A 67,827-nucleotide genomic window follows, 5' to 3' on the forward strand; every position below is an offset into this window, starting at 1 on the left:
AAAACACAGAGTCCTGGGCCCTGCTCCGAGTTTCTGATTCGGGGAGTGCCCGAGAGTCGGCCTTTTTCCCAGTGCCCAGGTGCTGCTGACGCACCGGCCCAGGGACCGCGGTCGCCGGAGGGACCGCGGTCGCGGGAGGCATTCCGCCCAGCCCTGGGAGGTCCTTAGAGCCCCTCCCTGCGGGGAAGGAAGCTGAGCCCCGCCCCTGACAGGCGGGGCCTGGGAAGGCCCCGCCTCCTCACGCGAATCCTCCGTTCTTATTGGCTGGTGGCGAAGGGGCATCCCCTGTGTCACAGCGCGGTCCGCTCCTCCTCCCGACCTCCGGGGGCGGGGACGCCACGCCTGCGCAGTGGAGCTCGCGCGCGGAGTTCTGCGCTCCGGTGAAGGTCCGGCGGCGCGCGGCGACCCCATCCATGGAGGAGCCACGGGAGGAGTCGGAGCCCCTTCTGAGCCGGGCCCGGGGCGGCAGTGGCCGCCCGGCGGGCTCGGCCGGCTCCCGCGGCGTCCGCGTTGGGCCTGGTGAGCGGCGGCGTGGCGAGGGGAGCGGGCCGCAGGGGTGGCGCGTGGGGTACCCTCCCCCCCGCCCCGGCCCCGCGCCATCCGCTGCCGTCGCGCCCACCCCCCGGGCCGGGGTCCGAGCGGGCGCGGGGCGCCAGGGGAGCCGCCCTGCGGACCCGGGCCCTGGCGCGGGTGCGGAGTCGGCCAAGCGCTGCAGGGTCGCGCCCTGCCTCCGACCAGCCGGCCTCGGCCAGCCCGGGGCAGCCAGCGCCGTGCAGCCCCCTCGATGCGTCTCGGGTGGACCCGCGCCTCGCGGATCGCCTTGGTGACTCCTAGGAAGCAGCACTTCCGTTTTCCTCCCGCTTATTATGGGGGAAACTGAGGCACGGAGAGGGGCGTGCCCATACTCCGGGTCACCCAGCGGGGAGGTGGCTGAGGTGGGATTCGAACCCCGCTGGGAGTAGACTTAGGAGTCCTTTCAGTCTGCCCTCTCATTCCGGGTGCCCGGAGGCTCCCCAGGGGCTGGTCCCCCTTCAGTTTGGGGTTGGGGCGGCCCCCCACCCCCCACCCTGGCCAGGGAGGAAGCTTCCTCCCTTTGCCCTCTGCAGCTCCCTCCTGTCCTTCCTGTTTACGGCAGAGAAATTGCTGAATCCCGAGGAGGGCGAGAGGGTGGAGTCCAGCGGTCTCTGGCGGACGCCCGGGGGTTGGGAAGGGCCTCAGCCTCATCTTGCAGAGAAGGAAACCGAGGCCTGGCCAGGAGAGTATCCCGGATCTGTCCAAGGTCAGCCCTGGGATCTGTTGCTAGTACCGAGCTGGGTGCTCCTTCAAGGGCCACTTTCCTTTTCCGGACTTAACTTTCTTCCTGGGTCCAGGAGGGGCCTGTGGTGTGCGCCCATCCGTGGACTGGGGGGATGGGTGCCTGACCCCAGACAAGAAAACCGGAGGCCGAGGCAGCCACCTGCCTGCCCATCTCAGAGGCTGTCCCCCAGGAAAGGTCTCCATCCAGCACGGATCCCTGGACAAGGGACATAGGACATGGTGGCATTTGGGTGTCGTGCGGGGGGGGGGGGTTGCAGACTTTGTGTCTGGAGGTCGGAGTGTCTTTCTTGTGCTGCCACTTCTGGCTGTGTGACCTTGGCAGGTTGCCTAACCTCTCTAAGCTTCAGTAAAAGGGAGGGAGTCGGAGGGGCTGACCTGAGGGGCGTTGTGACGATTCGGAGAGATTGCTGGGAATGCCCTCTGCACGATTCGGAGAGATTGCTGGGAATGCCCTCTGCACGGGGCCCGGCCAGGTGGCGGAGATGGGGCAGTCGGTGCTGATGGCCATTCTGGGCCTGATTGTGCAGGTCCTACCTAGTCTTGGCAGAGTGGACGGCAGGCCGCTGAGACCTGCATTGTAAGCCAGGAGCCAGGGCCAGGCGGCGTGGACCATGAGAGAGGGCTCTTTGTCCCGACGCCGTGCCTCGATGAGGCTTCCCGAGAGCGTGAGGGGACGCTCTGTGTTCTGAGTCTCCCCGGCTAGGCTGTTGGCCCCGGGGGCAGGAGGAACCGAGAACGGCTGGTCACCTCCCAGCTCCCTAGCGGGGCTCCTAGGTGGGGTTCGTCCTGCAGTCGGATTCTCCTGCCAACCGGGGTCCGGGGACTGTGCTGCCCCACAGACCCTGCGGTCAGGTCCTTCTGACCCAGCCTCACCTCACAGGCTGCGGGGAGAGGGTGGCTGTTTTCTTGTTCTTGGTCGGGGCGGCCCCCCCCCCCCTCTGGCTATGGAAAAGTCAGAGGCCGAGGGATTGTCGTGATATGGAAGGGGCTTTTATTTATTTATTTTTATTTATTTTTTTTTCAACGTTTATTTATTTTTGGGACAGAGAGAAACAGAGCATGAACGGGGGAGGGGCAGAGAGAGAGGGAGACACAGAATCGGAAACAGGCTCCAGGCTCTGAGCCATCAGCCCAGAGCCTGACGCGGGGCTCGAACTCCCGGACCGCGAGATCGTGACCTGGCTGAAGTCGGACGCCCAACCGACTGCGCCACCCAGGCGCCCCGGAAGGGGCTTTTAGAATAATACCTAGTAGCTACAGCAGCCCATTCAGTCTGCACAGCCGTGCCGTCGCATCTGACCTGTGAGGGGAAACTGAGGCATAGAGGTGCGGGGGCTTGCCCAGGGTCCTCAGGGAGCTGGTCGGGGTCCCAGGCAGGCAGTGCAGGGTGGAGCCTGGAACAGGAGAGGGGGCTTAGACTGGATGTTGGGGATGGTGGGGGGCGGGGGGCTTGGGGCAGAGGCAGAGAGACTGGTCCAGGGCTGATGTGGGAGCAGCGTTGGAGCCCCTGCTGTCCTCTGCTCTCTGTGGCAGACATTCTACGCTGACATTCCCACCTGGTGTGCCCTGCGATTGCCACCTGGGGTGATGGTCCCTAGACCGCCACGTTGGGAGACAGTGCTCCGGGTAGGGCTGGCGGCCCGGGCCAGGGCATGGAGTCTTGGGAGAGCTTGGCCTTGGTGGGGCCGAGTTCAAGATGAGTGGCTCGGAGGGCGTAGGGTGGAGGAAGCAGCGGGACGGGTGGTGGGCAAGGGGGGCGTCGGCCGCACCAGGCTGAGGGCAGTGTGGACTTCCTCCTGGAGCGCTGGGGACTTGTGGGAAGCCGTGACGTGCTCATGACTGAGGATCTGTGACGAGATACCTCTGGCCGCTGGTGTCGGGGGCTGCAGAGCAGGTGGCGTGGCCCTTCTGAGGTTTGGTGTCCTGAGGCCCGGGCGAGAGGTGTGATGAGTGCTGGACAGTCCCCGGGTGCCTGACACCCCTGGCCAGTGATGGCTTGTCTGGGCGTGAGCCCCTTCCGCTGCACCCCACGCCTGGGCGTGGAGTGAGCCCGGAGGCTCTTCTTGTCCAGGAAGCTTGTATCCTTAGATCTCTCCAGGCTGAGATCCCGTCTCTCATCTGGGGATTTGGTAACATGGGGCCTCTTGCCGGCCCTCAGACCACCCTGCCCTCGCAGGCTCCCCTGTTTCGCTGTTCACTCATTCACGCGATAAAGAAGCTTTGAGGACTGCCGCGTGCCGAGCCCTGCACTGTCCGGGGCTCCCCACGGCAGCGGATAGAACAGAGTGCCGTCTGATCACAGTTCTTCCCAGGATGCTGTCGGGGAAGCAGGCTGTCACCACCCTCAGAGCCTCCCTGGGAGAACTTTCAGGGCACGGAGGTTATACGTGGGGGGAAACCAAGGCCCAGATGGAGGGCGGGGCTCGCTTCGGGTGACACGGCGTGCTGTGGCAGAGCGGGGAAGGAGTCTAGTCTCCTACCTGTGTCCAGGGTCCCCCGCATCCCTGCTTGGCCCCCAGACCCTGCTGCAGGAGCCCTGAGGACAGGTGCATGTGCTTCCCTGGGGATGGCGGGCAGAGTGGGGCAGTGGTCCACGGCCTGCTCCGCTTCTGGCTTTGGTACCTCTGCTCTAGAGCTGTGCACACGTCTGTGTGTTCTCTGTACCGGTTAAGGGCAGTTTTCAGAAGCTGCTGGCCCAAAGGGGCCACGTGTGAAAATAGAATCTTCCACAGGAACCGCTGCCATGTCATTTCCCTGATCCGGGAGCTGCTGGGGCTGCGTGCGGGCTCTTCTCCCCGACCCCGGGGCCCGGGCTGCCTGGGCTGCACCCTCTCTCCTGGGCGCCGGGCAGTGAGGTTCCCCCGTTGCTGCGAACCACGGCTCCTCATGCCTGCCTTCTCCCTTTGTGTCCAGCAACAGCTTCTGCACCAAAGCCACAGAGGTGGCCCTTGCCCCACGATCAGTGGACAGAACCCGAGGCCGCAGGCGCTGATCTCGTTTGCAGCTTATGGCTCCTTGATGGGCAGGGGACAGGGGTGCTGGGATGGCTTCAAGCCGCCTGACTTCAAGGCCCCTTGTGGTCGGGAGCCTTCCTGGGGCCCACGGAGGCTCCGTCCATCCTCCTGGGCCCTGAGGCCCCAAGTTGCTGGTTGGTGGAGGAGGCAGAAGGCCAGTGACGGCCGCACAGTCCTCCCTGTGCCAGCCCAGGTCTGGGGCTCTCTTGTGTGCAAACTCGCGGCAGGGCGAGAGGCCGGTCATTCCAGAGCCTTAGGAAAGAATGCCTCCAAGTTCTCTCCTTGAGCTCAGTGGCCCTGTAGCAGGTGAGTGCCACGTGATCCCCCACGTCACCTGATGTGTGTCTCTGCCTGCAGGTGCTGCGTCCAGGCAGGATCTCTGCTTTGACCAGGCTGCCGTCTTCATCGAAGATGCCATCCAGGTGGGTGGCACCCGTTCCCGGTGGCTGGGCCTGGGCCCGCCTCTAGGTTTTGTGGGGACTGGGTGACGGCTGCCCCAATGGGCCCCTCCTCGCTGTCCTGGGGCCAGGGCCTCGGTCGCTGGACCGTGTGGCCGTGATTACCGTGATGACGGGCACTTTGGGCACGGCTCGCCTGGAGTCCTCCCTAAAGCAGGTGGGCACTGGGTGCTCTTTTGAACCCTGGAAACACTCGTTTCGTTGAGTTACCACCTACTGAGGCCCTGTCCGGGTCTTGGGAAAGATGCTCCAAGATGGCCAGACCATCCCCTGCTGGAAAATGCTATTGAGGCTCAATTCGGGAAATAGAATATGGAAGGGAGCAGTGTGCCAGGTGGGGGGCATCCTGGAGAGCGGCACCGTTGTAGGGCCTTGCACAGCAGAGGGGACAGCGTCACAGGCAGGCAGAGGGCACAGCTGTGCACTTAGAAACAGGTATCCACACGGGGCAATGGATGCCCAGGGTGTTCTGAGTCTGCCTGCTAACGTGCCCCTGCTGGGCCACGAGAGAGCCCTTTCTCCACGTGTGCGATCGAGTGGACTCCGGTCCACAGCCTGTGACCCCGCCTAGGGCCCGTCGAGGGGTCAGCGGGGGCCCTGCACGGGGCTGGCCGTGCTGCGTGGCTCCGAAGGGGCCCCCCGCTCATGCTCTCCCGTGCATCTTTGACCTTCAGTACCGCTCTATTAACCACCGCATGGACGCCAGGTCGATGTGGCTTTACCGACTGTATTACTCCAACACCTGCCAGTGGTGAGAAGGGGCACGCCGCGCGGGGTGCCTGCGGCCTGGCTGGGTTGGGGGAGGCCGGCTCAGGGTCCAGGCGGGTTCCCCCTCCCCTCTCTCCTTGCCACGGGGCCCAGCCCACGGAAAGCGGGGCCCTCCTGGTGATGAGGTCCAGCCACGCCACTGAGTTTTGGCCCGGGCACCGTCAGCTGACCGCTCCAGAGTGGGCACAGACCGCGAGGCGGGGGCTCTGCTTCTGGAAGCCACCGAGTGTGGCCTGCTGTCCTGCCCGGCCCTCTGCCGGCCGATGCGCTTTGCGGCCCAGAGCCTCGCTGGCTCGTGCGTTTCAGTTAGTTCTGGTTCTTCTCCCAGGACGTTGAGCCTCACCATCTTCTTGATCCTGCTTTTGGCTTTTATCGAGACCCCTTCCTCGCTCACTAGCACCGCGGACGTCCGCTTCCGCTCGGCCCCCTGGGACCCGCCCTGTGGCCTCACCGAGAGCGTCGAGGCGCTCTGCCTGCTGGTCTTTGTGGCTGACGTGTCTGTGAAGGTGAGCCGGGCGCCATCAGGTGCCAGAGCGCGGGGGCCGGTGCCCCCCCAGCCTGCGTGCTGCCCTCCGGATTAACCTTTACGCTCCCGGAGCTGGCTGCCTTTTTTCTCTGACTGCACCTTCCCCCTGTGAGCAAAAGGCCTGGGTTGGTTGGAGGACAAGAGACCCCGTCAGCTCTTCTCTCTCTGGACTAAACCGGGTCTGGGTTCGGGCCTGCCGGGTGCACGGCCTCGCGGGGCCTCCGGGAGTGGCCCAGGGTCTGGCAGTGCCTCTGTGAGGAGAGACCCCGACGGAACAAGAGAGGACCGGTGGTCTCGCTCGTGGGCCGCCCTCCCGCCCCCAAGAGAGGAGGAACACGGGAGGAGGTGGGTGTGGGCTGGAAAAGGCCGGCTGCTGCGCGGCCGTGTGTCCGACTCTGACCCGAGTCCTTCGGGAAGCTGGAGGTGGGTCCGGCCTTCCTCATGTGAACTTCTGAGCCACGTCAGGGGTTCAGGGCCGTAGCGGCTTCCCAGCACGATGCGGAGGGGCCGAGAGATTTTCCTGTGGGCCACACGTCCTGTTACTTTGGTCGAACGGTAGTGATCCCAGCGCCACAGGCTCAGCCGAGCACACGCAGCTGGCCACGGAGGCCCAGGTAGTGCGGCAGACTGTCCCCAGAGCCCCGCAGGGCCTTGGTCTGTCCTGCTGTGGGGGTGGCTTCGGGCCCCTGCTGCTGGCGCTGGGGGCCGTGGGGGACCGAGGGCCCGGACCGCTTCACATTGTTTCTGTTTTAGCCCACGATGCGTTTATGGGTTTGAGGGTTTTCAGACTGGAACTGAAACTGGGGAGCGGTTCTCATTAGCGTCTTCCGAACGGTTGGGACGGTTGGGGAGTCTCGAAAGATAGAGAGCGTACATTTTTGTCTGCGCGGCGTGACCTCTGGATGCCCCTGCTGCCGGTGGGGCTGTTGGCACCTGGCCAGCGGGCCCCCGAGGAAGACCTGGTCTAGACGGTTCTGGGTGTGGGCCGGCCCTAACCAGAAGCGGACCACGAGTGCCGTTGCCCCTTTTCCAGAACGGCTCTTTCCCAGAGTGGTTTCTGTGCGCGAGCCAGACTGGCGGCCGGGACGGGCAGGACCGATGAGGCGGCGGGCCAGAGGGGTTAAAGTGCCCGAGGTCACCAGCGGGCTGGGCGGGGATCTCTGCTCCGGGCGCCCCGGCCTCACCCCTGCGCGTCCACGGCCTCGGACCGGCTGCAGGGCTGGTGTCTGTGGGGCCGCCCGCTCGCCCGCTCACCCGCCGCCTCTCTTGCAGAGCTATCTGGTTGGATGGGCCCAGTTCCGGAAGAACCCCTGGCTGCTGGCCTACCTCGCAGTGCTGGTCGTGTCTCTCGCGGACTGGATCGTGTCGCTGAGTCTGGTTTGCCAGGAGGTAGGTGGTGCGGTGGCTCCGAGGCGGGGGCGGGAGCTCTGGGCGGCTGCCCGTCTCTTCCCACCCTCCTAGCGTTTCAGTCAGCCGCTGGCCTTGTCCCGTCCTGTAGAAGAAGGCCTGTCCTGAGGCCTGGGGAGGGCACAGGGACTGCTAATTCCTGCCTCCCCACTTGTCAGCTGAATTTCTCGCCCGCCTGGGTCCCCCGGGAGAGCACCGTCCAGGGCCTCGTGCCCAGAGCTCTGTGGGGCCTGCGGTAAGAAGGCCCACATTGGCCACCGTTCCCCAAACCTCTCTGGCTGCACCATCCGCCCCCCCCCCACCCACCTGGATGCTCTGCCCCGTGATCGGATAGAGGAGAAGCAGGGAAAGTGGGTGTGGGGACATCCGTGTCCCTCAGGGCCAGTCGGGGACACAAGCCCATCGGGTGCTTTAGCCAAGAGAGTTTACATAGGGGCTTAAACAGGTGTCGAGTAACCGGCAAAACAGAACGGGGCCCCGAGGGACACAGAACTGCAGGAAGCTCAGGGGACAGGCCCCCAGAGCTGGCACCCCGCCCCTGGCATCTGGAGGGGTGCAGATCACCAGGGCCCCTGCGGAGACTGCTTGGTTCTGGGAGTGCCGCAGGCAGGGCCGGCTGGCAGCCCTAGGGTGTGGGCACCTGCCCTAGGGACAGCAAGGGGACAGCAGGGAGCCGTCCGTCTGCCCCTCCGGTGTCCCAGCTTCTGTCCACGCCCTCGCTGGCAGAAGTAAGCAGGGAGCCGCTGCTGAGAGACAGAGCTGCAGGGCTGACAAGGGGAGGGCGCCAAGGGGAGGGCGCAGGGCCCGCCTCCCACTTCCTAGCAGGAAAGAGCCTCGTTAGCTTACGAGCCCACATCTGCGCAACAGGCCAGGAAGACCGAGCACAGCTCAGACCTCGCTTTGTTATCGGTGGGGCCCTCACTGCCACTTACAAGTTCCTCTCCCTCTGCGTCCCGCGGCCCTTGCCTCCGCCAGCTCCCCAGCAACTCGGGGCGCTTCCCCTCAAATGGGGACCCAGGCCTCCACTCCCGGGCTGTCCTTGGCAGATGGACACCCCTCCTGGCACGGCACGCTGCTTTGCATGAATTCTTACGTGTGTCCCTGGTGGAGCGCCCCCTCCTCCCCCCGCCCTCCCCAGAGCAGCAGGACACTGAGTCATGGGGTCGGGGGAGGAGTTGCTGTTCCTGTCACGTCCTGGTGCTCAGAGCCTCTGATGCGCCTTCTGGTCCCACAGAGGGCTGTGCCCCACAGCTGGGGTCACTGAGCCTGCCTAGGGCCGTTGGGCCCTCCCGCGGGCCAGGCACTTCAGGGTGAGGGCCATCGTGAGGCCAGTGGGGGCTGTGGAGCTGCCCTGAAGCAGCGTGGGCCCCTGAGGCTCAGAGGGTGGCCCCTGGGTGGCCCCAGGCAGAGCCCCAGCCCGCACGCCTGTCTGTCCAGTGCCTGGGGAAGGGGCACATCGCAGTCACCCACCCCCTGCCAGGGGGCCGCATCGGGCTGGGTGAGCCGAGTTGAAGCGGGCTCTGCTTCTGGAGGGCAGGGCGTCAGTGGTGCCCTGGGGGGAGAGGCTTGCACATTACAGGACGCGCATCCTTCTGTGTCTTGTGGGTATTCACTCTGCCCATCCACACATGCGCTTCCTGGACCCCATCCCCTGTGGTCTGGCCTGTTCTTTCCGTGCCCTGATCCCAGGAATCGTTACCTTTCCCAGTACAGACGGGGTGGACCCCGCTTGCCGCAAAGCTTTCCCTTCAGTACCGTCTCGGGGGGGATTCTCCCGATTGAGGCTGGAATGCCACAGGTGGTCCACTGGGTAGAGTCAGCCCATCACCCAGAACCGTCCAGAAACCAGGCCCCAGGTTTCTCCCTGTGGCCAGCTGGCCAGTCATAACTCACACAGGCACCAGGGCGGGGAGGGCTGGCAGGAGAACCAGGGGCATCCCACCCACTCCGGTCTAGTCTCTCACGTCCATTTCTACTTTGTGGCCAGGAGGGTCACATCCCTCGTGGTCTACCGGTGACCGGATGGGCCATGGTCACGACTCTGCTGTGCCTCTTTCTCACGGGGGACCAGGTATCTGCAGATCAGTGGTGAGCTGTGATTCTGTGTGGGCCTCCCAGGGGCACCCCACCCTGGCCCTAGGCTGGCGTCTAATCAGAGTTGAGTCTTGTGGATGAACCGTCCCATCCTTCATCAAGGCCACATGTCTCCGGGTCCATGACCTGACGTGGCCCCCCGTGTCAGGAAGGCCCTTGGCAGGTCGGGTCACTACACCCGGGGAGAAGCCGCACCCTGTCCCGTGTCTGCTTACTGGTGAGGGTCCAAGACCCCGGGTGCGGGTGCCAGCAGGACCTTCAGCCCCTGCCTGGCCTAGAGGGATGGGTGGGAGATTCGGGATACGGGCCCTGAGACAAGGTTCCTTCCAGGGGCAGCGAGCGGATCATGGGCGAGCTGGGGACGCTGGTTCCTCAGCCCATGGGGCAGGGCTGGGGGCGTGGCCCTGAGCGTCCTGAGCCGGGAGCTGGGCCCCTTCCAAGGGTGTGAGTAGCCGAGGGAGGTTGAGTTAGGCCTTGGGATCACCTGTGGTGCAGACGATCTGGAGGGTCTGCCGTGTGCTGGAGGGAGCTCATTTGGTCGCGAGAGACACCTGCGGGTGCGCGGCAGGATTCCAGAGCAGTCTGAGCAGAGACGGGGGCCAAGGCCGCAGCCAGCGGGTCGGCCAGGGGCGGGCCCTGGGCGGGCCAGAGTGGGCCTCCGGGCAGTCCGTAGGGCCTGGGGCCGACCTAGCTGTGCTTCTGAGACGAGAAGCCCAGGGGGCCCGGAGTCTGGAGCTGAGAGCTGGGAGGGGCGGATGGACGTGGGAGGGACGATCATCACCGTGAGCCTGAAAACCAAGAGGCCTGATGAGCTCGCTGGAGTGCGAGGCCTCAGAGGGCAGGAGGGGCCCTGGGCGCCAGCACTCGGGTCAGGCCCCGGGAGATGGCCCGAAGCACTGGGCAGACTCAGGCCTGGAGGTCACCGGACAGGAGGACCGGCTGGGTCGGGAGCGGGGACACGCGGGACGGGTGGAGGGGTGAGTGGGGGGGCGAGGGTTCTGTTGCGAGTGAAGGTGTCGGGACATGTGGTGTCTTGCTAGCAGGTGAGGGAGAAGGGGCGCCTGAGGGGGGCCCTCGAGAAGGCTGGGGGGTCCCGAGGACAGTGGGGGGGTGGGGCACGGGGAGCAGCCCCTGGGTGCTCTGATGGCAGGGGTGGCCCCTTGGCAGGGGTGTGAGGAGGAGGGTGTGGAGCCCGAGGTGGAAGCTGGGGCGTGTTGGGGGGCAGGAGGGGCGGGGGCAGGGGCGTGAGCGGGGCCCGGGGCTCTTCGGCCTTCTGCCCCCGGCCTGGGTGGAAACAGGGGCCCCTTCCTGCCGTCTTTCAGCCCCTGCGGATTCGCAGGCTCTTTCGCCCCTTCTTCTTGATGCAAAACTCCTCCATGATGAAGAAGACGCTCAAGTGTATCAGGTCGTCGCTGCCGGAAATGGCCAGGTGGGCTCGCGGGGCGGGTGGGGTCTCCTGCTCCCGGCTGTGCCGTCGGGGCGCCGGGACTGCGGCCTGGGGAGGCCGGTGGGTGGGTGTTCGCGGCCTCCCGGCAGCCCCTTAGTGGCCTTGTGCCCCCTGCCTGATAGCTGCAGAGCCCCGCTGTGTCCGTGACCCCTCCCCGCCCGCTCTCCTCCCGTCCCTCCCCCAGTTCTCTCTCCGTCCCCTCCCCCAGTGGCTCACATGGGTGACCCCTCACGTTCCAGCCCAGATGGCTGGACGTGGCCTTCCCCTCTGGGAGACGGGGTCCTTGGACCCCCAGGAAATGCTTTTGGGGTCACCGATCGTCCCTGCCAGGGAAAGAGGGCTCCCTTAGGGCGGGACCAGTAGCTGAGCGCACGGCGGGCTCTGTCGGGGCAGGGCGCTCCCCGTGCGGTCGGGTCGGCTGTCCCTAGTCCCTTGTCCGCTTGGGCGCGTGGGGCGCGTGGGGTGTGTGTCCGTGCTGAGCGCCCGTGTCAGGAGGGCCTGTGTCTCCTGACACAGGAGGGCCTGTGTCTCCTGACTGTGTCCCCCGCCTCCCCAGTGTTGTGCTGCTGCTGGCACTGCACCTGTGCGTCTTCACCATGCTCGGGATGCTTCTCTTCACAGGCGAGAAGGTACGGTGCTCCGCTCTGACCCGGCCCGGGGCCTTGGGGTTGGGTTTGGGTGGACAGGGCGGCCCAGGGGAAGCTTCCGGGTCATTCTGGGGCCCGGTTAGGCTGCCTGCCCTAGCCTGGTGACCAGGGTCAGTGTCGGCCCACCCAGGCTCCGGGGTCTCTCCACGTGGCCGGTCTTCCGTGCACCCCTGATGGGGCCCCCGGGTGCCCCCTGCCTCGCGGGCTCAGGGCTGGTCTGCCTGGTGGCCCTCCTTCCGTCTCCCCTCCCTGCCCCGTCACTCACCCGGCTTTCTTTGCAGCCCTGTTAGATGGAGGCGCCCTCATTCTGGCATTTGGGGCCCTCGGGATGGACTGCACCACCGTCCCTCTCACGGCACCTGCCTGTCCCCACTTCCTCTTCTCCAGCTGTGGGCTTTTGCCCTCCCCCCCCCCCCACCTGTCCCCTTCTTCCAGCTCCTCACTGCTCCTTGGCCCCCAGTGGCTTGTTGCTGTGTGGAGGTGTCTCCCACCTGTCACCCCGGTCCCCCCGCCCCGTGCATCTGTGGTCCAGCGTGTCCTTCCTCATGTCCTGGCCAGGGCTGCTGTCCTCAGGCCTGGAGCTGTCCTGCCTCTGTCTTGGGGATGTGGCCGATGGTCAGCCAAGGCCGGTTTTCATTGAACTTGTGGTATTTGGGGGTTCAGGCTGTGCTGTCCGTGAGGGGGGACTGAAAACTGTCGTTTCTGACTCCGGGAGAGCTGGAGCTGCCGTGTGTGTGTGTGTGTGTGTGTGTGTGTGTGTCTGTGTGTGTCTGTCCATGTGGTTGTGTGGTCGTGTGTGCTGTGTCTGCGTGTGTCTTGGCCAGGGCGGCTGAGAGCTTTTCGCCGTGGTTCCCAGCAGACCCTCTTTGGTGGCCGGTGTTCCTGTGGGTGCACGGCCTCCCTGAACACTGGCTCTTGGGCCCAGAGGCTGCGAGTGAGGTCCTGTCTGTGAGTGCAGAGCCTGCTGGGAAGTGATGGGGACATGGCAGGTCAGGGGATGCTGACCTCACAATGGCCGCTGGGGCAGAGGCCCGATGGCGCCTCAGAGCTGTCACGTTCACTCTCAGCAGGACGACGGGCAGGACCGGGAGAGGCTGACGTACTTTCGCAACCTGCCGGAGGCCCTGACCTCCCTCCTGGTGCTGTTGACCACGGCCAACAACCCTGACGGTGTGTGAGGAGTGGGGAGAGGCCCCGGTGGGGGGGGGGGGGGCAGCTTTGGTTGTCGCTGGGCCGCAGAGCCGGGCTCCGGGCCGCGGGGGTGCCGAAGGCCTTTTTATCGCCCGGGGGAGGATGACACTGGCTTCTCTCCCTCCCTCGCTCCTTGGTTTTCTTTCCCTGTTTGTCTTTTCCCTCCTTCTTCCTGCCTTTTTCCTTTTTCTTCCGTTTTTTCCCGTCTCCCGTGCTCGCTTCCTCCCTTTGCGTCTGTTCCCTTCGCCTTGTCTTTCCCCTGTCTCCTGACTTCACCCGGAAGCTAAGAACGCATGAGATGTGTGTCTGGCGGGGCCCCCGGTGGCCTCCTCTCTGAGGCCTGACCGCTTTCCCTGTTGCCCCCCGGGCCCGGCCCTGGGTCTCAGGTGGCTGTGGCTGCTCACGTTTGGGGTGGCTGCCGGGGCCTCTCTGTCTGGGCGAGCGGTACGGCCAGGGTGGGGTGCCGTAGGCCTCCAGGGCTTGGCCGTGGCCTGGTCCCCTGGCTGGTGACTTTCGTCTTGGGCGCGGGGGTGATCCCCCCATCACAGAGACCTTCCCGGGAGGGCAGCCCCCGGCTTCCACACCCAGGGAGAGCTGTGCAGCGGGACCCCGAGCGTTGTGCCCACGCGTCCCGTGAGTCCTAGCGAGTCACCCGAGGGAGAGCTGACCTTCCGGTCTGCGGGGAGTTGACAGGGGAGCAGATCTCAGCGGAAGGGAGGAGCAGCCTTGAGAAGTAGTGAGCCCTCCATTCCGAGGGTGTGCCGGCAGAGCCGGGGGTCGGCATTGGACCAGAAGGCCTCCTGGGTCTCCCAGCCGAGCCCTTCTCTCCTCTGGGAGGCAGACGGCGTGGGGCCGTGAGGGGATCGGACGGGACGCTGAGGTGGGAGCAGGGTTCAGTCTCTCCGCTTTCTTTCTCCCAGTGATGACTCCTGCGTACTCCAAGAACCGGGCCTATGCCATTTTCTTCATAGTCTTCACCCTGATAGGTAAGTTCCGGTATGTCTGCAGGGGTCACTCGGGACAAGATTCTGCCCCCAGTGGCAAGATCGCAAATGCTCAGGTGTGAGTGTGCCCTCCCGACCCCATGACCTCCCCCATGTGCCCTCCTGACCCCATGACCTCCCCCCATGTGCCCTCCTGACCCTATGACCTCCCCCATGTGCCCTCCTGACCCCATGACCTCCCCTCATGTGCCCTCCTGACCCCATGACTTCACCCCAGTGTGCCCTCCCGACCCCATGACCTCCCCTCATATGCCCTCCTGACCCCATGACTTCACCCCGTGTGCCCTCCCGACCCCATGACCTCCCCTCATGTGCCCTCCTGACCCCATGACCTCACCCCGTGTGCCCTCCCGACCCCATGACCTCCCCCCATGTGCCCTCCTGACCCCATGACCTCACCCCAGTGTGCCCTCCCGACCCCATGACCTCTCCCCATGCGCCCTCTTGACCCCATGACCTCCCCTCATGTGCCCTCCTGACCCCATGACCTCACCCCAGTGTGCCCTGTTGACCCCATGACCTCCTCCCGTGTGCCCTCCCGACCCCATGACCTCCCCTCATGTGCCCTCCAACCTCGTGGCTTCTCAGTGTGACCATCTCGTGGTCTTTGGTCTGTGACTACCGATGGCCCCTGTGCCCGTGGCTGGGCAGGCCTGGTGTCTTGCGTGTTCATTGGATGAGGACAAGGCTACGTGTGGGGTGACTGGTGTGCCCCGGGCACCTGACGGGAACCACGAGCACGCCCTGCTCTGTGACCGTCCCTGCCCTTCTTGCCACCCCCCCCGGGGGGTTGCTGTGCCCATGTCCCCTCTGTGCCCCTGGATGCCGGCCTGGCCCTGGGCCCCCGGGGTGCTCCCTCTAGACTCTGCCCGATGACCGCGGCTTTTCCCACTCGAAGGAAGCTTGTTTCTGATGAACCTGCTGACGGCCATCATCTACAACCAGTTCCGGGGCTACCTGATGGTGAGCCGGGCCGCTGTCCCTGTTCCCGCCTGAGCAGCTGCCCCTGGAGGCCAAGCGGGGCGCGACCGAGCTGACCGGCCAGGCAGTCCCCGCAGTGAGGGGTGGCCGGCCGGGGGTGGGGTGGCGGCCCCTGCTGGTCTCGGCGCCGCCTCCCGTGGGGAAGCGGGAGCCGTGGCACATCCTTGCCGCCCAGGCCGCTTCTAGAGGGAGGCCTCGAGGTCGCCCTTCCCGGGGCAGGCGGCCCCGAGCCCACCGTGTGTGTGAGAGCTGGGGGCCCCAGGCGCACAGAGCGGAAAAGCACGTCTGCGTGAATTCCGCAGGCCGGGAGGGGTCTGGCCATGCCCCTGGGGCCCGAGGGGGCAAGCGCCGCTCCCAGCCGCGGGCGGGTGGGTGCCCCCAGAGGCCGCTGCACAGGAGGGGGTGTGCGGCCGGGAGAGGCCCGACCCCGCCACTCAGAGCCATCGTCCTGGCTTGCAGAAGTCCTTCCAGACCTCGCTGTTCCGGAGGCGGCTGGGGGCCCGGGCCGCCTACGAGGTCCTCTCCTCCATGAGCACACGGGGAGAAGCCCACCCTCGAGGGTGAGTGGCGGGGCTCCCGGGAGCCCCTTCTCCCCGAGGAAGTGGGGGCGCCTGCTGCCGGGAGGGAACGCCTTAGGGGTGGCGTGCTCTGTGGGGCGTTTCCCGGGCACCGCTCTGCCCAGCTCCCTGTGGGCTGGGGCCCGGACATCCTGAGGACACCGCCTCTCTGGTGCCGCGGGGTCGTCCTCGTGAGCCCCGGAGACCCTGGGCCGGCGGCGGCCGAGGCGCTTTGGCCCTCTCCCCCGACTGCACCCTTCCCGTGCCCCTGCGCTCGGGCGCCCGAACCAGCGGGACCTGGTCTGGAGGTGGTGTCGGTGTGGAAGGCTCCGGCTCGGATGGCTCGTTAGCTCTGGCGCTGCTGTCGTCCCGCCTGCCGCTTCCGAGGGCCAGCGCGCTCCTCTCGGGGGCGCGACAATAGTGTCTCTGGGCATTTTAGACGACAGGACGTCGGAGGGCCTGTGGTCGGCTCTTTCACGGAGGCCCGTGTCATCGCCCAGGGCGGCTCAGTCGCACGCGCACAGCCCAGGCCAGAGGGGCGGGCGCCGGGTGCGCTGCGCTCGCCGGGCTCACTGGGGCGCGGTGTCTTTCTTCCCAGGGTCGGGGTGGACCCCCAGGACTTCCTGCAGGTGCTTCAGAGAGTCCAGCTGGACAGCCACCAGAAACTGGTCATCATGGAGGTATCGGAGTCCCCTCTTCCCCTTGCCCTCCTCGGTCTGTGATCTGGGCTCCCCCTGGAGGTCACGTCGGCCAGCAACCCCGCTTCCGCACAGGGCGTCATTTCAGATCAGCCGGGGCCGGGGCCGGCCCTGGGGCCGGTGGGGGCCGGGCCCGGCGCACCCTCCTGTCCTGGGCCCTTCCTCCCCTGGGCCCAGCTGACCCCTGCTGACCTGTGTTTCTGTCCTTTGTAGAAGGTGCGTTCCTACGGTGGCGACCTTCTGTCGGCCGAGGAGTTTCAGAAGCTCTTCAACGAGTTTGACAAAAGGGTGATTAAAGAGGTAACTGAGCCACCTGCTTAGGGCCAGGCCCCCCGGGGTGAACGGGGAAGTTTACGGTGCGTGTTGGCATTGATCACCCGGGTGACCCTTGGCATCAGTGCCAGGGATTCTGGCCCCGAGGATGGGGAACGGGAACAGAGGTTGCTGGGCTCTTGGAAACTGAGGAGGTTTTGTTAACCTGATGCAATTCGCAGACCACAGGGACTGGTGTGGGCCAAGCCTGACTCAGGGGAACCTTCTGGATGGGTTTCCCTGTCTGCATGACAGACTCTTACCTACTTCCTGTGTGTCCTTCTCTGGAGCTTCCTGAGTTTGTCCAAAGTGTTTGTCCTTTGTCCTTTGTCCTTGACCCTGATTTGTAAAGTCCCCAGACGGGCCTTGGCATCCAGCTCAGCACTGTGTCCAGATGACTGTCCTGTGTCAGTTATTGGCGTGTAATTTATGTACATTTGTTCACAGAACACTTTGTGTCTGGTGGTAACACCCTGGCGCGTGTTCAGGGTCCCCCCCGGGTAGTCCCTCGTGGTGTACTTAAGCCGCTTAGTGACCGTTTAGGCTCTCTCTGCCTCTCTTTTGGTGTTCAAAGACTGCTGGGATGAACGTCTTTGTGCACCTATTTTCGTGTTTGAGATTATTTTCTCAGGCTGGATAGACTGGGATGAGAGAGAAGGGAGGAAAAGTCGAATCCCAGAATAAGGGGGTGCGGACACCGGAGGGCGCCCAGCGGCCACGTGCCCCCCGTAGGCACGTGTGTTTGAGCACACGCGTGTTCCCTCCCCAGCGCCCGCCGCGGCCCGAGTACCGGTCTCCCTTCCTGCGGAGCGCTCAGTTCCTCTTCAGCCACCGCTATTTTGACTACTTGGGGAACCTCATCGCCCTTGGGAACCTCGTGTCCATTTCTGTGCGTGTGCCCTTGCCCTCGTGTGGACGTGGGAGGCGCCTCGCGCCCGCCCCCCCCCCCCCCCCCCTTGCCCCTGCCCCTGCCCCTCCTCCCGGCCCCCTGCCCGAGGTGTCTGCCAGGCCCGGCTGGCGAGCCGCCTCCCGCTCTGGCTCCGCAGGTGTTCTTGGTGTTCGATGCCGACGTGCTGCCCGGGGACCGTGATGACTTCGTCCTCGGGGTGAGCTCTGGGGCCGTGCGGCCGGGGTGACAGCGGCCAGAGGGAGTGAGTGTGCACGGCCTCCCTGCCCCGGGGCCCTCCTGCCGCAGAGCGGCTCCTCCCGTCGCGGGGCGCCCCCAGAGGAGGGGTGCTGGCCCGGGCGAGGCGGGGGGCAGGGGTGGGGGTGGGGGGCAAGGCAGCGGGTGGGGCCGCCCCGTCTGGCCGCCTTGTCTGGCCCTGGGATTTGAGCTTCTCCGTGGCTGGTTCTCAGCCCTTTTTGGAACCGTGAGCTCCTTTCTTAATGTTACGTGGTCTCATCAAACTCTCTAGGAATTTAAAAACAATTTTCCCACGTTGGATGTTAAGCAAAGTAGCAGCCACGCCCCCACGGTACCTAACGCCAGAACTCTTAACAAAGCGGGTGTTTGTTTTCACGGGAGATGGCGTCGTGAACGATGTTAAAATTGACACAAACGACTACGTCTTCTCTAATTATGTAGGAAGCTGTTTGATTTATCTGGTTTAATGTGCCAGGACAGATTGTGTCCTGTGTGTTAGATGTGGAGCAAAACTTACCCTAGTTTGAAAATCGAAACAACAGCTTTTCTGACTTGATGCTTGAAATTCCTGCATTTTGCATTTCAGGAAAATCAGATTTTCTTCTTTCTTTTTTTTTTTTTTTTTCAACGTTTATTTATTTTTGGGACAGAGAGAGACAGAGCATGAACGGGGGAGGGGCAGAGAGAGAGGGAGACACAGAATCGGAAACAGGCTCCAGGCTCTGAGCCATCAGCCCAGAGCCTCACGCGGGGCTCGAACCCACGGACCGCGAGATCGTGACCTGGCTGAAGTCGGACGCTCAACCGACTGCGCCACCCAGGCGCCCCCTTTCTTCTTTCTGTTGTATTTTTTTCCTGGATGACCCCAGAAAGGTTCAGTCTCCTCCTCGTGAAGACACATTCCAGAGGTGGCTGGTTTTCATTCCCGACAAAAGTCAAATTGGATACACTTGATCTATGTGTTCTCTCTTTTTTCTTTTTTCTTTTTTAAAAGAGAGAGCACACTGGCTCGAGAAGGGGAGTGGGGTGGAGGGGGAGGGAGGGAGAAAGAGGGAGAGAGGGAGTCTTAAGCAGGCTCCGCACTCAGTGTGGAGCCTGACGCAGGATTCGATCCCACGACCTGAGCCCTGGGATCGTGATCTGAGCTGAGATCATGAGTCAGACGCTTAACCTAAGACTGAGCCACCCAGGTGCCCCGTATTTTCTCTCTTTTAATGGTAATTGTTCAGCACTAGAGTCAGCCTGGTAGCTGATGAGAGATTTCTGGTCAGATGGGGTCTGACAGCATCTCTTCACGGGTGAGCGAGGCAGCACTAGGAATATGGAATTTTTTTTTTTTTAATTTTAACGTCTATTTATTATTGAGAGACACAGAGCATGAGCAGGGGAGGAGCAGAGAGAGGGGAGACACAGAATCCGAAGCAGGCTCCAGGCTCTGAGCCGTCAGCACAGAGCCCGGTGTGGGGCTCGAACTCACAAACTGTGAGATCATGACCTGAGCCGAACTCAGTCGCCCAACCAACTGAGCCACCCAGGTGCCCTAGGAATATGGCATTTAGACTGGACACCTAGGTGGGGTGACCGCGGCTCTCACCTTGCCTCCCCACCCTCGGGACTCCCGTGTCTTACTTCCTGGCTTCAAACACGGACCGGGACCCAGTAGCCCGAGGCCACGTTCAATGTGAAGAGTGTCTCAGACACACCCCCGGAGGCTGGGAGGGCGCTGCCCACGGGAGTTGTTAGAGGTCCCCTGGAGGTTGGACCGGAGGGGCCAGGGCAGAGACAGCCGGGGGCGCAGGCTCGGGGGGCGGTGGGGGGTGGAGTGTGACCCCGGCCTTGCGGGCACAGGGAGGATGTGGGGTCGGGAGACGTGGGGCCGCAGACGTGCGAGTTCTGGAAGCCGGCGTGGGGTTCCAGGCCACCTGAGGGGAGGGTGTGGGGCAGGAGGTCGGGGTGCTGGAGATGCCCCGGGTGTGAGCGGCGGGCACGTGGGAAGAGGGGAGGCGAGCGGAGGGCGGGCGGCGCGGGCCGGACGCGAGGCAGCTGCGTGTGTCCCTTGCAGATTCTCAACTGCGTCTTTATCCTGTACTATGTGCTGGAGCTGCTGCTCAAGGCGTTCGCTCTGGGCCTGCGGGGGTACCTGTCCTACTCCAGCAACGTATTTGACGGGCTCCTCACCGTCGTCCTCCTGGTAAAGACTGAGACGGGCCGGGCCGCTGGCCTCTCCGGGCGGGCGGTGTGCTCTTTGCGTCTGGCTCTGTGCCTTGTCCCGTCCCAGGCCGTCCCTCGGGCGCTGAGGGCCACAGGGAGCCGCGCTCCGGCCTGCAGGGGCAAAGGGCCGGCTTTCGCCCCGGTGCGCTGCTTGGGGGGGGCGGCCAGCGGGGGCCTGCGGGAGGCGGGGTTTCCGCTGCACTTGAGTGTCACCGGGCAGGCTGCCCGACCCCTGCGGGGTCGGGGGGGGGGGGGGGGCCGGAGGAACTCACGGTCCCCGCCCTCTGAGCCGGCCCCGGCCACAGACACTAAGGACAGTGGGACCTTGATGTGGGTGGCAGGAGGGGCCGCGGGGGTCAGGCGCCCTTTCCCTAGAACCTGTGGGAGTGGGGGGTCACGCGTGAGGTGTGCGTCGTGGCAGCCATATTGGTCCGACATCTGTTCGTCTTTGATCGGAGGTGTGGGCTCCTTGGGACAGGAACAAAGACGGTCTGAGAGCCGGGCCTCCTGTCTGTCCTTGACCCGGGCTCCCCCAGCCTTTCCGGTGTCCCGCCCTCCCTGTGGATAGGCCACCGCCTCCTGAGACTAGAGTGTGTTTCTCGGCCGCAGGAAGTCCCATGTTTGGAACCAACCCACGGGGACAAGGACGGAGCTCTGACTTCCCCCCAAAGCCCCGTTCGAGGGGGAGCATGTTAGACGCGAGCTTTAGAACTCGTTTGAAAGCCCCCTAGGTTAGGTTGCTGTAGCGATGCCTTCTCTTCTTTTGTGATTAAAGGTTTTGGAGATCTCAACTCTGGCTGTGTACCGATTCCCACACCCAGGCTGGTACGTGACCGGAGAGAACCGAGGGAGGCTACAGCAACCAGCACCCTGTAGGCCCCAGGGGTGGGTGGCCCGTGCCCAGGCGCCCTGGCCTGTCTGCTCGGGCTGCTCCAGGGCCCATGGCCCGAGTGTTAGGGAAGCAGGTGGCTCGGAACTTGGCCCGCTAGGACTGTGGGAGCAGGTCTCTCGTTGCTCTTGGGGATCCCGTGACGTGTCCTGACTCGCCGTCAGATTGATAGGGTTCCCAGAGCTGTGACAAGCGGCTAGCGGGCAGTGGGCTCAGCCCCGGCACCAGGACGGGGCGTGCGGCCCCCGGAGATGCCCCGCGTGCGGCTGGGAGCCGTGTGACCTTGGCTTGTCACCTCCTGCTCTGAGCGCCAGTTTCCCACCCTGTGGGATGGCGGAAGCGGGGGCTGCTGAATCCCCACGGCTGTTGGAGCCCCACCAACCCTGGTTCTGGCCGCATAGCGGTGTGGCTGTCTGGCCAGGGGGTCCCAGAGCGCCTCGAAGTGTGGCTTGCGGTGGCCGTTGGGTTGCGTTGCCTGGAACACAGCTGCCCCAGCCGGGGCCTGTGCCGGCCCCGCCCTCTCAGTGTCTCGGGGGCTGCTTGTCTGCCAGTGGGGTGGCCCGGAAGTGCCAGCGACTCGGCTCAGCTGCCCCAGGGCCAGCTAGGAAGCCTTTCGTCGGGGACATGGGTTGGGCTGGGGCTGGTGCTGTCCGTGGTGGTGAGCCGGGGCCTGGCAGGAGCTCAGGCCGCCTGGTTTCTCAAGTGCAGTGAAAACCTGCTTTTGTCCGAGAATCACAGGGGAACATTTTGCGTGAGCGTGCGTTTCGAGTTGACAAGAGCACAGTAAGCTCCGAGGGGCACCTAGGGGGTCAGGCTGCAGGGTGGCGTCACAGGAGAGGGCAGAGTCAGGACGGGGGTGGAGTCAGGAGACAGGGTCGGGTGATAGGGACAGGGGCCGAGGTCAGAGGGAGGGGTTGAAATAGGAGGGTGGTTAGGGGTCAGCGGAGAGGGACGGGACCGGCTCAGGGACCACGTCTCTTCCACTCGGGCTGGGACCAGAGTTGGGGTGTTCCGGCCTCTGGAACCTGGGTGTCTGTCGTGTGAGGTCGGGGTGCGATGGCTGGGCACCAGCGCGAGGGGCTGTGCCTTGACCCGTGCTGCCCTGGGCCGGCAGGTGTGGGCAGTCTGGGCTCAGCGTGTGCCAAGATGGGCCCCCCCCCCCCCCCCGCGCCCCCCGCCCCGTTGCTCTCTGTGTCTCTGTTTCTCTGTGTCTGAACACACACCTCCCGGTCTTCCTGTCGCCGACATCTCGAGGCCCTCCCGACCGTCTCCTGTATGTCTCTCCAGGAAGCCAGAGATGCTGGGCCTGCTGTCGCTGTGGGACATGGCCCGGCTGGTGAACATGTTCATCGTGTTCCGGTTCCTGCGCATCATCCCCAGCATGAAGGTACGTGCGTGCCTGACGCCCTCGCCTCGCCACCCTGCCTTACTGCCCCCGCTGTGGCCTTGCTCTGGGGAGTGGGTGAGCCTGGGCAGGGAGGGACCGAGAGCAGGACCGTCGTCCCCTTGGTCTCCCTGGGGCGTGTCCCCAGCCCTGCACTGCAGCCGGGTGATGCTGGGGGCAGTTCCAGCCCTGCTTTTATGCATGAGGAGAGGGAGGCCAGCGCAGGTGGACCCGTGTGGGGCACCGCGGCCGTCTGCGGCGGTAGCTTTGGGCTCTTTGGGGCCCCTGGCGTTGGTGAGGGGCGGGGTCTGGAGCTCTTGGAACCTGCGTGTTCCCAGGTGTCCTGAGGTTTCTAGAAGGCCGTGGGCGTGGGCTCTCAGTGGCTTCTAGTAATGAGAGGTGAAGGCGGGACGGGCCAGGGTACTCCCCTCCAGGACCCCCAGTGCAGGCGTGGGGTTGGCTGGGGTGCTAGTCTCTGGGACCCCGATGCGGGAACCCGGTGGCTCGTGACATCTACGAGCCTCGTTTTCTCTTAACCTGCCCACAGGGAGGGACACCAGCCTTGAGGGGAGGGGAGCTGGGCGAGCAGGGGATCTAGGCCCAGCGCCCACCTGGCACAGAGGTAGAGTTTGCTCCTCCTGCTCTCCTAAGAACTTTTCGGGAGAGAAGAATCCAAGGACGTCACCCCCTTTCCACGTGTCCGAGTCCCTCCCCCTGAGCTCGTCTCTTCTTTCTGCCTCGCCGTGCACCTGTCCCTTCTGGGGCTACCTGTTTCCAAGCAGAGCTTCCCATCCGAAGGGGGCCTGGGGCCCTGGGGGCCGCTGGGGGCCGCCGCCCACATGCGTGTGGGGACGCGTGTGCACACGCGGTCCCCTGCGTGCGCGTGATCGCACGCGTGCTCGTAACTACACCGCGCATCTCATTACATAGTCCCGTGATGACACGTCCATGCAAGTACACGGTGACCACACGCGGTAACACACCCGTACGTGTAATCGCACGCGTCGTGCACGTGTAGCAAGGTAGCCACGCTTAATCGCTTGCACGCGTGCGCGCACACACACACACACACACACACACACACAGTGCTTTCTGTCGTGTAGCATCCAGCGTTAGGATCTAACGCATCACGTGGGGAAAATGAACTATTTGGAGGGCTCTTCCCTGGGGCTCAGGCTTGCATGTGAGGGGAGCAGCCCTCTGGGTGGGGTGTCTGGTGCATCTCCGGAGCTCCCTTTCTCAGACCTGGACCCTGGGGCTGGCCTTTCTCAGACCTGGTCCCTGGGGCTGACCTTTGTCAGACCTGGACCCTGGGGCTGACCTTTCTCAGACCTGGTCCCTGGGGCTGACCTGGCCACCATGGACCTGTGCTTGTGTGGAGCCTCCAGACCAGAGAAGAGCAGCCAACCCAGCCTCAGTGGGTCGCTGGGCAGTGTGATCTGAGCCCCCGTGTGCCGTGGCTTCGCCAGAGGACTCGGGATCGAGACACAGCTGTGTCTGGGCGGCTGGAGGCGTCGGTGGGGGGCACGTGGGCATATCTGGGCGTGCGTCTCTGAGTATGAGTGTGTGTGGCAGGCATGGATGTATCCGCGTGTGCGGTGTTTATGGGCGGCTGTGGGACGTTTGTCCAGCTGTGCGTGTAGGGGTGTGCGTGTGCATGCAGTTGTGTGCGTGCGCAGGTGGGTAGGTTGGTGGTCCACTGGTCGCGTCCCGCCTCTCCGGGCCAGGGTCTGGGTGGCGGACAGGGTCGGCATCACCTCAGTGGGACCAGAGAGAGCAGGGCCGTGCCTTCTTCTCGTCCTCAGCTGATGGCCTTGGTGGCCAGTACCATCCTGGACCTGATCAAAAACATGCGGGCCTTCGGCGGGATCCTGGTGGTGAGTGTGGCGGTGGGGGTGGGGGTGGGGGTGGGGTGAGCCTGAGCTCGGCCAGAGGCCGGGGTGAGCGCGGGGCCGGCCGGCCCCTCCGGAGGAAGGGGGACCCTGGGTGAGGTGGCCGTGTGTCCGGGCCGGGAAGCCGCGTCGCCTCCTGCCAGTGCAGAGGGCGGACCTCAGGGCTGGTCTGCGGGGAGGGCTGCCCGACCGCGCTCCCTCTCTGTGCCAGAGATCCCGTCGGCCGCTTGGAATCCCTCACGTTTCTCGGATCGCGGGCCGCGTTGAGACACTGGTGTCGTTTTCTTTTTTTCTTTTTTTAAAAGTTTGCTTATGTTGAGAGAGAGAGAAGGCGGTTGGGGAGACCGAACATCCCAAGCAGCCGTCGTGCTGTGAGCGCAGAGCCCCACGTGGGGCTTTGGTCTCATGAACCGCGAGATCGTGACCTTGGCCCAAACCGAGAGTCAGGTGCTTAACCGACTGAGCCACCCAGGCGCCCCCCGAGACGCTGATTTTAAAAGTATGAGAGGCACTCGGGGTCCCTGCAGCCCCCAGAGACCCCAGATGGGGTTTAGTCCTCCCTCCTTGCTGAGGGGGATCTCGGGAGCCCCTAGCCATGTCGGCCGAGGTGCTGCTGGCTCTGCCCTGTGGTCCCGCCCCGGCGGGCAGGGGGGACACCGAAGGCTGCTCTCGGCACGAAGCCCAGCAGTGGGGACGGAGGCCCAGAAGGGACTGGGTTAGGCTGGGCTGTGTGCCCCCTCCTTCTCCTGCTGGGCTCATTGGGGACAGGTGGGGATGGGTCGGGCCGCTGGTGGCCTCGTCCCTCTGTGGCACGAGCCTGCTGGGTGGTGCTCCTTGGACCTCATCACCTCCTGGAGAAGCCTGGCCGGTTCCTACCTGCCCCTCCCTTGGGGACCCCTCCCCTGGGGCCCCCTTCCCTTAGGACTGGCGTCTGCCTCCAGTGGAGCCCGGGGTAGGGGTCCTTCTTACCTCTTTCCTGCCACACCTGTCCCAGAGAAGAGGCGGACAGCCTTGCTTCGACTCGGCCGCCTTGGTCTTTCCCCTGGGCCCCCCGTTCATCTTTGTGGCTCCCCTGGTGGTGGTGGCTCCTTGCTCCTTCACTGGGGGGCAGGTTGGTGGCCAGGAGAGGGTGCCCGGGCGGAGAAGTCCTGGTGCTCCTGGGGGAGGCCAGCCGTACCCGTGGCTGGGGGCTGGGGGCAGGTGGCCTTCACATGCTCAGCCCGGCCCTGTGGCTCTGTGTGCCGGTGGCATTGACCGGGCCCGGCCCCGCCTCCCTAGGTCGTGTACTACGTCTTTGCCATCCTGGGCATCAGCCTGTTCCGAGGTGTCGTCGTGGCGCCTGGCAACGGCAGGTGAGTGGGGCCCGAAGGTGCCAGAGGGAGTGCGTCTCGGGGTGCGGAGTCTGGGGGTGCGGAGAGCATGAGCCTGGGTGGTGGTGCGGGGGGCGGGCCTCCTGGTCCTCGCTCCTTTGCCTCCCCGCCTCCCCTCCCCTCTCCGCCTCCCCTCCCTCACCCAGACTCTGCACTGAGAGCGTGTCCGAAGCCCGCTCGGCACAGCGGCCCCACCCCTGTGCCCCACTTGGGAGCTCCAGGCCAGGCCGTGCCCTGGTGGAGCGGAGCGCGGGGCCAGACCCAGAGCCGGCCGTCTGGGAGGCTCGGTTTCCCCTGTTTGTCTGCGGCTCTCGGCCCCTGGCCGTCCTCGCAGCACCTCCGGAGATGGGGGCATTTCTGTCTCTACCTTCTCGGGCCCAGACCGGTTCCAGGCGTGCAGGGGCTGAGGCAGCGCCGGGGCCCCCCGCGTCCGTGTCCCCGTCCCCACCCCTGACCCAGCTTGTCGTGTCCCTGCAGCCTGGCCCCCGACAACGGCTCGGCGCCCTGCGGAAGCTTCGAGCAGCTGGAGTACTGGGCCAACAACTTTGATGACTTCGCGGTGAGCCCCGCACGCCCTGCTCCGTGGGACCCCTGCCCTCCCGACCCCCTTCTTCTGCCCTCCTGGAGCCCGTGTGTGCGTCCCCGCAGGCCGCCCTGATCACTCTGTGGAACGTGATGGTGGTGAACAACTGGCAGGTGTTTCTGGACGCCTATCGGCGCTTCTCGGGCCCGTGAGTGACCCCGCCCCCGCCGTGTAACTGTGCCTTGGGACCCTGGGGTCGCCAATCCTGGGGACCGCCGAGGGGTGAGGCTCCTCAGGCTGCTGGGAGCCCTGGGGGCAGGCTGAGGGGAGGAGAGCCTGGAGCCTGGGGGGCTCAGACGGCCCCAGCGGAGGGTCCCGGGTTCGAATCCCAGCCGAATCACTTGCCGGCCGTGCTGCCTTGGCGATTCGTTGACCGCTTCCGGGAGCCTTGGTTGGGTGGCTGGAAAACAGGACCGGTGGCGCCACAGAGTTAACGGCAGGACTCGCTGAGAGCCGCTGCTTACGTGCCGTCAGGTGCGCGGTGCCCCCCGCGTGCGCATGTGGCCTGGGTGGCTCACGGTGGCCCCCGCGGCCTTCCTCCTCCACAGGTGGTCGAAGATGTACTTTGTGTTGTGGTGGCTGGTGTCATCTGTCATCTGGGTCAACCTGTTTCTGGCTCTGATTCTGGAGGTATCAGCCGAGGCTCCGTCCTGCCCTTGGGGCCTGGCGCTGCTCCCCCTGGCTGCCGGGAGCCCCTTGGAATGCCCTCGACCCCTGATGTGTGGGGGTTCTCGGCTAGGGGCGGCCATCAGGCGTCTGGCTCCTGTAGGAGCCGGTGGCCTTGCTGGGCCCTGGATCCCAGCGTCGGGGTGAGCTCCGCTCCCTGCCGTGGACGCCTGGCCGACGCTGGAGGGGAAAAGGCTGGTTCGTGTGGGACGCACACCCACTGGGCCCCCTCTCCCCCCGCCTGCTCCCCAGAATTTCCTCCACAAGTGGGACCGCCGCGCTCACCTGCAGTCCCTTGCTGGGGACCCAGATACGTGCTGTCAGGTGACTGTGGATCTCCTGTTCAGGTGTGTGGATGAGGAAGGGGGCGTCTGCTTGGCTTCTGGGCGGGGAGGGGGAGAGGCCGGGAGGTGGCCGGCAGGCGGGCGTCCTCTGTGACGGTCTCCCCACGAGCTCCCGGTCCCCTGCCTCCCTCCCACCGACTTCCGAGCCGGGACCAGGGCGTGGGCTTCCTCTGCTCCTGCTGCCGGGGCCGTGAGCTCTGTGCTGTTGTCTGGTGGGCGTGTAAGGCGACAGGCTCAGCTTCCCTTAGTCGCCAAGCGCTTCTCCTGGCGGGTGGAGGCAGGTGGCCCTAGGAATCCTTGCCCGCCCTTCCCCAGGGTGGAAGCCATCCCCTGCCGGTACAGGAAGGCGGCGGTCTCCCAGGGACAGGCCAGCGGGGGCGACCCTTCCCCCCGCCCCCGTGAGCGTGTGCTCACATCCCAGACGTGGAAACGCGTCCTCATGTCTGCGGTCCTCCCCAAGCTGTGCACGGGTCTGAGGATTCCTGAGCGGGGAGCAGGGCCTCTCTGAGTCATGCTCACGCTCTTCTGGAGGCACCCGGGTCACGCTCCGGAGCTCCCCACACGTCTTTCCCTCCCCCCGGCTCCACAGGGACGTCCTGGAGGAACCCACGGAGGAGGAGCTGCTGGAGCAGCTGAGCTGTCACCCGCACTTGCGGCTGTGCAGGTGACCCCCAGGTGCGCCGTCCTGGCACGGGCGGCAGGTTGGCCGTGTGGCCTCGAGACGGACGCCCGTCGAGGCAGCGGCCCAGGAGGAGAGACTTTGCGTGGCCAGAATTCTCCACCCACGCGAGGCGGGAGCGGAGAGCAGGGCCCTGTTCGCTGCCCGGCGGAACCACCACCTACCAGCGGCTTTTCCTCGCGGCGCCTTGGGCTCCGCGCCCGGCCGCTCTCTTTGGTCGGCTGCTGCAGTGAGACTTTGACTCTTCTACACCCGGGTGGAGGGTGACTCCCCGGGACCTTTGAGACCGTCTGGAAAGCAGGAGGCAGTGGCCTTCCTCGTGGGCCCTGCGATTTCCGTGGTGCCTTCGCTGCCGGTGGCCTTCAGGGACCACGGGCCCTCCTGGGGCCTGCACGGGCCCACCGGCAGCTTTCCAGGGCATTCAGTTTGGGTGGTTTTAGAGGAAGAGAATCTTAAGGGTTTTATTGTTCTATGGCTCCCATGAGTATTGATTGGATGGATTTCTTTACGGGTCAGAATGCCCGTAGTTTTTATCCTTGCGAAGAGTGAGGTCGTCATTCTTACGTGGACACAGCTCCAATCCTGTTTCTCTGGAGCAGGGTGGCCAGGTAAGGTTGTTTAGGTTGTGCACTGTAAACCTGGCTGCGAGGGTGTGTCCAGGCACTGGAATGTCTCCCCAGGGTGACGGGTACCTTTTTCTAACTTGCATAAAGGCATGTGTAAGCCAGTGGCTCGGCTTTTCTTCCTCTAAGTGTATCTTGAGAGAGAGAGAGAACGCATGTACGAGTGAGTCGGGGAGAGGCAGAGGGAGAGAAGAGAGGATCCCGGGCGGGCTCCACACCGTCCGCACGGAGCACAACGCAGGGCTCGATCCCACGAACCGTGAGGTCACGACCTGGGCCGAAACCAAGAGCCGGACGCTCCACTGACTGGGCCCCCAGGTGCCCCAATGGTAGCTGTACTTTATGTGTCTGCAGGGCGTGTGGCCCAGGGGGCAGAAGTGCGTAATGTGTGACAGGCCATATTGCCACTTGAGCCACCGTACATCCAGGAAAACCGTCCAGAGTGTTCCCATTTCAAGGGCCGACTCGAGTGCTTGCTGGGAGCCCCTGCAGGTCTGTGTCAACCAGGATTGGAATCCTGGAAACTAATGCCGGGACCGATTAGTGCCGTCTGCTGTGGGCACCGAAGGGGGAAGCGAGGGCACAGGTGCTGACGCCACTGCAGGAAGTGATGTCCTTCTTCCCCGTTTGTCTGAGAAGTGGGATGAAGGGAAAGTAACTTAAAAAAGAAACTTGTAAAACGTCAAGAGACCCCAGTGCCTAGGGCTGCGTAGGGCTGGCCACGGTTTTACGGACCCACCCTGTACACTGCAACTTCTGATCCTGGAGTCGACCTGGCATCCTGGGCATCAGCGGGCCACACCCCTCAGGTTTGGGGGCTCTTCAGATGCTCTCAGGCTGGTCTTCTCTGCGGGCTGCCTTCTGGGAAGGCTGGTTTTGGGCGGGGAGCCCCTCACGGAGCGGTGGGGTGAGAAGCCTGCACCCGGCTTGCCTTGGCGGAGTCCCGCTCTCTCTGGGGACAAGGTTGCGGCCCACCCGGTCAGCTGCCCTCTGCACCTCCTGTTTCGCCACCCCGTCACCCCCTCCATCCGAGGTCTGAGCGCCATCTGGTGGCGGGATTGGATTCCCTTTCATGCACGCTGGAACCCATGACCCCCAGGGGATAGCTCATTGCTTTTCCCAGGCTGGCCAGAGGCCTGCTTCCTCCTGGGATCCAAGGCCTGGGCTGCAGGCTCGTCCGCCCAGAGTGAGCCTCGTAGTGGACGCTTGCCAGGTGGGATGTCCTTCCTTCTGCCCCGCCCGTGTGCAGGTTCCAGCTCCCACTCGGAAGTGCAGGGCCTTGTGTTTCACGGCCCGTGTGCAGAGAAGCCCTGTCTGGTCATTACTGTCATGTGGCACGGAATTCGGGTGACCCACGCCGGAGTCTGGGACACGGTGCTGCTCGGAGAGGCTGGCCCCGCCTTCCGGATGGGCCAGCCGAAGGTGGTGCCCTCAAGCTGGTGACTTCTGTCCACAAGCTAGTGTCTCTTGGGTGCTCTGGGGGCACTGACTGTTCCTTCCTCAGTTTCAAATGGTATCGGCCTCCCAACATTTGTCCCCACGAGAACGAGGGCTGCGTTCACGGGGCAGCTGGGGCTCCGCTTTCGGCTAAGGGGAGCTGGTCGGGGTTGCCCGGTGCCGTCCGGGGGCTGCACTGGGGAGGACCCATTTGAGGAGGACACGTGCTCACCTCTCTCAGCCCCTTGCGGCTCTGGCAGGCACCGCTGTTGTTGTCTGTGGCTACCGTGGTCCTGGTCACCCCTCTGTACTCTGGATGGGCGCGAGGTACAGGGGGCTCAGCCCTGCTGGACCCCGGAGTCCCCCAGTCACATGCAGGAGTCTGGGACACCTGGAGTGGTGTCGCTGCCCTGGTGGAGGTGGGTGGAGGCGGGCGCAGGACGTCACTGGGCCCCGGGGAGCCCCGTGGCACGGGTCAGGCTCCGAGGAGGGGCCCGTGTGTCCGCGGCCTGGGGAGCCCTGGCCTGGGTGTCGGCAAGAAGCTGAATGGAGGCGGCTGGCCCAGTGGAGGGGTCTCCCGGGGGGAGAGGGGAAGGGGGTGGGGCAGAGTGGTGGGTTCGCAGCCACACGCACCAAGTAGCGGGGCCTTTGGTCCCAGACGCTGATGGGCCTGGAGTTGGGTGCCGGCAAGGCAGGGACCCGGGTGGGCACCAAAGCCCCCACCTGCCTGGGAGGCCTGAGTCCTTCACGCTGTGGGGGACTTGCTTTCTACCTGCCCAGATCGGGGCCACCAGCTAGCCCGGGCCTCTGAAGGTGACTTCCTCCAGGACCTGGGGTCGCCTGCCTGCCTTCACTGGGACCAGGAAGGGCTGCGAGTGGGCGGGGACTGTCTCCTCTCCCATGGGGGTTCCCCACGGGGGCCCCAGGCCCCTGTCCCCACTGGAGGGGGGCACCAGGAAGGACACAGCTGCTGTTTCTGAGGCCGGGGGAGGGCAGGGAGGGGCAGGAGCAAGGTGAGGCCGTAAGTTTGCTGGTGTTTAATAATAACGAACTATAGAAATGATCCCCGAAAGCGTAGTCTTGCTCATGTTTGATAATAACGTGGAAGTGAACGCAGACTTAGAGAAACGTCACAAGTGCAGCTTTCCCGGGATCACTGGCGAGTTCAGTTGTAGTTCCGATCCCTTCGCCTTCCGCACTTGAGGGAGGGTCTCCAACACACGGGGACACTGGGATGGGGTCCCCACGGCTTCCTGCTGGCTGGTGCTCACCCCATGCGTGGCCATTCGGAGCCCGGACCCTCGGGCTCCGTGGTCATCTGTGATCTCCCTGGACAGGTGACCTTGGCGCTTTGGAAGGTCAGCCGGTGATGGTGATGGGAGGTTCCCAGGCTGGGTTTATGCAGGGTTTCCTCATCAGCGTGTTTCTGCCGTGTCTGTAGGAAGACCAGAGCTGCGTGCCCTGGCAGCTGGTGGGCGGTTTCCGTTTGCCCCGCGGCCGCTGCCCACCCCGTCATCTGCCGTTGGTGGTGCCGGGTCACCCAGCGTAAGGTGGCTCTTTTTCCCTTTGTAACTCAGGGGTGGGAGGTGCTTTGAAGCTTGGCGAAGCTCCAGTTCTCCAGGCTTCAGTCACTTCTTCCCTGCCTTCCTCCGCGCGCATTATCATTTCCTCCGTTCCGTGTGTTCTGTTCAGTCCGTTCCGTTTCACGCACAGATTCTCATTTGGCCGGTGGGAGCCGCTTCATCTCGATTTCTGTGTCCATTTGCTAGGCACCTGCCGTCCTCTGAGTGCTTCTTTGCTTTCTGGTGTGAAGAGACGTTCAAGGCCTCATGTCACGCCTCCTGTGCCCCAGCCCTGGAAACAGCCGTCTCTCCAAGGACTTGTGCTCCTTTAAGCGAGAACAGCATCTGGGAACCAAGATGTGGGCGTGAGGTGCGTTTCCTGCTGTTGGGGTGCTGCTTACCCAGGTTCTCTCTGTAGATAGAGCTGGGGAGTACATGCATGCATCTGTCCGTCCGTCCATCCATCCATCCATCCAGTGGACAACTGTGAGAGCACCATGATACCAACACCACAGGGCACAGCTGGTTCTCTCTCTGCGTGGCTCTCAGCCCTTTTCTGAGTGGTTTGCGTTCTCCGTAGCCTGGGCACTGACTCGATCCGTTCTCTTGTAAATAACTTGCCTCATCCTCCCCACAGAGATGCCCTCCTCACCCTGCAGGGGCGCCCCTGCGGATGCCCTCCAGCCAGAGACCTCAGGGAAAGAGCTTTCCAGATGGAGAGAGAGTACCGCCCGGCCCTTTACCGTTAGGAATAGCGGAATTAGAATCTGACCAGCTTATTAAAAGCAAATTAAGTAAAAAAAACAAAAAAAAACCCCCAAAAACAAACAAAAAAACAAAACAACAACAACAAAAAAAACATTAGAAGAAACGTATCTTTTTATTCACAAATGACATGGTGGTCCCTACCGAAGGGCTGAGAGCATTCATAATTCAGCAACGTGGCTTGCTATCAGATTAATACCCTGAAATCAATTGCTTTTCTAAACACTAGCGACAAGCTGCCCCAAGTTTATTTTAAAGGATATCGGAAGAAATAACTATTCACATGAGAGTAAAATCATCAAGGTCCTTAAAAATACATTCCCCACACGCAGGAAACCATAAAACCGCACTAAACCCCATGAACGGCCTTGAGCGAGAATGCAGTCGTGTTCTCTTGCTGGGCACCTGTTACCACACAGCGGCCTCAGACGCTCCACACTTGACCCGCTCGCAGCTCGGCAGGCCAGATGGGCAGGCGCTGCTTTGTGGGGCCCTCTGCATGGCGGGGCTCAGCCCGTGCTCCGCCTCGTTCTCCGGGAAGAGCCTGTGTCTGCAATCGTTCGGGTTGTTGGCCGAGTTCTGTTCCGAGGCCATAGATGATGGTCCTTCCCGTTCCCCGGTTTCCTTATTGGCGTCAGCAGAGGGCTGCTCTTAGGCTGCCTTCGCTCTCTGCTCCACAACCCCCAGTCCTCAGAGTCGGCAACGGAGAACCTGCTGTGAATCGAATCCCCTTACCCTTTGTGCCCGGCCCTCACTACGTACAGGCTCGCCTGATTAGGTCAGGCCCACCAGGATACTCCCCCTTTCTTGAAGTCCACAAGGGTGTCCGAGGGTGAGGCTCACTGGCGGGGGGGTCTTAGAATTCCGCCTACCACAGTCTTCCCTGTTCGTAGCCAGAAAGAGTCGACATCGTCAACACGTCCGCCTTCCCCAATTAATCCATAGATTTGTCAAGATTCTAAACAGAGTGCTCGTTTCTTCCACAAAATGTGATGAGCTGAAAAATTTACCTGAAACTTACGTGCAAAAAATAGCTAGGTCAGTTCTCTAGAAAAACATGGTTGGAGACCTTGCTCGCCAGTGTCCCTGATTTACCGTGGAGATGCGGTAACTAAGACCAACCAGCATGATCCCAGCGCAGGGGCAGATGGAGGAATGACGTTAGAAGGGAGAGCCCAGGATGGCGACGGTGAGGGGCTGGGGCCGCTGGGAGGCTCTGTGCACCCCCAGGGGCCAGAGTGGCCTCAGCATCTGTGGGTTTTTGTCCGGCTGGCAGGTGCGGAGCCAGCGGCTGGATGGGGTCCAGGACCTGGGAGCAGTCTGTCGCTGGGACCTGGGAGTGGGGGTTCAAGTGGTTCGGGGCCTTTCATGTGGTTACGTCCTCCGCACAGCAGGGAGGAATCTTGTCTTTCACCCAAACAGCCAGGATTTGGTTTTCTGCCTCAGAGATAATTGGCGGTGCTTGTGAAAAGGTTCGAACGATTCGTTGTTTTAAAAAAAGCGAAAGGCAGGTACACCTCGCGGCTCTTCCCGTGTAAGAGGGGGCTGTGGGGCTCCACAATGCTCCTCACGCCAAAGTGGCCAACAGGCGCTGTGGGCAGTGAGCGGGCGGCCCACCCCGGCCCACCGATCGCGCCCGGGGCCCCTGCCATTCTGGTGACGGCAGGCCCACACCTGCAGGGACCCCGGCGGCCCGGCTGCGGCCCTGGGTTTGATACAGCAGTTGGCTAATCCGCGTGGGGGGCCTCGGCAACACCTGTCGCCAGGTGAGCCGGACCCGCCTTGCCCGCCTCCCCGGCTTTCGCTTTCTCCTCTCAGCTAACGGGCAGGTGGATGGGGGCCCGCTGACGCCAGACTCGGGCGGAGGAGGCCATCCTTGGCCGTAGGCGCTGGGCCGGCAGCTCCCGGAATCCCCTGCGGAGGCTCGCTCAGACAGAGCTCTGGGTTCCACCCTGGCCGGTCTGCTTTACGCTGGCTGGGGCGGGGCCCGGGAACCTGCATTTCGACTTCGTTCCCGGGGGGTGCTGCTGCGCGTCCAGAGACCAGAGCCGGAGAACAGCGGGCTCGGGAAAGAGTTAGCTTCTCTCCCTCCCTTTCCCGGCGGCTTTCTTTCCGGAAGTACTTACTGAGCACCCATTGTTGCCGTCGGGGAGGTGTAAATAATACTTTGGTGGGGGGCTGTTACGGAGAGGACCTCTTTCTGACTGGTCCCCTCTGGAAAAGGTGCTGGCTTCTCACGCTGCAGCCGCCGCCCTGGTCTCTCCGGGCTGGCGGAGTCCAGGCAGGACGTGGTCCTCCCGGCCACCACGACCCCTTTCCTGTCGCCTGGGCCCCAGGTCTGTGCGCAGACTGCCCAACTGCATATAGGGAATCTGGCTGGGCCCCGATGGGCGCACTAAGCAAGGACAGCTACCGGGGCCCCTGGACACAAAGGGGGCAGAGATGGGGTGCTGCCCCCACGGGGGTCCGGCCACCCTCCCCCAGCAACGTGATCCTACTCTCCCCTCGCTGTTCCCTGGCCTGTGGGGCACTGGGTATTCCCATTCCTTCCTCCGTCCCCAGGCCCTGGTGGTGCTTGTGTGTGGCTAGTGCTCCATACCTAGTCCTGCCATTGAATGCCGAGGAGCAGGTGGCTCACGTCAGATGCTAACACCCACTCTGTCAATGTGCTCTGCAGGCTGCCAGGCACCGATGTAAAGTGGGGTAAAAACAGAAACGGCTGGGGCCGGGAGCAGGAGGAAGAGGTTGCCCATACACCCGGGGACCCACTATGGTTGCAGGCCAGCTGGGAGCTCCCTGGCAGCCCTAGGGAAAAAGGGACCAGGTTTCTGCCAGGGGAGGCAGCGGGCTGCTTGTTGGTGGGAGACCTGGTGGGGGTGGAGGTGTGCTGGGCGGGGCCGGGACACGCCCCCTGGATGTGAGCTGTGTGTGACCCACAGCCCTGGCTTTGTCATCTCGTTTCCGGGTCTCGTGAGGGCCCACAAGGTGAAGGATGCGAAAGCGCCGTCTCGTCCTTGAAGCAGCAGGCACGTAAATGGTCTTTGAAGAGTCCAAAGGGGCAGCGATAATTAGGAGTCACCATTTGAGTGGTGCTCTTCTGAGCACTGTCCCGAAGCAGGGTGTTGGCTTGTTGAATCCTGTGGAGTCACGGGCTGGGGCGCCGCTGACAGATGGGGAAACTGAGGTGCAGAGGGGGCAGGAAGCCTGTTCAAGGCCACCTGACTGCTAACGGTGCAGCCTCTTCCCTGCATCCCCCCGCAGCACATCAGCACGAGGACGTGAGTGCCGCGGGCCTGGGGTAGGTGTCTGTAGAGACAGCGCTGTGACATCACGTGTGACCCGCACACAGGAGGGTCCCGACAGCCCCCAAGGGAAGTGGGAGGTGACGGCTTGAAGAGGCATGCTTCGGGGGTGGGGGGGGGGGCAGGCTGGGCTCCTTGCGACTTTCTCCCCTCTTAGCCACCATCCAAAGAGGCTCGGGGCACACGGAGTCCACAGCCTGCGTCTGGGCCCCAACCTGCCGCACGCCATGACCTTGACGTGCAGTTAGACCTCCTAAGCCCCGTCTCCCTCGGTTGGGAAGGGAGGTGGGTGGGTGGGTGAAGTAATGACACCCGAGGAAGCTGATGTGCTGACCCCCGGCCCTTTGTCGAACTGCAGACCTGTGGTTCAATCTCGGAGCTCCTTGTAGGTGGGGAAACAGGCACAAGAAGATTTTTTTTTTTTTTCTTTTTCTCTTTTAGGAGCCCGTGCTGACGGGTGGCATGGTGGAGGGTGAGCCCAGCTCTGTCACGAAGGCCGGTGCCCTCAGCCTGCCCTGTGGGTCTTAGCGCCAGGCCTGGAGGCACCCTTGGTTTCTATATGACAAGCGTTCACGTGCAGCTTGCTCAGCTCACAGGCGCGTGGGCTCTGGGCCCCCCCGCTCTCACGGGTGCCCCGTTTCAAACCATGAAGGTAAGATCTGCTCTGTCAGCCTGGAAGTCCTCGCCAGCCACGTGCAGGGAAGGACGGAGGGCATGCGAGGGGCAACCCCAGAGGCCTTCTGGTGGAGGTGGCGGATGGCCCAGGGCTCACTCGTGCGCAGAGCGGAGTGGGGTGCGGGGGGGGGGGGTGGTCACCGCAAAGGAGCCGCGGCTGGGGCTGTCTGTACGATGCCCTGTGGGGCCCTGGCCACAGCTCGGGGTTGAATCTTGCCCCCCGTCTTACCCCCTGAGGCCGGCCCCACAGCAGGGCCCCGGGGAGAGGAGATTCGGGGCCCAGGCACGGTTTCCCCGGAGGATTAAGGTACGTGTGGTTGGAGCCGACGCTGGGGTTCTCGGCCTTTCCTCCGCTGGCTCCCTCCCCCGGGCCCGGCACCTCCAGTGACAGGTGCCAGGCCTGTCCTCAGGTGTGACACGTGCTGGACAGCTTGTCCTCCCAGGGGCCCCTCCGGATAGGTCCTTTGCGGCGTCTTTTTGCCCCGCACGTGACCTGCATCCGGCCCCACTGACCGGGGAGGCTGGGGTTGCTGCCCGGCTGTCCTGGCATCCTCGGGCCACCGTCTTCAGTCGTGGGGGCACACCGTCAGCCCCCCAGGTGACCCTGAGCCCCGCACGGCGCATAGTGTTGGCAGCTGGGGGGGCACAGCAGAGCGGTGAGTGTCCCGCCTCCTCCCCCTCTCGGTGCTCCTTTCCCTGTGAGCGAGGGGGCTCCAGGGCGGGGTGGGGGGCTGGTTTTCACCCATTTCCTTCGTCACTTCCGTTCGTGTCGAAAGGGTTCCCCTTGGGTTGTCACACCCCTTGTGTTCGGGCGGAAGCTCACTTACAGCTTCCCGCCGCGGACCGTTTGCGGCGAAACAAACCCGGAAACCTCGAACCTGTGGGTCCTTCCGCTCGATGGCGTGGACGCGGGTGGCTCGTCCCTCTGATGGTGTTGGATGTCGCAGATTGTGCTGCCCGGAGCTTTTATGCTGAGAAAGAGGAGAAGGTTGGGGGAAGGACGGGACCTCCTGGCGGAGGGTGGATCGCAGAAAAAGTAGGCGTGACCAGCTTTCAAATACATTGGAAGGTTCTTGATTGGGCAGAGGGTTGGCGACTGTGGCCCTTGGCTGTCTGCTGAATCCGTGGACCCTTCTTAGAAGAATGTCTTTAAGGGGCGCCCGGGTGGCTCAGTCGGTTGAGCGTCGGACTTCGGCTCAGGTCACGATCTCGCGGTCCGTGGGTTCGAACCCCGCGTCGGGCTCTGGGCTGACGGCTCAGAGCCTGGAGCCTGCTTTGGATTCTGCGTCTCCCTCTCTCTCTGCCCCTCCCCCACTCATGCTCTGTCTCTCACTGTCTCAAAGATAAATATGAACATAAAAAAAGTATTTTAAAAGAAAACTGTCCTTAAGCCATAACCTGAAATGCAGAATAGTTATATTGAAAAACTGCCAACAAAATACTAACAAATAAATGTGGGACAGGAGATTCACCACCTGCCCCACGTTCAAAGCACCATTGGAGATGAAGCATCCTGACAGGAAGTTACGTGCCTGGGAAGGGCCAGAGGCCTCACCGATGCCCTGGTCTGTGGCCTGGCTCGTGCGTGCTTTGGTTTTCTCACCCGAGTCCCCAGCACCCCAGCACCCCCTGCCCCCCACGCGTGGAGGTCCCCTGCCGATTTCCTGGCGGGCTCTCCCCTCCCTTCACCGAGTTAGGGTAAAGTGGCTCACTTCTGGTTTCTGCCAAGGCTGGGGGCGCCGGCTCACCCCCAGGAGGCTTCCCTGGTGCCCCTGCTGGCCCCCATCCCCCCCTTCTCTATTTGCTTTAGCGCTGAGTCACAGGCGGGCGGGCCTATGAGCGCCCAACATCCCGGAGGGTCTCAGGCCTCCTCAACTCCAATAAATGAATCAATCCCCATGGATGTGATGCCCCATCCAGTGCAAACTGAGCCCATAGTACATATGGGTGTGGGAGTCAAGAAGGGACATTTTCTGGTATCGTTTCGGTGGCTCTCGGACGTGAGCCTGCATCAGAGCCCCTGGAGGGCTTGGGGAACCCAGGTGGCTGGGCCCCGCTAGAGGTTCAGAAACAGCAGGCCTGGGGGGCCAGCCTGGGAATGTGCATTTGTAGCCCGTCCTCAGGTGAGGCTCACACGGCTGGCTAGGTGACAGTCACCGAGGGTGCCCCTCCCCGCGTGCCGCTGTGGGGGATCGATGGGAGCCCCCAAAGTCCAGGCCCTAACCCCCGTACCTTGAACGTGAGCGTACGTGGAAATAGGTTCGGCAGGTGCAATTACGTCAAGGATCTTGGGACGAGATCGTTCTGTCCTTAGAGTGGGCTCTAAATAGAATGACAGGTGTCCCTGAAGAAGAAGAGAGGACACAGGTGCGGGAGGGGCCACGTGACCACGGAGGCAGCGGTTGGAGGGGAGTGGCCACGAGTCCAGGGACCCTGGAGGCTCCAGATGCTGGGGCAGGAAGGGCCCTGCCCCAGAGCCTGCAGGGAGCGCCCCGCCCACACCTTGACTTCGGGCCGGAAGTGGGAGGGAATCCATTTGCTGTTCAGAGCTGCCTGTTTGTGGTCATTGGTCACAGCGGCCCCAGGTCACTCACACAGCCCCTGACAAGTGGTGATTAGTGGTGGTTCTTGATTTTGCGGAGCCCAACTGGGCCTCAGATGCCAAGCTCCAGGCCCGTCCAGTGGGACCAGTGCTCCAGGGAGAAAGCAGTGTGGACGGGGCCGTGCTCCTGTTTCCTGCTCTTCTCCATCAGGTGACCCCGAGCAGCTTCGGGAACACACCCAGGCACCTGCTGCCTGGGTCCGGGGCTGTCAGAGAGGGCATCCGTCTTGGGCTTGTTGCTGGGGATGCCAACCGGGGGGGGGGGGGGTGGTTTGTGCTGGGGATGCCATCCGGGTGGTGACTTTCCTTGGGGCCGTGGCACGATCCTAACAGCCTGCTCTGGGCCCAGAGGGCGGGGGTCCATGGGGAGGCAGGTGGCTGCAAGGTGGGGAGTGGTCCAGCCCCCTTGGGGCCACCGGCCATCCTGGCGTGACCCCGGGAGCCGAGGTGGCCTGGCGGGCTCCCAGGAGGCCACTGACTGACTGACTGACTGACTAACAGGTTTGCTAATTGATCGGAGCGATGGCAAGTGGGCTTGGAGGTCACATGGGCTTGGCCCCAGCTCTCCAGAACCCCACTCGGGGGGCGGCCCCTTCTCTCCTCTGGCCTCAGTGTCCCGGTGTGTGACACAGGATGGAAGCAACCTTGAGGGGTTGCAGGACTTAGAGGGGTTGGGGACAAGTGGAGGTGGCTCGTGCCGTGCCTGGCATCTCCCCACGACGTGCTGGTGCAGAGGTAGTAGCCGGCCCTACCGACAGGCTCCTGGGTGCCCCTGCGCGGCTCCCTGCACTTCCCAACGGGCTGGTCTCCCTCCCCACTGGGTGCCCGGCCCTGGTACTCTTCTTGTTTCCAGGCTGAGGTGGCGCCTTCTGAGGACGCCCCGAGCTGGCTCCGAGCAGCATCCACTCACACGCCCCTAGGGGAGCGGTGCACGGGGGGGGGGGGGACGGCACCTGACGGTGGGCTTCCTGGGGTCCCAGAGGGGCCACCTTGTCGGTCCACCGGACAACTGCCGGCCGGCCTCGGGGACAGGGGATGCGGGTTCTTCACGCTGCCCCTGCTGGCAGTGGGCTGGGGGCCCCAGAGCTGATTTGCATACAGGTGAGGACCCAAGACCGAAGGCCTGGGTGCCGGGAGGCAGGGCCGGGTGGGACGCACACACCTGGAGGGAGGCTGCCCGGCACGCACATGCAGTACCGGAGATAGCCAGCGGGGGGCAGCAGAGCTCCAGCAGCAGGTGTCCCCTTAGGCCCAGCCTGGACCTACCCTCCCTCCCAGCTCCTACACCAGGCCAGGCGGAGGGCGGGGTGGGGGTGGGCAGTCACCCCCGTGGAACTTCCGTCCCTCCCTTCTCTGCAAAGGTGTCTCCTCCTCCCACAGACCCCAAGGCCTGTGCAGGGAACTTCCTCGGGTCGCCTCCAGCAGGGCTCCGTCATCGCCGTGGTAACCGGCCGAAAGGGTACGTGAGACCTGTGTGCCTGCAGTGCCCTGGGGCTGCTGAGTTCGCACGGGCTTTTGCTGACCTGTAGGTTCTGGGACGGAGGACAGCCTGGCCTGGTGGGCAGGCGGTGCGGCGGCGCTAACGCGGGGGGCCAAGTCCCCACGGAGCCAGCCAGCAGAGCGCCTCGGGGCAGAGCCGTGGCTTGGCCCTGTCTGGCTGGGGGGACCCTTGCGGGTGGGTCTGGAGTGGTCTCCGTCCCGGCCCCGCCTGCTGGCCGCCATGAAGGCAGCTTGGGGTCCCTTCTTCCCACGACGGGGGGACATTTCCGTCTCCTTGGGCACAAGATGTGTCCACATCTGACGCCTACAGCGAGGACCTGGGTGCTGGGCTGGCTGGCGTGGCCCGGGAGACCTTGCACTTCTATGGATGCTGTGTTCACATGGCCCTATTTCCCCGGAAGCCTGACTCTTAGTGGGCTACCCCCGCCAGCCCACATCTCCTCAGCGTGACCCCTCCCCACAGCTCCTCGAACGTGTGCCCCGGGGCCTTTACACGTGCCATGGCCCCCATGCTAGGTAGGTCAGACTCTGCCCCGCCCTCACCCACTGCCTTGACTTTCTCCTTGTCCGTTCCCTGTCTGATCGTCTGATAAACTTCGGGAGGGCAAGGACTTTGTTGGATTCACTGCTGAGTTCCAGGGGTTCAGAGTACTGCCTGGCACATAGTGGGTGCTCCATAAATCCCTGTTGGTTAAGTAAACAGGCGAATGAGTGGGTGCCCGACCCTGTGCCCCGCCCCCGAGGCCTCGTTCTATCTCTGGGCAGCCAGTGGGTGGGGGTGAGAGGGCAGAGTCCCCCCACCCCCGTACCTCCCTTTCCCGGGTCCCCTACTGTGGGGTGTGTGGCCACCTGACCCAGGGAGGGCCGCTAGTCATCCGCCAGGGCCGTGCATCCTGCACTCAGATGTGGGGTCCGCGAAGTCTCTTGCCGAAGGGGCTTGTTGTCCGGGGACCTGGGGCTCAAACGCCATCACGCCTGGTTAGCAGAGGGACGGGGCCTGAGATGTGAGTCCGGCTGCTCTGGTCCCGAGGTGTCGGACCACAGGTGGTCCAGGAGACCCTGGGGGGGCGGTCTGACCGTAGTCTGGCTGGCTCGGCTGCTGTCCCTGTCCTCTGCAGGCCATCCAGATCCCACCTTTTCTCTCTCTGAGGCCAGGTGCTGCAGGGGCACCCACGAGGAGGGGGATAGAAGGGCCTAAAACCGCGTCCTTGGAGACAATGACCCAGTAAACCTCCGGGCGCGGGGCCACCATCAGAGCAGACCTCGAGGGACCCCTGCTCCTGTCCTCTCTGTGTGGCAGTGAGCCATGCACATTCATCATTCTCTTTCCTGTCTCACGGGGGGCGACTGAGGTTCAGAACATTCTGGAATACACCCCCGCCCCCCAGCATTCACCCCTGCCCCACCCTCTAGGCCCCGTGCACGTCTGTGCTCGCTGCTTCCAGAAACCAAAGCGCCGGCCCCTCCGATGGACAAAAGGGATGGTACTTCTTTCAGGGACAGTCCGGGGTTGAGAGTCACCCGATGGAGGACGGGGAGACTGCTTTTAGCTCAGAGCCGGGGGCATCGGATCACCAGCGGAGGTGTCTGAAGGTGGCACATGGTGACGGGCCCCACGCGGGCTGGCCACAGGCAGGAGACAGGTCCGACACAGGGAAGAATCATCCGCTCTCGGGCTTGAGGAAGGCCTCGCACGCCCCGGCCAACGGCCTGGCCAACGGTCTCGTTCTGATCTGATGCCGTTGGCACTTTTTTAGAGATGCAAAGAATGTGTTTGGGGGCACTCGGGACCCAAAGGTCTTGCTTTCCACCGGCCGCATAGTTTGGCTACATTTCCAAAGGGCAGTGGCTCTGACCACGCGGCGGTGAAGGTACAGGGGACAGGATCTCTGCTCCGGCCCCGCGGTGGTGGACGGCGGCCAGGGGACGGGGACTCCAGGCCGGACACTGGCAGGCAAACGGGGCTGGGGGGTGGGGAGGAGAGAGGGGCCCCTCCTGGCGGGAACGCCACGCTCGGCCGGCTGCGAGCAGGGAGCCCGCCCCAGAGCGGCCGTTCTCCAAGGCTCTGGGGTCTGTGCCCTTGCCGGAGAGTTCTGGCACCTGTTCTCTTTTTGCTCCCAGAACAAAATTCAGCCCCGTCCCCGGGGGGGCTGAAACAATTTCCTGGGGGGGCTGAAACAAGGGGCCGCAAGCGAGGTGAGTTTAAACGGCAGAAATTAGTTCTCTCCCAGTTTGAGGGACGGAGCGAAGTCCAACCAAGATCAAGGGGTCAGCAGGGCCTCCGGAGGCTCCAGAGGAGGGTCCTTCCTGCTTTTCTGGCTTTCGGGCCGCCCCCCCAGTCGTCCCTGGTCTTGGGGCCCCATGGGCCCCATCTCCGTGGTCACGTGGGCTCCTCCCCAGTCATTCGATTTAGGGCCCGCCCTACTCCAGTGCAAAGACCCTGTTTCCACACGAGCTCACACCCTGAGGTTCCAGGGGGACATGAACTTCGGGGGACACAATCCAGCCCAGCAGAGGGGTTTTCTCTCCTACAAGCACTGGCCAACGGCGGCTCTTCTCTCGGCTTCTCCGGTGGGCGCCTGAACACAGCCGTGTCTCCGGGGGCCCCGTCGCTAGACATTAGGGGGACGTGACCGCGGCAGGGGGGGACTCAGGTGTCCCATTCGGGTTCCAGTCCTGGTCTTGCCGGTTGGTGGTCGTTTGGCCTCAGGCGAGTTAGCAAAGTCACGTGGGCCTTGGCATGTGCGTCTGTAAAATGGGTCTGTTGTTCTCCGGCACCCCACCGGTGTCAGTTGCCGATTCTCTGACGCGGATGGAGGGGCCAGCAAGAGACCATCCTAGGGAGACCCGGAGCTGAGTCTTTGGGAACGGCCGAGGGTCCCCGTGCTGCCCGCCGGCCGCACAAACTCTTCCCACCTCGGCTGCCTGATCCGCAGAACAGGGTGGTCCCCACCCGGCCAGCTTGCAGTGAGGGTGGGTGGGAGGCCGGCCGGAAGGCGAGTGCGGGGCCGGCCGTCAGCGCAGCTCAGCCCCGCGGGGCGTGTGGCTCTGGTGGTCAAGGGAAGTCTCGCGGATTTTGCACGCGCCCCATCCCCCCCCCGCCCCCCCCCCCCCCCCCCCCCCGGCTTCGGTCCCAACTCACATCTTCTTGGCTTTGATAACGGCAGTTGCCATCGAGGGCAACCGTAACGGGTATGGTCATCAGCCGCATCTGGAGATGTCCTGCCACGGCTGTCGCGGTCGGCGGCGGGTGAGTCAGGACTGGGACACGCAGGGCTTCACGGCAAAAGCAACGTCCCGCGTCTTCGTCTCAGATGCCGGGGCCGCGGGGCGTCCACGTCCACGCCCACGGAGCCTCCACCAGCTCCTCCCGCCGTAAGCGGACCGACGGTCTGCCTCCACTGCCCAGCGAGAAGCGTGCGTTTGTTTAGAAGGTGCTCCTTTTCCAGAAAGCGGCTTCCGTGGAGGGGCGCTGACTTCTCGGCTGTGGACCCGCGTGGACCCTGTTTCCTTCCAGGTGCCGACATCGTGTCAGCTGGCAGGGCCTGTCCTCCCTCTGGCGTCTCGCATCCCTGCTCTGGGCCTGTCTGTCAAACAGCTAATGATCCCTGAACAAACCTGGGTGTCCGGGGGGAGCTCCCCGCCGTGGACCTGTTGCGGTGTGGGGATCAGCAGGGCACGCCTGCGGTCAGCCCCCCGCGGCCACGCCGTCGTCTGGGAGAGGCGGCCCTGGCCTCGCCCAGCCGTCGGTGACCCCGCGGCGAGCTCGCCTGCCGCCGAGAGCCAAGCATAACCAGGAGAGGGACTTTTGATCTCGGGACGGCTGGCACTTTGGCCAAGAGCCCCCAGACGTCTCCGCCTGGCTGAAGCCCAAGCCAGCTTCGCAAAGGGCAGCGCCTTCCAGAGGGGCTTCTGGGAAACACCTTTGACAAATGGCTTCATGCCGCGGCCAGGAGGGCCGTGGACCCAGCCACAAGGCTCCTCCTTGGCTCCCAGCCTGGGTCCCAGGACGCGGGGCCATATGGCAGGTTCAGAAAGCGAGCCAGGCCCCGACATTCCTGCAGGGCGGCCCCGAGGCCCCCCACCGCCCCAGCCCACTCCCCAGCTCTGCCAGCCCCAAGTCCTCATGAGTTTCCAGTGCACTGGAGGCGGGAGGGGCCCGGGTTCCCTCCCCCCTCCCCCCCCCCCCCGCCAGCCAACTTGGAAGCGTGTGCCAGCCACAAAGCCGCTCAGAGTGCCGCAGGGTCCTCCCCGGCCGCCACCGCGGTGTAGCCATCCCCCCGCCGGCCGCTCGCATGGCCCTTGGAGTCTGGGACGTGGCCGGGGCTTGACGTGACTCTCGCCCCGCTCAGCCAGGCTGATGGTCTCTACTAAGGCCGTCGCGAACATTTCCTCGTAAGCTCGTTTTAAGGAAATGTTTGCGCACAGAGCACGTTCCCACAGCTGTGGGACAATGTGCCGTCCCTTGCCAAGGACCGCTTCTGCCAGCCTCGTCTTTCCTGTAGCTGGAGGTGGGCCTGGAGGCCCGCCAGGCCCACGCTGCCAAGCCGCCTCCGTTGATCATTGTCAGGATGCGTTTGATTAATATCTGACATAGAAGGAGGCCTTGGTGCTGGCGGTCAGATGCCTCGCTCTGCGTGCAGGGTCTGGGGAGCTGCGGCTGGCGGCGGGGCGGGCGCCCGGGCCCGGGGGTGAGCGGCATGGGCGACCGAGCTGGGCTTGGCCGCGGCCGTGTGAACTGGCCGTGCCCGGCTCTTTGAAGCACCTCCAGTCTCCCCGGCTAGGGACGCCCGGCGCGGGCCTTTGCATTTCCAGTTTATCCAGATCCGCGGAGCAAAACCAACTGTCCATCTCCCCCGAGGCCTGCTGGCCCTGCCTCCCGGGCCCGTCCGCCTAGGGAGGCGTTTGTGGGAAGGCGCCTCTGGGTGATTCTCTGAGCCTGCGGTGGGGACCGGCCTCCTCCTCTCTGTCTTCCCGCTGGGGGCCACTTGGAGGCCGCCTCTCTCTTGGGCCAGCCCTCTGCTGAGCTGGCAGGGTGCGGGCAGGAGCAGTGTCTGGTGACACAGGGACCTGGCCGTAGACAGGCGGGGACAGCGAATGGCAGCTCTGGGGGTTTCAGGGATCACAGCCTCTGGGCGGAAGAAAGGGTTCCGGAGCGTGGATGTTGCAAAGGGTGTGTCCAGGAGGAGAGGAAGAAGGGGGCCCTGGGGTGTGTGTGTGTGTGTGTGTGTGTGTGTGTGTGTGTGTGGCTGGGGTGGTGACGTGCAGAGGCGGTAATGGGCTGAGGCACCTGCTGCCCAGTGAGCGGATGACCAGACGGGTAGGCCCCTCGGTGTGTTTGGAGAGCTTTTCCCAGGAAGGGCCCGTGGAGACCTTCACGCTGGACCCTCTTGTCTTGGGGAAGCCATCGAGGCAAGGAGCACCCTGGGCTCGTTTGGGGGGCACCTCGGGTCCCTCACAGAGCGTACCTCGGGGCCCGGGGGATTCACGCTGATGTGTTTGCTGAGCACCGGGGGTCTGCCCAGCGCTCCGCTGGCCCGGGGATGTAGGCCACTCAGCCTCCTCTGGGTCAGCCCACGGCTGTGAGGGCACCTGCGGCCCCCACTTCTCGGCGCGGTGGGGCGGTCACACCCGCTCACGCCCAGCTTCCCCATCTGGTCACACCCAGACAGCACCCCATCAGGATGTTTGTCGTGGCTCCGGAAAGATCTGTCCAAGTCCCAACCCCCAGCATCTGTGAGTGTGACCTTATTTAGGAAAGAGGGTCTTTGCAGATGTAATCGAGTTAAGAGATCACGAGATGTGACCATCTTTGATTACCCACGTGGGCCCTAAATCCAAGGGCAAGTGTCCTTAGGAGAAGAGAGAACATACAGAGAGGCCACGTGGCCACGGAGGCAGAGGCTGGAGGGACATAGCCAGAAGCCCAGGGACGCTGGAGCCCCAGGAGCTGGGAGAGCAGGAGGGAGCCTCCCCCAGCGCCTGCAGAGGGAGCGCGGCCCTGCCGGCACCTTGACTTCTGGCTTCGGGCCCCCAGAGGGGGAGAGGACGCATTTCTGTGTGCTCATCTGTTACCGCTGCCCCAGGACCCTTGCACACATTCTTTCTGCCTGAGGTGCTGCCTACCCTCACACATCTTTCAGGCGGCAACTTCTTTTTGCTTCCTGAGAGAGGAGGTCCCCGACGCCCATCGGAGCGCCTGCTCCTGCCCCTGTAGGAACCCCGCTACAACGCACGACCTTGCACTCACTGATCCCGTATTGATTCATGCACAGTCACTTATCGATGATGATGATTACCGTTGATTATTATTATTGATAGGTGAATGAATGCCTCCCCATCCCTCCATCCACTCAGTCGCCACTAATTGGGCGCCCACTGGGGACCAAGAACAAGAGAACAGAGCTTGAGCGGGAGAAGTGTCACTGCTGTGCCGAATGGTGCTGGCAGTGGGGGTTCAGGTTGGGGCAGGGAAGCTGCCGTTTGTAGTGGGTCAGGGAAAGCCTCTTGGATGAAGGGCCATTTCTGCAGAGACCTGTAGGAAGGAAGGGATGGGGAAGCCATGTGGGGATCTGGGAGAAAAGCCTTGTGGGCAGAGTGAGCGGCATGTGCAAAGGTCCTGAGGCGAGCCCGCCCTGGGTGCTCAGGCTTGCTCGGGAGGCCGCATCAGGGCGCTCAGGGGAGGGGGGTATGTGGCCAGGCGCTGGGGGCCTTGTAGACCGGCGTAAGGACTTAGCTCGTGTGTGAGGGAGTTGGGCCCCTGCAGGCTTGAGCAGAGGAGGGATGAGAGGAGATGCCCGTGGTCAAGCCTTGCCCCGATGGCTGTGGCACCCGTCGCCTTTGAGCCGGACGGTCTGGAAACGAGCATTCACGGGAACCACTCCTGGCCTGGGGCTCCAGGATATTTCAGAGTTTGCAGGGATTTCGGGGAGACACCAGAGCAACCCCCCCCCCCTTTGATGAGGCGCCATAAAATACGGAAAACAAAGCCTGGAGGGGTGGTCCTTCTCATCCACTCAGAGGCGGGATAAGGCTGAGCCACCAGCCGAGAGCGGAGATGCGGTCATGCGGACGGAGGGGGCTCTGTTCACAGGGCTCTGCCGTTGGAAAGGAACCTGGCTTGGTTTCCCCCGAGAACGGCCGCTCCTTTAGAGGCGCCGAGTAATCGGTCAGTTAACGTGCCTGTTGAGTGCGCACTAGGTGCTGCACGCTTTATCAGACTCAATCCTTACCGTTTGGGAGGAAAGTTCCAGCTCTGGGAAGCGGCCGAGCCTGGCGCTGGGCCTGCGTGTGTTCAAGAGCACAGCTACCATGTGTCTCTGTGCCCAACTCCGCCCCCCTCGGTGCACCTGTCCTGGCAGGAAAGGAAGATAGGCTGGGGCACCCCAGCCTCCGGGTGTTGGGGGAGATCAGGGTCCCTGGACAGGAGGCCTTGAGCTGGAGGTGGGGTTTGATGTGGGGGTACAGACATTCTAAGGGGGGAGCTATGGGAACAGTGCCCAGCAATGGAAATACGAGGCCAAGAGGGCGGCCTGCTCGGAACGTCTGCCTCCGGGGCCGGGAGAGGGAGACGTGGCCTCCTGGGGTCTGCTTGGCTCCAGAAAATGCAAACTACCCCACCACGACAATTGTCTTTTTGGAGGATAACTTGTGTTATTCATCCATTCATCCACCCAACAGCCTTCCACCCATCTATCCATCGTCCGTCCACCCATCCATCCATCCATCCATCCATCCATTCACCCTTCCTTCCATCCAGCCAACATCCATCTACCCATCCTTCCTTCTGTCCATCCATCCAAACGTCCGTCTCCTTCTCTCCCTCCATCTCTCCCCCCCATTCCCTGTATTCTATGGCAAGCCTTCTTCTAGACTGGGGATATAGGATAGACCTGAATGATGGCCACAGACTCTGAACAAAGTATTATACAGCTAATCCCACTAGAATTGTCAGGAGCACCAGGGACGGAAATGTAGTGCCCGCTGTGTGTATAGCTGGGGCCTCGCTTCATCTGATGATCAGGGTGGGCTGCTCTAAGCTGAGATGAGTTGGGGTAACCTGCTCGAGGGAGTGGGGAAGAGCCACCCCGGCAGGGGGAACAGAATGTGCGAAAGCCTCTGAAGCAAGAAGGTCTTGCTGAAGCGGGAGGAGCGTCTAGAGAACCAGTGTGTTTGGGGGGCGGTGGGACGCCGCGAGGAGGCTGTCCAGGAGGCGGGGGGCCTCGGTCCTGGATCGGCGGTGGGGGGGCCCAGGTCCTGGACGGCGCTGACGCGATCCAAGGCGGACGATCGCTCTGGGGGGCGCGGGCTCAATGTGGGACCTCCGCCTTCTTCTGCACTCTCTGCTTTCTCAAAAGGTTGCTCGGGAAGGGGACGTCAAGGTCAAGATGGGCACTTGGAGGCTTTGGATGCCGAAGCAGTTTTACTTGGACCGAGTCAGCTGAAGGAGCACGTGGGCCTAAAATCAGGCAAGTGTGTGTGTGCTGAGAGCGAGTTCACACGCTCACCACTCCTGTGGGCAGGATTTGCGTTGCCTTCCTCTGTCTGTTAATGGTACAATCTGTTCAGACCTTTGGAACATTCCTCAGCTTTCGTTTAATGTAGGAAGAATCATTTTGGGAATTAGCATATAAATTGTCAAAAGTCAGCAGCTCTGGAGAAGGTGCTTTCCCTGGGCACCGACGGCGCGGGGGTGGGGGTGGGGGACCCCTCGAGGACAAACCCGCCGTCCCACCCCTGTTCTCCCGCAAGGGGGCACAGACACGCTCTCTTGAGAAAAACTCCAGGCTTTCTCCCAAGCTATGCGACTCGGGAAGGAACATGTGTCCCCTCAGCGAAGGCCACAAGGGGAGAGGGGTCTCGGCCGTGAGGCGGGGAGGTGTGACCGAGCACGTGGGAGTCGTTTCCAGATAGATGGCTTGCCGAGGGGAACTTTCCCCACAGGCCCGCCTCGCAGAGCAAGGTTATGGGGAGGGGAAACCCAGAGGCGCTCCCTCCCTGGCTGTCATGTCTAGTCTGGTCAGGGGCAGATATTTGACGCACTTTATAGCGCTATTAGTTCTAGGCCTTTTGGATAGTTGATCATTAACTGTTTGCTACGTGTGGCATTCCAAATTCTGGCCCAAGATAGCTCAGTCCAGCGGGCTGATTCCGCCTACCCATTGGGCCATGGCTGGAGGCGGGTGGGGCGCATTCCCCGAAGCCAGGGCTCGGGCCCCGGCACCAATCTCCCCTGCCCTTTTGGGGTCCCACTGCCCCTCGAGCCCCCCCGCCCCACCGTCCTCCTAAGGCGATGGCCATGCTCGCTCCGGGGCCTGGGCGCCCTCCCCTCCACAGCTTGGCCGCCAGGCCTGGCCGGGGATGCAGCCGGCGTGTGGACGTTCTCTCCTACAGAAGGTTCCTGACACGGTGCAGCCGTTGGTGGGGTTGAAAGTCTCCCCGACGGCTTCTTGAATACCAGAGTGGGGGCCATCGGTCCAGGTGGGAGTTGGGGGGGGGCCCACTTGTAATTAGGTGCTCATTTTTTGCATTCACCGAATTCTCTGCCAAGCTTCCAGAAACGTCCTTTTCTTGCAGAAGCCAAAGGCAATTGCCAGGCATTAAAAAAATGTGCCCCCGAGACCACTCCCGGCTGGTTCCACCAACTCTCTGTCCTCAAGACAAGCACCCGTGGCTCAGCTCCCTGCCGGGCCTCCCCGCCCCCCACCTCTTCTCCTTCTGGGGCACCTTGGTCTCCAGGGGACACTTCCAGATGGCACGTCCGTCACTCACCAGGGGCTTGGAACTTCCTATGGCTCCTCAAGGGGAAGAGTCTCAACCTCCAGCCTCTGGTTCGATCCTAAAAGGTCCTACACAGCCTGCTCCTTCTCCCCCCACCCCTGTCACGAGGTGGCTCCAAGGACATCCCTGGGCATGGCATCGCCACCCTGCTCCGCGCCCACGCCCCTGCTGCTCCCACCTGGCCGGGACACCCCCTCTTCGGGAAGCGGGTTCTGGCAACGCGTCTTCCCTGGGACCCGTCGTCCCCGCCGTCTGTGCGTCCCCAGGCGTCCCTCCTCTTCTGTGTGTTTGGGGGCCAGAGTCGGCTCTGAGCACCTTTGCTGAGGACGGACGGGTGGTCGCGGGCATGGCGGCGTGCGGACGCTCCTCGGGCTTACGGTGCCGGGAGCACACGTGCCACTTCCCGGGGGAGATGGACCCAGAGGCGGCCGGCGCTGGGGGCCAAGCGTGCACGGGCAGAGGCGGGCAGGGGAGCAGCCAGGCCTGGGCTGTGTGACCTCGGGCAAGTCACCTAACCTCTCTGAACCCGGCTTTTTACTCGCGGAAACAGTAGCATGTCCAGAGGGACTGACAAGTCGCTGGCCTGTGCCCAGCTGGCGAGCGCTCAGGGAATGTGGTGGCCGGGGGTCCTGGTGGAGGATGGGGCCCAGGATGGGAGTAAAGACAGACCCAGTCCCGGGGGGGGGGGCGCTGTTGTGGGAAGGTGCTGTCTTGTTTCCCCTGAGCCCTCACACAGGATGGGGGGGACCTGTGTCAGGCACTGGGTTCCTGTTCGCTGCCCCCTCTTGCTGGGTGACTAGGGGCTGGAGCCTGGCCCCTCGGGCCTCTGTCTTCACTTTTCCAGGAGGGAGCCGCGTCCGTGCTCTTGGGGCTCCCTGGGAGCTGCCGTCGGGGACACGGTGGGGCCTTCCAGGGTCTCGGGTCAGGCAGTCCCTCGGCCACTGTGTGACCGCAGCAAAACCTCCAGGTCCCCCGGAACGATGGCCCGATCACAGACACCCCCCTACCTGGGAACGTGGGCCCAACAGGAGTCGATGACACCAAACTTTGGGTCGGAGAGAAAGTGCCAGAAACAAAAAGGCTGTGTCGGGGGGGTCCGAAAGCGGGATTGCTCCACGCCGAATTAAGGAAGCTGTCCTTCCTTCGTGGGACCCCGGCTCTGGGCAGGGCGCACCTCCACGCGATGCCGGGGGGTGGCTGTGACCCGCTCCCTTCTGACGGGGCTGCGGGGCGGCCGGGCGCACGGCCGAGCTTTGGAGAAAACAGGAGCTCCTGGTGCCAGTTTATCAAGGGTTTGTCCCAGGCGACCCGGGCCGAGAGCCACCTTATCTAAGTGGAGGCTGCCACTCCCCCCGGGCCTGCCCGAAAGCCGCGGTGACACCCGCCATCTGGTGTCACCGTCAGCTGTCCCCCTGGAGAGTGGAAGAGAAGGAGGTGGTTTCCCCGTGTGCAGCCCCTGGCAGAGCCCTGGGGAACGTTCCCATTCTGTGGATGAGCAGTCTGAGGCCCGGGGGGAGGAGGACTTGCCCCAGGTCAACGGCCGGCTCCTAGGATTTCAAATCCCACGGGTGGGATCTGAAGCCGGCGGGGGCCGACTCTCCAGCCTGCCCGTGACCCCGACCTGCACACCTTCCCGAGCGAGGGGATGCCTCCGAGGGCGCCTGTGGTTTCAGGGGGCGCTGGCGGGAGGGCTGAGGGGCCGTGGTCCCTGCCTCGGCCCCGGCCCCCCAGGATCCCTCACCGGCGGCCAGCGGCCGGGGTCCCGGGAGGAATTCTGCCGAGAGCGAGCTTTTTCCCCTTGAAGGAGTCAGAAGCGCACACACACACATTCCTTCGAATCAGAGGTGTGCCAAGGGGGAGAGGGAGGCCTGGGCACGTGACCCCGCAAGCTGCTCGGCACCAACTCGGGCCGGGCGTCTGCGGAGGGCGGCGGTGCCGGGGGCGGGCGGCGGCCTTTCACCAGCTTGGCACCTTGGACACGTGACGGCCGCCGCGCTCCGGACAGGCTGGTGCCGCCGGCGGGGTGCCCGCGTCTGCTGACCCTTCCGGGCCCGGCCTCTGTGCCCACACCTGCCGTTTCTGGTCGAGGGAGCGGGGCGGGGGGGGGGTGGGGGAGGCGGCGGGAGGGGCGGGCACAGGGGCTTCGCCGCACTCAAGGCGCAGGGACCCGGATGCCTTTTTGTAACTCCCGCCGTGTACCGGGAGATGCGCTTCACCGTTTCCGCGGCCGGGTCCCCTCCCGTGGCCCTGCGGCTGCCCCACCGAGGAGCCGTGGCCACGGTCTAGCTCCACGTCAGGGAAAGGGCGGCGTGAGGCTCTGGGGACTGAGTTACCCCCAAGGTCACACGGTTCACTGGGCACCGTGGTCTGGAGTCCCGGCCCCGCCGACAGGGCCCCCACGGCGAGGGGGCCGCCGATGTGGGCACGTTGGTTCCTGTAGTAATAATAAAAGAAATGAGCCAGGGCACGTGTGTGTCCGGGAGATGTGTCAGTGTCCTGGGGCCGCCGTAACAAAGGACCGCGAACGGGGTGGCTCAGGACAGCAGAAATCAGAGTTTCCCAGGCTGGAGACCAGAAGTCAGGGAGGACGTTCCGAGGTCAGTCGGGGCCACGCTGTCACCGCAGGCTCCGTGGGTAGGGTCCCTGCTCCCCGTCCCCAAGGCGAGCTGCTGCTGGGCTGGTAACGCCGCAGGGTGATCGAGCGTGGGCCCGTGTCTTTGGGGTCCCGCAACCTCTCATTCCCCAGCGGTGTTGATCTGAGGCCGAGTGAGAGAATGTGGACACGTTTTGGAAACCGGAGAAAGAAACGTCCGTGACGCTCCGTCTCCCTCCTCAGCTGCGTGCCACGCGTCCTTCGAAGCCCCCAGAGCTCATCTGCTAGTTTCCTCTGTTTGCGTGCCCCTGTCGCGTGCGTGACCCTGAGACGCAAGGTGGGAAGGGTTTCCGCGGCCGGCCCTGAGCGGTGGGCGTCGGGCAGCCCCGGGAGCTGCTTGCCGCGTGCTGCCCGGGAGGTCGGGGCTCTAGGTGCTTGCTGGGCGTGCGGGGCCGGCCGGGCAGTGGCCCCGGGGCCATCGGGGACAGCTGTGGGCAGGACCTGGGCGGGCTCTGAGCCCCGAATGGACGGTGCCTTGCGGACAGACAGGGTACCTGTGGGCGAGCGGCCGCCCCACCGAACACTCAGAGGGAGGCGGGTGGTGGGGCCACGGCCCGGCCAGCTCAGAGCCTCCTTCCTAACCGTGGCCTCACGTCCTGGTGGCACAGGGACCGAATCCGTCAGCAACGCGGTGGAGGTGGGCGGGTGGGGCCGTGCCTGTTCTGGGCCCTGGGGAGCGGGCCACTCTGCCAGCCGCAGGGGCTGCTACCCGGCCCGTCCTGATGTTCACTCTGTCCTTCCTGTTAGACACGGGACCCTACGTGGGACTTTGTGGCCCAGTTAACAGCCTCCCGCAGCTGGAGAAGTGTATCGGCTAGTGTTTGCTGTGTAACAAAGCACCCTGGACTGTGTAGACTGTGTGGCTTAACCCAACAAGGATTTATTACTTCCTGTGGTTCTGTGAGCTGGCTGGGGGGCTTTTCTGATGTGAGCTCGCCTGGTTGGGGCTGGGTGATCCAGGATGGCCTATTTTAGGGTCATCGGCTAGGATGGCAGGAACGCTGGAGATGGCTGATGCTCCCCCCCCCCCCCCCCCCCCCAGGCTCTCACCTTCCAGAAGACAAGCCTGGGCTTGTTCACGTGCTGCCAGAGGGGTCCCACCACCGGGGGCAAGCCTGAACGCATAAGAATGTCTCAAACCTCTGCTTGTATCCCTCTTCCTGTCTGGGGGTAGGTAGGACGAGGCAGGTCACAGGGCCAAGCCCAGATTCAGGGCTGGAGAGATAGACTTCACCCCTTCCCGGGACAGGTGACAAGGTCAAGTTGCCATGCATACAGCCGCATTCTACCGCTGAACGTGCGCCTCAGTTCCGGCCAAGCAGGTCTAAGCAGAGCGGGACTTCTGGGAAGTGTCCTTAAAGGGCTCCCCCTTTCCTCCCTTCCTCCATCCTGCTGCTTGGAATGTGGATGTGAGGGCTGGAGCTCCTGCAGCCATCGTAGGCTGAGGACGAGAGCCACACCCTCGGGGTGACGAATCGGCGAGTTGAAAGGAGGCTGGCATCTGGCCGACTCCTCGGAGCCTTGGACTCCCTGTCCGAGGGCTTGTCTCACAGGATACGAGAGTTACGCGTGGTCCCGTTTCATCGTAACTGATGCATTTGGCAGAGGCTCCCGTCTCCCAGAGCGTGAGGGTTTGAGCTGACTCTCAGTGCTGCCTGGGTGTCCCGGGGACGAGGTCGAAGCCAGGGAAGAGGGCGGCTCGAAGGGGGCCGGGCTCCTTGGGGCTGAGGGGGTGAGAAGGTGTGAGCAGAGCAGACTTTCTGCACTTCGCATGGGCTCGGACACGGGCTGGCCCTCGCGAGCACCCTCGGCCCCTTGGGGATGTGGCTCCGGCCCCGAGGCAGGACTGGGCGAGGGCAGCCTTGCTGGGAAGGCCCGGGGGTCTCCCCGGGGGCGGCCTGCGCGTGAGCGACCTGTTTGCTGGGTAACGAACGTGGAGCAAATGTGCTGTGCGCTCGGGACCTGGGTCTCACCTGTGGAGTGGGGACACGGGTGCCCCACCGTGCTGGGGCCGCTCCCCCGCGGTGACCCGTTCCTCGGCCGTGACTTGCGGGCCCTGCACGGGGCTGCGGCCAGGATTCCTCGCGTGGCTACATTAGCAGCTCCGAGGGGCGCTGGCCTCATGTGCCCTGTGGCGGCTCGGCCAGTGTAACGAACTCCCAAAGCCCCGGGGCTCACACAACGGGACGGGCTGTCCCCTCGTCCTGGAGGCCGGAGCCCGAGGTCCAGGCGTGGGCGGGGCCGGGGTCTCCCGAGGCCTCTCTCCCTGTGTGTGGACGGCTGTCCTCCCCCTGCGTCCTCACGGGGTCGTCCCTCCGTGCGTGTCTGTGTCCTGATCTCTTGTCATAAGAACCTGAGTCACGTGGGATCAGCCACCCCCCCCCCCCCATGGTGACCTCAGTTTACCTGAATTTCCTTTTTAAAGACTGAGGCACTAAGGGGTTAGGACTTCATTCAACACAGGAATTTTTGGGGAGACACAATTCAGCCGGTGACATGTTCCCGGGAGGGCCGATGTCAGGCTGCGGAAAGGGACATGTTTGCTCTCAAAACACGGTCCGGAAGGTCCCTACCTGCTTGTGCGGGGACCGTAGGCACTGGGCGCGACCTCGAGCCGTCTCTGGGGACGTGGGACGTGCTCAGGGAAGCAGAGGGACACCGCCACCTGCTTGTCCCCCCTCACTCGCTGCCCCACCAGCTAGTCTCCGAGTCCCTGCCTGCGCCGGACGAGCCCCGAGACCCCGGAAGTCAGAGCGCTGCACGGAGTGGGACCTGCCTGCTGGTGCAGGTGGGGTCGTAGGAGCCAAGACTCCGGGCTCCGGTCCTGGCCGGCTGCTCGCGGGCTCTGTGCGAATGACAGGTACTTCCCTCCCTTTGCCTCAGTTTCTTTGTCAAGTGAGTCACAGTGGGGCCTCCTGGGGTGGTGGGGGGGGGAGGAGGTGACCTACACGGGCAGAGAACGTGGCCCGTCCTCAGGTGGCTGACAGTGAGTGGACTCTAGCCGGAGTCGTGGGGGTCGGCCCCTCTCAGAGTTAGGTTACGTTTATTATCTTGACCCCCGAAAGGACACTCTGGGGGCGCCTGGGTGGGTGGCCCAGCTGGTTGAGCATCCAACCCCTGTTTTTGACTCAGGTCACGATCCCGGGGTGGTGTGTTCAAGCCCCGCGTTGGGACCTGTGCTGCTTGGGGTTCTCTCTCCCCACCCCCTCTCTCTCTGTCAAAAATAAATACATAGACATTAAAAAAAGGACACTCTTGGGCGTCTGGGTGGCTCGGTCGGTGAAGCGTCCGACTTGGGCTCAGGTCACGATCTCACGGTCGGTGAGTTCGAGCCCCGTGTCAGGCTCTGCACTGACAGCTCGGAGCCTGGAGCCGGCTTCCGATTCTGGGTCTCCCCCTCTCTCCGCCCCTCCCCTGCTTGCGCTCTGTCTCTCAAAGATAAATAAATGCGAAACAGTTTTAAATAACACGAAAAAAGGACACTCTAGCTGGCAGGAGGGCCGCGTCATTCCCGCAGCTTCGCTGGAGGGGAGACCAAGGTCTGAACAGGTGGAGTCGGCCGGTCCGAGGCTGTGGGGACCTTCCCCTCTGCCCTGCCCTACGCGGTTGTGCCCCGTGGGTCTGCCGAGGAACCGTCACCCCTGGGGCTTCTCCCCAGGGGCGTGGTGGCCTTCCTCCCTGACAGCGGCCTCATCTTCCTGGAAGGGAACAAGCAGAAAGGGTCCTCGGGCGAGTCGTGGGGCCCTGGGCTGTCTCTCCACGCGGCACTGGGCCGTGACCTCGGTCCCCGGAGCCCTCCCTGCCCTAGACACCTGTTGTCCCCTCCTCCTCCATCGGCAAACTCTCCCTGGTCCTCTCGCCCTCGCCGCTCTACGAACCTGCGCTTGGTCCCCGCCGTCTCCATTGGCCTAGACCTCGCGGTCGCATCTCCGTCCCCGTGGGGACGTTTAGGGACACTCTTGTCTCAGGCCCCCACGCCCTGGTCTTGCCAAGCCCTCTGTTCCCACAGCTTCTCTCTGTGTCCTTAGCTCCTCGTGTCTGCCCTCTGCCCTCTGCCCTTTGCTGTTCGTGACTTTTGTCCAGCAGGGGGCAAGGTCAGCTGAGAGAGGCATGGCCATGGCAGGAGCCAAGAAGCAGCTGGCGGGAAGTGAGCCCCCGCCCGTCCGTCTCGACCGCGTCCCCGCTCACACGGCAGCCGGACCAGCCCCTGGGCTGTCAAGGAAAAGAATGATTCCTCGTGGCGGGAGCGTTTGGAGTCAAGCGATTCTGTCTGGGCTTTGGTGGTGGGAGATCAGGGAAGGCTCCCGGGAGGAGGTGGCTTTGAGGCTTTGGGAAGTAAGTAGGAGTAGAGCTGGGTTTAGGGGACAGGCGGAAAGGTGATCCCGGGGCGCTCGGCGAGCCCCGCAGCGGGGAACGCGTCTCCAACGTGGCGGGCATCTGCCCCAGGTCACGCAGCCGGCGCGAGGCCGGGCAGGTCCTGGAACAGGTTTATCTGCCCCCACGTTCCGCGGCATGACACTCCCTCCGAGCAGCCGGCCCACCCCCCCATCCCCCCCCCCCCCCCCCCCCCCCCCGGGCAGCTAAAATGCTGTTTAATGTACAAAGTTCAGTTTACATACAAAGACGGCCATGCCCGGGCGGTGCTAGGTGGCGGAGGGAGAGCACTGTGCGAGGAGTGCCTTCCCCTCCTGGCGTGCGCTTCCTCCTCTGGGCACCGCTCAGACCGTGCCTGGCTGGGCTGTGGGCGACGATGCCAGCTGCTGTTTACCCCGGCTCTGCATGGAGGGTTTGACCTCACGTCCGCCCCCCCACCCTCCAGCCCGGCTGAGGCCGCCTTCTCTCTGCTTCAGCTGACTCACGGCTCTGCTATGCGTCCTGTAAACCCTCCGAACCCTCACCCCGCAGCAGGGCTCTCTGCGCTGGCCGATGACAGGGCGGGGCCCCGTGCCCCGAGGAGGACGCGTTTGGGGCCCCCAAGAAACACCCATCATCCTCCACATGCCCCTCTGTGGTGACGGCGTGCGCCCGTTTCTGGGCCCTCAGAAATGCTGATGGCTGTGCCTCTGGGCCTCCCCTGGAAGTTCTCCTCCATTCTCATCCAGACCCACGGTGGGGTGGGGCACAGGGGGCCCCGGAGCCCCTGGATCCCGCCCCCCACCTGCTCCTGCTGGCTACCGACCGGGAAGAATCAAGCCGCTTCCCTGGTGGCCAGAGCCCCGCTGCTGCTGGCCTCTTCTGTGCGGTCCCAGTCCAGACGGCTGAGCTGGATGCTCTGGTTGAATCGGGGGGCGGGGGGCTGGCGGAGAGCAGAGTCGGCTCTTGAGGTCTCGTGCTGCCGGGGCCCCTGAATCACCTCCAGCGGGCAGTCGTCGAGGTCGCTCCCCACGCTGACCCGCTGCACCCCGCTGCAGCGCAAGGTCAAGGTTGGGCCTCCGCGGGGATTTGAACCCTGGCCGTCAGGACCCCGGATTCTGCAACCCTGCCACCGCAACGCGAGGTGGTTGGCACCCGTGCCCCCTGCCGGGAGCCGGCTCCGTGGGGTCAAGGACGCGGGTGTTTGTGCGAGTTCAGAGCCCGGCGCGTGGAAGGTGCTGGAGAAGCCTTTTGCCGACTGCGGGTGGGTGTTGTGGGGCCCCTGTTGCCCCTTGTCTCGCTCCTCCTTTCCTGTGCAAGAGCCGAGCTCCCGGATCCCTCGGAGCCGACGGCCCTCCCTTCCGCTTTCCGGCCCCTCCCCTCACTCCCCTGACCCGCTCACCTGTCACCCACTCTTGCCTTTGCCTTCTCCCCATCCCAAAGGACTCCAGGGGCCCCTTTGTTCCGCCATCGTGCTCCATGGAGAGTGGTCCGCGGAGACTCTCCTGGGTTTGGGGGAACTGAGGGGCGCGGATGTGGCCTGAAAATCCTGGACGGAGGGTGGCTGCGTGGCCAGGGCCACGCAGGGAGAGGCCAGGACCACCAGCTTCCCTGCCTTCCGACGCAAAGCCTGTTGGATTGGAGGTCCTGAAGGCTTGCTGTGTGGCCCAGGGCAAGTAACTTAAACTCTCTGGGCTCTGAGAGGGGGTCGATGGGACCTATCTTGTCAGGGTGCTGGGGGCAGGCAGGAGAGTCAGCTAGCACTTTGCACGGAGCCCGGTGCTGGGTGGGGTTCCCCTGTTACTCGATGTCATTACAGGCGTCCCCAAAGGGTTCTGGGTGAGGTTCCTCTATTACTCGATGTCATTACTTCACAGGCGTCCCCAAGGGGAACAGACTAGCGAGTGTTGTAGGAAGACTCCAGAGGTCCAGCTGTGGGCCCCTTGCGGCTGCCTGCACCCTGTGGACCTGGGGGGAGGCCCTTGTTAATAGGATCTGTGGGTGAAATACATAATTTTGGTAGCCACGTTAAGAAAGTAAAAAGAAACAGGTAAAATGGATTTGAATCACATTTTATTTAACTCGATCTATCCAAAATATCATTTCAGCATACAATCAAATCAAAATTATTTTCCTAAAATTTTATCTGGGGGGAGAAGAGAGAGAGAGAGAGAGGGAGGGAGAGAGAGAGAGAGAGGATCTTAAGCAGGCTCTAAGCTCAGCCCAGAGCCCGACGTGGGGCTCAATCCCATGACCCTGGGATCGGGACCTGAGTCGATATCAAGAGTTGGACACTCGGGGCGCCTGGGTGGCTCAGCCGGTTGGGCGTCCGACTTCGGCTCAGGTCACGATCTCGCGGTCCGTGAGTTCGAGCCCCGCGTCGGGCTCTGGGCGGATGGCTCGGAGCCTGGAGCCTGCTTCCGATTCTGTGTCTCCCTCTCTCTCTGCCCTTCCGCCGTTCATGCTCTGTCTCTCTCTGTCTCAAAAATAAATAAACGTTAAAAAAACAAAAGAGTTGGACACTCAACCCACTGAGCCACCCAGGCGCCCCCATATCAAAATTATTAACAAGATATTTTCCATTCTTGTGCACGGACTTCGTTCTCCCAAGTCCGAGGTGTTATTTTATACTGACGGCACATCTCCATTCAGATGCTAAACCAATAAACGTCCCGCCAAAGCCATAAAGTCACGGTCAACAGAAAACCGTTTTACGCGGCTTCGGTTTTTAAATTTACACTGACCAACGTGAAATCCATTAAAAGCCCCCACACCTCGGGGGTCTCACATGCCAGCGTTGAACGGCCGCGTGCGGCCAGGGGACGCGCCGGGTCTAGAAGCATCTGGACCTCCTCCTTTTGGCTGTCCAGTCCCCTCCTGTCTGGCCTGGGTGGCCCCACCTGTTGCAGGATGGAGGTTTGGAGGCATCTGAGGGGTGGTCTCCAGGCTTCGTGGGAGGCGGGCAGGGGGGAGGGTATGTCGCCCTTTGGAGCCCCGTCGCCCTGCTGGGGTGTGACGAGAAGGGCACGGGCCCGAGTGGGGTCTGTGTCCCGGAGCTGGCTGCGTCCCCCCTGGGGTCTCTCCAGGAAGTCGAAGTCTTCGATTTAGCCAGGGACCGCCTCTGGGAGGCTGGTGGCTTACATACAGACGGCACTTAATAGAAGCCTGGTGCGTGGGCAGGGCAAGGTGACGGTCTCACCAGACGGGCTTGCCTGGCACCGCCTTTTCTTTCTCCTGCCACAGGGGTCTGACTGACCTTCCTCCGGGACCTCCCCCGTCCCGGGCTTGCGCGTCCCCCCTGTGGGCGACGCGGGCCAGTCCCCGGGGCTTGCCTCTGTCTGGGCTCGCGTTGAACACTATCATCCTGATGGTGCCCCTGGGAAGCTGGTGCTGCACCGCTCCCATTTCGCAGGTGGGAAGACCGAGGCCCACCTTACAGAGTTGCAGAGGTGGACTCTGACCCCAGCCAGGCTGGCTCCCACCCTCCTGGGGACGGCTGAGTACTCGTCTCCACTGACGGCCAGAACCCCGGGTCCCGTCCCGGCTCTGGCCTCGGTGTCCCCCCCGCCCGTACTTTGAGAGGATCGGACCCTCTAACGGTGACATTCCCTCCACTTCTGGGTCTCTGAATCCCTTCCTGTTTTCTGGTTTCGAAGTGATTTTACTTCGGTGACGGGGGCTGAGGGAGCGTGAGACGCGGGGGGCGGGGAGAGGCCCTCCCTGCACACGGCTCCCGGAGGCCAGGCCAGGCAGCCTGCCCAGCCGGATCCCGACGCCGGGAGAAGCCGTTCTGCCTCTTGGCACTCAGGCCTCGCAGCTGCCGGGGGCTGGCCGCGCGCGGTCCCCGGGCTGGCGCGGGTGGCCGGGCGGGTGGGTGACGGGGCCCCCCGGCATCCATCACTGCCAGCGGCTCCCGCGGGCCCTGCCAAGTCGTGGGGGAACTGGGCCCAGGTGCCAATGTGCTTGGTAACCGGACTGCTATTTGAAAAATTAAAGCCGTGTCAGGAAACTCTAACCTCCGCGTGCACATTGGGATCCTGGAGCCGGGCCGGTGGCTGCCCGAGCGAAGCCGTTCGGGCAGGGCAGCCAGTGGAAGGCGCCCGGGGACGGAACAGACCACAGCAATCCACCCAGCACCCGGGAGGAGGCCGAAGGGACTAACCGAGAACGGAGAACGCGGGCCGGGCCTGACCCCTCCCTCAGCAGCGGCCGAGCCCACGCGGCCCGGGGCCCGGGGCCAGTGCCCGTCCTACTGCACGCCCACCGGGACCGTGCCAGCTGCTGGGGGTGGCCAGGTACCCAGGTGGCGTCTCCAGAGGGCCCGCGAAAACTTCCTAATTTCTTTTAAAGTCAGAATTTTGAAAGCTAACTTTTGGGTCGCAGAAAACGTTTTAATGGATGTACTGGGTTGAAGAGTGTCCCCCTAAAACTCACGTCCACTGGGGCCCCCAGGCTGTGCTGTTACTTGGAAACAGGGCCTTTTGCAGAAGTAATTCGCTACGATGAGGTCATGGGGGACGAGGGTTGGGCCCTGCTCCAATGACTGGTGTCCTTCCAAGAAGGCCCAGCAGAGACTCGGAGGCAGAGACCGAGGGGCACGGCCACCGCCCAGGAGCGCCTGGAGCCCCAGAAGCTCGAAGGGCGCGGCCCTGCCCACGTCTTGATTTCTGACTTCTGGTCTCCAGAGCCGGGAGGGAATGAATTTCTGGTCTCTGTGTCGTGTTACGGCAGCCCCTGGGAATGGAATGCAAAGTGGATTAATTTGTCTTCGTTGTAATGCACTTGTAAATATAAATTATTAGCAGTGTTAGCATTTGATGGGAGAAGGAACCCTTGAGAGCAAAGTCCCCAAAGGCCCACGAGTCTTAATTCAAGGCGACCGGCCCCGTCCTTCTTCCAGGAACTCAGCTCCCGGCCTGGGGGCCGTGGGGGGGCCCACGCCGGGGGCTTCCTGAGCGAATGGACCCCGATATCCGGGCGGGGTTGAGGCTGGGGGGAATCGGAGGCCGGAACGGGAGGCCGGTGGTGTTTTCCTTGCACCTGTGCGGGTCTGAGCGGATGTCCTCCCGCCTCCTGACCGGCTTGGGGTCCCCATCCCTGTAGGTCCTCCTCGCGGTCAGCTCAGCGCTGTGCTGGCCCTGCGTGGAGACCCAGGAGGCCGTCCCCTGCGTCTCCCACCGAGATGGCCTTGTGTGCGGCCTGGAACGTGCCAGCAGGGGGGCAAAGCGCCGTCCGGCCGCCCGCGGCCGCTCGGAGCGGTTCCGGGCCGGGCCACCTCGGCCTCCTGGCACCGCTGTTCGGCCTTCACGGGGTGGAGCTGGGGCTACAGGTGCGCCCGGCCTCCGTCACCGCGCCGTGCACATTCGGTCGCCCTGACGCCGCTGGGAGACACGGGGGTGCAGACGGGATTTCAGTTCTCACCTTGCAGGGGAGGGACCCGAGGTGCAGAGAGGCTGCTGGCTGGCCCGTGGGGGGCGCAGCCGGGGCGCGAGTCCCGAGGAGGCCGTTCTGAGGCAACTGGAGAGGAGAAGGTCTTGTCCCCCAGGGATGCCCCCCCCTCCCAAAGCCACGGGGACACGGCGCATTCCTGCCTCTAGATGGGGCGTTCTGCACGTGCAGCTTTGAACCCCGAGCCGGGCATTCACCGAGTGGCCGGGCTTCCAGAACTGCTGGGGGCTGTTAGCCTGTTCCTGTAGACCCCTCGGCCACGCCGTGGGGTGCAGGGTGGAGGCAACACCCCTGTCCTCTCCCAACCCTCGCCCCCCCCCCCCCCCCAGGCCTGAGCTGTGGCCACGAACCCCCCTGTCTCCCCACCGGCCTCCGTTCCACTGGGCCCCCGTGGAAGTGGTCTGGGCAGCCACACGCCCTGGTCTAGGATGTGACCTTGGGCCAGAGGGAGCCGTGAGCTTCCTGAGGGCAGAGCCTGGCTCTCCCCAGGCCTCACTCCTGCCGAGTCTCGGGTCTTTTCCATCCTCAAGGTTGTTGTGGGGGGAAGAGTGTTGCTGACCACTGAGACCCGGCTCCCTCTCTCCCTGTGAGTCTGGGCAGCCAGTCCCCTGAGGCCTCCTCCCTGTGTCTGGAAAGTGGGTGAAGGTGACAGGCAGCTTGGCGATCGAGGGGAGGAGTCTCCCGGGACGGCGTCAGCGGTTTGGGGTGTGGATACCGCAGTCAGGCCGGCATAGAAAGCCTGACTGCGTCACATCCTTGCTGGTGATGCCCGCCCCCTGCACTTCCCCAGGCCTCCCTTTGCTCTTCTGTCAAATGGGGAGAACACGGGCCCCGTGGGATAGGTGACCGCTGGGGACCCAGAACATCCGTCGTTCAGCACTGCGTGTGCCCCACGGGACGTGGTCGTCTTCTTACTGCGACTTTAGGACTTCCAGTGAAGAGCGCGATGAATTTTGGGGGCGGGGGGAGTTCTCAAGCTGTATGTACTTCGCAGAGGGGAAAAGTTATCCTTTTGACGGCTTAATGTCTTTTTAAAAGTTTATTGAAATGTTTATTTAAAAAAATTGTTTTTTTTTAACGTTTATTTATTTTTGAGACAGAGACAGAGCATGAACAGGGGATGGGCAGAGAGAGGGAGACACAGAATCCGAAGCAGGCTCCAGGCTCTGAGCTGCCAGCACAGGGCCTGACACGGGGCTCGAACTCACGGACCGCAAGATCGTGACCTGAGTTGAAGTCACACGTTTAACGGACTGAGCCACCCAGGCGCCCCTGAAATGTTTATTTTTGAGAGAGAGAAAGAGAGACCAAGAGCAGGGGAGGAGCGGAGAGAGAGGGAGACACAGAATCGGAAGCAGGCTCCAGGCTCCGAGCCGTCAACCCAGAGCCCGACGCAGGGCTCGAAGCCACGAACCGCGAGATCATGACCTGAGCCGACGTCGGACGCTCAACCGACCGAGCCCCCCAGGCGCCCCTGATGACTTTCGATAAAGGTATACACCACTACAATCAGGGGATCGGACCGGACCCTTGCCCCCAAAGGTGCAGGCGAGGCCTCTCCCCACCCAGCCCCTGAAGAGCACAGGGCTGTTTGCTGTGTCTGTGTTTTTGCCTTTTCCAGAATTTCATGCAGGTGTAAGTTCACAGCCTTTGCTGTCTGGCTCCTGTCACTTAGCATAATGCATCTGAGTCCTCGTGTCTGTGCTTAGTTCCTCTTACTGCTGAACGTTCCTGAACATTCCTGAACGTTCCTGAACATTCCTGAACATTCCTGAATGTTGCCTGGATGCTGAGTCGTATGAACACACGGTAATTTGCTTTTGGACACTTGAGTCGTTTCCAGTTGTGGCTAATACGAATAAGGCAGCTACGAACATCGGGATCCAGGTCTTAGCGGACGTGGGCTCCTTTCTCTCGGGTACGCGCTAGAAGGCGGGATGGATGTTCAACTTGATAAGACACTGCCAGACTCTGCCGACGCGGCCACTGCATTTCATTCCCGCCATCAACGTCTGAGAGCCCCACTCCCCCCACATCTTGTCAGCACTTGATGTCGTCCACTTCAAACTTTAGCCACCTTCCTAAGTATCTCCTGCGATCGAACGATGCTTCCTGCATCACTCACTTGCCTATGTGACGCCCAGTTTCCTTCTTCGGTGACACTCCCTTAGAAAACTGGGTTGTTTTGTCTTATTGAGTCGTGAGAACTCTTTGTATATGTTGGACCTAAGATATTGATCAGATGTGTATTTTTTCAACTATTTCTCCCAGCCGCTGGCTTGTCTTCTCATTTTGTTAATGGCGTTGTTTGGGGAGTGGAAGTCTTTCATTTTGATGAGGTCGAATGTGCGATGTGTTCTTTTAGGTCCGTGTCTCAGGACCCTTTTAGGAGCTTAGTCCCCTCTGGGAGCTCTTGGTCCCATTCAAAGTCACAGAGAGTTTCTCCTCTGCCTTCTTTTTTTTTTTTTTTTAATTTTTTATTTATTTTTGAGAGACAGAGAGTGAGCAGGGGAGGGGCAGAGAGACAGAGAGAGAGAGAGAGAGAGAGAGAGAGAGAGAATCTGAAGCAGGCTCCAGTCCCTGAACTACCAGCACAGAGCCTGACGCGGGGCTCGAACTCACAAGCCGTGAGATCATGACCTGAGCCGAAGTCAGATGCTTACCTGAGCCACCCAGGCGCCCCTCTCCTCTGCCTTCTTGTCGACATTCCATAACTGTAGGTTTCACGTTTCCGTCTATGGCTTCATTTCTCAGGTGGGGAACCCGAGCTCTAGAGGGATAAGTTATGTGTCGTAATGAGCGGCAGAGCTGAGCACGGAACCAAGCCTTCCCAATTTCCCCCGGCACCGTGTTGCTTTCCCGCTCTCTCTGCGTCGGGCCGTTTCAAATCGCAGTCCCGCGGGGACCTGGGATGATGGCTGACGCGTGGTTATTTCAGAGTGAGGGGGCTGCCTGCCCTCTGGCGTGTAAGCTCCTCCTGGTCACGGATTTCTCTCGTTTTGTGTTTTCTCCCCACGAAGCGTGGTCGTGCACGCCCACGGACTTTCGCGGTGTCAGCTGCGCGTGAGAACGAGCCTGTACGCGAGTCTTTTAAACGCGGCCTCGACTCCCCACAATGCTCCTTAAGGTGATGGGTAGACTCCCCAGGCCCCTGATGGATTTGGGAGTCATAGCGACCCCGTGTATGGTCTTTGGCACACTAGGCACTCAATAAATGTTTGCAGTATGAATGAATGACCTCGGAGGCATCCACCTAGTGGGTGTCACCACTTACAACAAAACCCGATGCGGGTGCCCAGGGGGCTCAGTCGGTTGAGCGTCCGACTTCGGCTCAGGTCACCATCTCACGGTTTGTGGGTTCGAGCCCCGCGTCGGGCTCTTTGCTGAACATCTCGGAGCCTGGAGCCTGCTTCGGATTCTGCGTCTCCCTCTCTCTCTGCCCCTCCCCTGCTCATGCTCTGTCTCTCTCTGTCTCAAAAATAAATAAAAACATTAAAAAAAACAACAAAACCCAGGGGACCATGGAAAGCAGGGTTGAGGCTGAGTGGGGCCATTTTTTTTTTTTTTCAACGTTTATTTATTTTTGGGACAGAGAGAGACAGAGCATGAACGGGGCAGGGGCAGAGAGAGAGGGAGACACAGAACCGGAAACAGGCTCCAGGCTCTGAGCCGTCAGCCCAGAGCCGACGGGGGGCTCGAACTCACGCGAGATCACTCGAGATCTCGCGAGATCGTGAACTCACGGACCGCGAGATCGTGACCTGGCTGAAGTCGGACGCTCAACCGACTGCGCCACCCAGGCGCCCCTGAGTGGGGCCATTTGAGAGTTGAATGACGTGATTTTTTGGGTCCCCCAGGATCTTGGGTCGGGATCTCGAGGGGAGATGAAGAGAGGCCGTTGGGGCTGCTCACAAAATGCCCGGTCAGGCGACCAAGCTCGTGCTGCAGGGAAAATCACCCAGGGGTCATTTGGGGTCCAGGACGAGCAGGGGCTGGCTGTCCCAGGGCCCTTGCCCATGCTGCCCGTGACTGAGAGGGTTTCATTGTGAACGAAGATAGGACGGCCCTAGTACAGGGCCTGGTGTGGCCCGATACTCTGTCTGTGGCCGGCTCTCGGGGGCGACAAGGGGACGCCAGGCAGCCCGTGTGCAGACTCTTCCGTCTGGGGGGACAGGGGCGGGCGGGGCAGGAGCACAGGGGAGGCTCTTGGCGTCCCTCAGCGGCAGGCGGTCCTGCTGAGACCTTGGGTCTGGAGCTCCCGGCGGGCTCTTCGCAGAAAGAGCCAGTTTATCGGCCTGTTTTGTTTTCCAGGGTCAGGATCCCGCGAAGTACCAGAGTCGGGGCTTCTGGATTTGGGCTGGGACATTCCTCGTGCACGTTCTTGACCCTTCTCTCTCCGACCCGAACGCTTTCCGTGACCGGCAGGTGCTAAAGCCAGAGGTGTTCCCGTGGGGAAGTGCGGCCACCCAGCTCCCGAGGGGGAGAGACCATGCTCCTTAGCTGGGAGGCCAGGAAGGCTTGGGCGGCCGTGGTGGGGGAGGGCGCCCCGACCTGGCAGAGGAGAGGCCGGGGTCCTGTTGGTTTCGCCGTGAACTTCGGGCCAGCAGATAGGTAAGAGAGAGGCTCAGGCTGCTTTATTCCTGCTCTGGGATCTTGCTTTGGGCCCAGCGGCCATGTGTCCCTTCCCTGGCACCTGGGGGACAGGCAGGAGGCTGTGCCATCGGCCGGGCCAACCGCTGGGGGCCTGGAGGGCTTGGGGGACCCCTGGTGGCACAGGAGCCCCGCAAAGGAGAAGAGAAGGGGACCCACCCTTGTCACGGGCCGTCCGTGCGTCGGGCTCTCCGTCGTGGGCGTCTCGCCAAATCCTCGAGATCGAGGTTCCTGGGCTGTGGCACCGCCGGTGGTTTGGGTGGATCGGGTCCCGTGTCTGCGAGGGTGTGAGCAGCACCCGACGCCTCTACCCGCTGGAAGCCAGTTACCAACCCCCGACGCAACGTGACAGCCAAGAACGTGTGCAGACGTCACCGGGTGCCCCTCGATGGGCGAGATCACCCCCACTGTAGAGAGGAGGGAACGGAGGCCCAAGAGAGACCGGCGACCCCCTCAGGGTTTCCCGAGCGGGCCCCGGGGAGCGTGAAATCCGCGCCCAGAGTGCGAGGGCAGGCCCCTCGGGAAGGGGCAGGAGGGTGAGCTTGACCCTGGCCTGCAGGGAAGGGAAGGGCCCAGAAGAACAGGGGGAATCCTCAGGTGTCTCTCGTTTCCAGAAGAATCGAGGGCTTACAGCAGCAGCCAACACTGGCAGTGTCTGTGGACCAGGAATCGGGAGCGGCTCAGCTGGTGGCCAGGGGTCTCTCCGGAGGCCGCAGCTGGGGGCACCCGCACTTAACTGCGGCCTTCCCGCGGCATCACCACGCCCCCGTGTGCATTCTGGGAAAGGGGCCGGCCCTCGAGGTCTGCGATGTCTTCTCCGCACCCAGGACCGTGACTGGCTGGTGTCCAAGCCCACGGGCTGGGGGACGCAGAGAGGGGTTTGCTCCCAGGGCG

The 67,827-nt window shown here is 63.4% G+C and overlaps 1 protein-coding gene across 19 annotated transcripts; it reads left to right on the forward strand.

Moving 5' to 3' along the window:
• Positions 1-343: 343 nt before the first annotated feature.
• On the forward strand, positions 344-28,310 carry TPCN2 (two pore segment channel 2). 19 transcript variants are annotated; one of them, XM_047824022.1, is made up of 26 exons: positions 344-519; positions 1,136-1,279; positions 4,689-4,753; positions 5,464-5,540; positions 5,886-6,063; positions 7,356-7,472; positions 10,907-11,013; positions 11,588-11,660; positions 12,746-12,848; positions 13,790-13,855; positions 14,772-14,836; positions 15,314-15,414; positions 16,010-16,091; positions 16,323-16,409; positions 17,191-17,310; positions 17,468-17,527; positions 19,628-19,756; positions 20,552-20,601; positions 21,953-22,052; positions 23,855-23,926; positions 25,220-25,293; positions 25,789-25,870; positions 25,960-26,042; positions 26,443-26,703; positions 26,813-26,907; positions 27,494-28,310. In XM_047824022.1, exons 1-25 carry the CDS (start codon positions 414-416, stop codon positions 26,886-26,888), a joined length of 2,478 nt encoding a protein of 825 aa, XP_047679978.1. In that variant the 5' UTR covers positions 344-413; the 3' UTR covers positions 26,889-26,907; positions 27,494-28,310. The 19 variants fall into 19 exon arrangements, 10 of the variants coding, with proteins under 10 accessions (XP_047679978.1, XP_047679980.1, XP_047679979.1 ...); XM_047824024.1 differs by having other exon boundaries at positions 26,443-26,524; XM_047824023.1 differs by having other exon boundaries at positions 12,749-12,848.
• The last annotated feature ends 39,517 nt before the right edge of the window (positions 28,311-67,827 follow it).

Source organism: Prionailurus viverrinus, chromosome D1 (genome assembly GCF_022837055.1).
Source record: "Prionailurus viverrinus isolate Anna chromosome D1, UM_Priviv_1.0, whole genome shotgun sequence".
Taxonomy (NCBI): domain Eukaryota; kingdom Metazoa; phylum Chordata; class Mammalia; order Carnivora; family Felidae; genus Prionailurus; species Prionailurus viverrinus.

Coding starts and splice junctions, on each gene's coding strand:
- TPCN2 (XM_047824022.1), top strand. CDS start 414: ATGGAGGAGCCACGGGAGGAGTCGGAGCCCCTTCTGAGCCGGGCCCGG. Junction 6,064..7,355: donor TGGCTGACGTGTCTGTGAAG/GTGAGCCGGGCG, acceptor CCTCTCTTGCAG/AGCTATCTGGTTGGATGGGC. Junction 25,294..25,788: donor GTGGCGCCTGGCAACGGCAG/GTGAGTGGGGCC, acceptor GTGTCCCTGCAG/CCTGGCCCCCGACAACGGCT.